Source organism: Coregonus lavaretus, assembly GCF_964263955.1.
Source record: "Coregonus lavaretus genome assembly, chromosome: 7".
In the NCBI taxonomy this organism is placed as follows: domain Eukaryota; kingdom Metazoa; phylum Chordata; class Actinopteri; order Salmoniformes; family Salmonidae; genus Coregonus; species Coregonus lavaretus.
The window spans coordinates 28,112,800-28,184,888 of NC_139994.1; the positions used below are offsets into that span (position 1 = coordinate 28,112,800).

Genomic DNA, 72,089 nt, shown 5'->3' on the forward strand with positions numbered 1-72,089 from the left:
TCACCATTTTTGCGGTTCCTAGAACACGTACGTACACACTGGTTCAGGGTCACACACACACACACACACACACACACACACACACACACACACACACACACACACACACACACACACACACACACAAACACACACATTATCCCTCCTCTGTACTTTCCCTTTGTTTATAGAATTCCCATATCTTTTGTCAAACGTTGTTCGAACACATCAAGTCATGTTATTTTAAAGCCCTTGTCAATGGATTTACTTGGAAATGATCTCTCCCTATCGAAGGAGAACAGAAAAGACAAGAAAAGACCAGAATACGTAATGCCGCTGTTGCTCTATCATTGCACAATAAGTCTTCACATTTTCATTGTACACTGTTCCCTATACCCGGCTGGTGTACTGCCTCTCACCCAACACTCATAAAATACCTGCTTGCGTTCTAATTAACGCCCTCGTCCAATAATAAATAATGGTCCTACAGCGGCTCAGCCGGGTCATTACGTCATGTGAGTGGATGTCTCTTAATCTGGTGTCCAGACATAATGGTCTGAGACTACCATTCTGAAGTAGAGGGTATTCCTCTATGCAATTGCACCCCATTTTCTCTCTGAACAAGGGGGAGAGTGTTCGATGCTGAGTGCATTTATTTCTACAGTGAGATACTGACAGTGAAGAGAAACTGGACTGTGGCACTCTGTCCTTTTTAAGGCCTAAAATGATGGGCACCTATCTTTGTCTGTTATACATGTAGTATGTAAGACATTAATGTACCTACCTATAACAAGCAATATACATTTATTCAAAGCTTATAGGTATAATATGTTACAATGTTGTTATTGTAATGCACTGTAAGACTTAATAAGCCACTATAATGTTTTATTCTTCTCATAATGATCTTGACTAAATAACAACCATTGAATCAGTTGTAAATGACATGGACAGACATAACATATTATAAACAATATAAAGGAGGTTCATGCATGCAATTTTATTGAACTGGCTAGATATATTTTGGCCATTGGCAGTTAGTTGTCAATATCAGGATTCTATAGAAGATGTGACATCTAAAGAATAAAAGGTTTAACCAAGTGAATAGATCCTAAATAGGCTAAACTCAATTTATATAATTTGTATAATAAATTTTTTCTATTGTAAATAGACTGTATAGTCTACCCAAGGTGCAGTGTTTTTATTACATTATTTATATAGTTGTTATTGATCCCTGTAGCTCAGTTGGTAGAGCATGGCGCTTGAAACGCCAGGGTTGTGGGTTCGTTTCCCACGGGGGGGCCAGTATGAAAATGTATGCACTCACTAACTGTAAGTCGCTCTGGATAAGAGCGTCTGCTAAATGTAAATGATCATTTTGCTCACGTGTTTGTATCTTTATTCTGTGTGTGTGTGTGTGTGTGTGTGTGTGTGTGTGTGTGTGTGTGTGTGTGGATATGACGTAGCAAAATACCTTTGGGTTTGGCTAGGTATGAGGGTATGTACGTGAGTGTCTGTGTGAGTACGCAAGTGTGTGTGTGGGTGTGTGTGTGTATGGGTGCAAGTGTCATATCGATAGGTTAATAGCCGCAGTGTCAGATTTAGTAACTCCCTGATTAGTTGCTAGTTCACTAATCCACACACAAGTGAGGAGTTATTGGCCTCACCATTGATTTTTGCACTACAAGTAATGCCAGGAAAAGCTGGGGGTTGGGGAGGGTGTGCAACTATTGATCGACCCCAAATAAACCCTGCACGCCCCTCTCACCTCTCTCTTCTTTCCTGATTGGATACTATTTGATACCGTGGCGGAAAGCCGGAACCCAATTGGTCAGCCATAGCGTTTGGGGTGTAATAATTGTATTGTATTGTATTAGTTGGACGGATTGATTGACAGGTGGACTTACGTGGTCACACATGGATGAGTGACCCTTCATTTGGCCATCTGATGGACCGTTGAGCCAACTGGCCATGCTGACCATCCAACACGCAGACAGACGCATGTTATTCACACAGTGACCATACATTTTAAATAGTGAACGACCACCATTTTGGTTGTTTTTCTCTGAAAATAACCTTGAGCAGCAGTATAGTGTTTCTCTTTTGGTTTTCGCCTTCGTTTGAAAGCCCAACAACTGCCATGTATTGTGAAATATTTGGAGTAAATTCCATCTCTTACTATTGACAGGTTCCTAATTTCTCTCACATAGATACTTATTTTCTTCTCTCCACCATTCTATTCCCCCATCCTTCATTCCTCGCTCAACATGTCCTTCCTCTCCTTCCTCTCTCCTTTCACTCTCACCGATTCCCCACAGTACTCTCCTCTTATCTCTCTCCCTCCGTCTCTCTCTCTTTTCTCTCTCCCCCTCTCTCTCTCCCTCCCTCGTGTAAGCAAGAGACGTTGTTAAACATTTTTCTTCTCTCTTAATTGTTTTGACTTGTGCCATTGGAGTCCTGATTAGGGCGCATTGATTTCCCAGTGCTAAGTGCATTGATTTCTACATTTCTCATTGATCCCGGTTCTAAATCTACCCACACACACAGTCCCAGTGCACATGGCCACGGCACAGAGTGAATGAAAGATGGAGGGGGAGAGAGAGAGGGGAAAGAGAGGGAGAGAGAGAGGGCGAAACAGAGGGAGTACAAGAGATAGAAGAGAGAGGTTAGCGAGTAGTTGATCCTATTAGTACAGTGGAATGAAAATAACGTGTCTGTGTTTAAAGTAGATTAATGTTACCAAATAGAGAACCTTTACGAGGCAAGAGTGGATATGAGAGAAAGATTTCAGAGGAAAATACCTTGACAAGGCTTGGTTTTAGTCCGTCTTGCTATGTTTTTTTAAAATGATATGGTCAGTGGTATCTAGAATGTGTATAATAGATAGCCACCATGCTGATGGGGAACTAGTGCACACACACACACGCACGCACACACATACACACACACACACACACACACACTTTCACCCATAGCCACAGTCTCCCACCAGATTGGGCAGTAGTGGCTCTTATCCCCTGAGCGTAGCTAAGGCTCACATACCCCCCACCACCATGGCTGTGATCGAGGGAGGGGGGATCAACTCCCTGTGCAGGCTAGTCTGCATGGGTCGGATAGCCGGATAGCCTCCTCCATGTCATTGCATTAGATGGAGCCTTGATGCTGCGTTAGCACTAAACTAAGCTATTTGGCAACCCAGCTCACAGGACTAGACATAGGCTCCGGCAGCACAAAGGCTCCACCAGGTGTGGCAATGGAAAGTCCCTTTACATGTCTTCAATCCATTACACCCCAGTACAAGGATGAAATAGGATGCAGAATATGTGTGAAATGTAGACAGTGGAGAGAAAACAGGCTCAATAGGAATAAGAATGTGTGTGTGACTGTGAAAAACGGATGTGTTCAGAATATGTATGAAATGTACAGTACTTGAAGGATAAGAAGAGTAGGAGGCTATGTGTGAAATGAATGCTGAGCCAAAGCCCACATACATGCTCTTACTATGACTTTGCCATATATTCCATGGGATCAGCTGAGCTTGTAAACTCTAAGTATTGGTGCTGATGTGCTGATGGCGTTGCTGCGGCAATGATCATCGTATTTGTGCCATATTGACTGCTAATGTTTTACGACCATCTTTAGCTGTCTTCCGCAGGTGTAAGTATAATAATGGATATGTAGGGGGACTATTGGCAGGGGCCGGACGGGCTATTGACATTGTGTCAGCATTGATCATTTAGTCAAGTTACAGGGAGAGAGAGAGAGAGAGAGAGCGAGAGAGAGAGAGAGAGAGAGAGAGAGAGAGAGAGAGAGAGAGAGAGAGAGAGAGAGAGAGAGAGAGAGAGAGAGAGAGAGAGAGAGAGAGAGAGAGAGAGAGAGAGAGAGAGAGAGAGAGAGAGAGAGAGAGAGAGAGAGAGAGAGAGAGAGAGAGAGAGAAAGAATGGTAGATCAAATGTCAAAAGGACAGATAATAAGGAAATGACATGAGCTTGAGAGATTGATAATTGAATTGTATTAAATAGAAAGTGTGTGTGTGTGTGTCAGGAACAGTAGAGCTCTGTTTCTCTGTATTAGGGGCTTGTTAGAGCGGCCAACGAGGTGGTGATATAATTGTAAGCTGGTATTGATTGGGGGCGCCTTGTTATTGACGAGAGAGAATTTAATTTAACCAACTCGTTTGTCAACATGACATTGCCATTTAACAATGAACTCTCTCTCACTCACACACAAGCAGGCATGCACACACACACAAACACACACACAGGTGTGTGCACGCACACGCACACAAACACACACACATTGGCATTACATTCTCACAAGACTAACAAACATGCTTGTCGTAGTATGAAAGCTATACAAATGCAAAAATGCATATAAAATTGCTGCAAAAAGACCAGCATGTTTTAACTGTGCCAAAATATTAATTTACTGCTTTTTTTGATAAACATATGTTTATTATAATTTAAATAATAATACTTATCATTGCACATTGTGTCATATTGATATGATTCCAAATAAATAGATTATGGAGAAGAGTCAAATGATGAAGGGCTACACATTTTTTTATTTTTTTGTACATTTTAGTCATTTAGCAGATGCTCTTATCCAGAGCGACTTACAGTTAGTGAGTGCATATATTTTCATACTGGCCCCCCGTGGGAAATGAACCCACAACCCTGGCGTTGCAAGCGCCATGCAATACCAACTGAGCTACTGGGGACTTGCCTATATGTTCACTATACAATAACTTTTTACAATAACATGTAATGTCTGCATTTACCAAGCTCTTTCTTTAGTGATATGAAAATTATCCACCGCAAAAGCAGCCGGTTTTCCCTGCAAGCCGTGCAGCAACCAGCGTTAGTGAACCTGCGCCAGCTAGCCGGCTCTGGGATTGTGCAAAAGAGCGCTGAAGGCTGAAGGCAGGCAATATAGTCTACTACACTACAATAGCCTGTGTGTGTCTGCCCATCACTGGTTCAACCTACTTTTGTTCGTATGATGTTGACCGAACCTCTGTAGACATGATATGGACGCGTGCCAATATTGCCGGAATTGAATGGAACCACTGCTTGGCTTCTTTCAGGCCAACGTGGTCTCAGAGCATATCATATTATTCTGAACATAAATCTGAGGCACTTCATTCAGTATGATATGTTATGTTTCGTATGGTAAGTATTAATCCATCATTCATTTTGCATGATATGTTACGAATTACTTTTGATTTTGCCTAAAGTAACCTTCTGTCTTACATAACCATACCAAACATAACATATCATACTATACTAAACAAAAATATAAACGCAACATGCAACAATTTAAAATATTTTACTAAGTTACAGTTCATATAAAAAAAATCAGTCAATTTAAATAAATAAATTAGCCCAAATCTATAGATTTCACATGACTGAGAATACAGATATGCATCTGTTTGTCACAGATACCTTAAAAAAAAGGTAGGGACATGGATAGGAAAACCAGTCAGTATCTGGTGTCACCACCATTTGCCTCATGCAGCGCGACACATCACCTTCGCATAAAGTTGATTATGCTGTTGATTGTGGCCTGTGGAATGTTGTCCCACGCCTCTTCAATGGCTGTGCGAAGTTGCTGGATATTTGCGGGAACTGGAACACGCTGTCATACACGTCGATCCAGAGCATCCCAAACATGCTCAATGGGTGACGTGTCAGGTGAGTATGCAGGCCATGGAAGAACTGGGCCATTTTCGGCTTCCAGGAATTGTGTACAGATCCTTGCGACATGGTGTGGTACATTATCATGCTGAAACATGAGGGATCAATGGCATGACAATGGGCCTCATGATCTAGTCAAGGTATCTCTGTGCATTCAAATTGCTATCGATAAAATGCAATTGTGTTCGTTGTCTGTAGCTTATGCCTGCCCATACCATAGCCTCACCGCCACAACGTTGACATCATCTTCATTTGAGTGTCCCGGATTTATGTTTACTATGTTAAGTCTAGTCTATGAGACCAGTCTGTTCAGGCCTGTGTGTGTGGGATGTTCTCTATTATGTGCGCCAATGTTTGTTTGCCTTTCTCTTTGTGTGAGTGTGTGTACGCGCGCGCGTGCATGCCTGCGTGAGTGCGTAATTGTGTGTGCGTAATGTTTGTGTAGCCTATGTTTGTCAATTTTTTCATTGTGTGCTCATGTGTGATTATGGTCAGGAGACCAGTATGGTGACAAACCGCATGCTTGTTATAAAATGTTTACAAAATGTTCGAAAATGAAAGGATGCCGGTGTCAATGGTTCTACCACTATCTTCCTCTCCTCTCCTTCAAATCCACACACCTTCCTTCCTCAGTCGCGCAAAACACACTATATTCTACAATAAATAATTGCTTTTGTCTGGAAGGAGTTTGGATGGGGGGTTCTCAGCGCGTGCCCTCTCCTGCGAGGGGGGTTCCTGAAGGACAACTAGTCGCTTCTTTTTTTTTCTCCCTCTCTTTCGTTCGTTGGACATGCGGATGTCATCTGTCAAATGGAGAGGGGCGTAAGCGGGGGGAGAGAGAGAGAACGGGGACAATAAACCTCACGGCTCCATTGTGGTGTCTATGCCGAGATTAAATCAAAAGCACGGCCAGAACAGATCCCCGTCTCCATTGTTAGAATAGGCTTCGTAACAATATGTTTAACAATAGTCATTATGTTTTATCCACAACTGAGTTGATATATATTGTATGACTTTTTTCACTCTCCAGTTTGGTTATTAGCATTGTCAATGCCTCTGGCTTTTTATGATATAGGCCCATAATTTATCGATAACTCATTAACAACAGCTCCCACCACAGAAGCAGTGAGAGGAAGAGGGAGAGAGATCAGGCTCAGCGCTTTCGATTTTCCCATATTGACTGCTATGTTTAGCGTATAGATTTTTCTATTTAAAAAATCTATGTCGGCAATAATCTTGAGTGTAAGTGCACGGCACAGATTGTGGCTTTATAACTGACAGCATACAATGTATCGGTGTAGGGATGGGAGGGGTATGGGTGTAGGTGTAGGAATGGATGACTATCCTAGGATGTGCACATGCTAGGCTACCGCTGTAGAAGCTCACCAACCTGCTGTTAATGGCTTTTTACGCACACAACACAATGATGTCCAAATGCCCCAAATTCACCAATTTAGTAACTAGCTCAATTACTCATACCATAAGTTTATGGTATTACTATGCTGGCAATGCTGCCTATGACCTTGCATTGCATATATATAGTCTACATAAATGTAGGGGGAGAGGTGCGAAAAATCACCTGCACAAAAATACACCAAATACCAACTCTGAATATGTGTCTATTGTGTAAACCAATCGATTAAGAGACCACCACGATTATTGGCCTCATTGTGAATTAAGTGTAATCAAGAGATCAATACAGAGGATAGGTCATCTTATATGGGATTAGTAAGAAAATGGGAGAGCAGGGGTAGAAGGAAGCGGGGGAGGAAAAGAAAGAGGGGGAGAAAAAGGGGGTGGGGGACTGTAGGCTATACGGTGGGTGCTCTCTCGCCTCAATGTTGCGAGCAGCGGTGTCAGAGCGCTTTCAGACTGGAGGGAGTCGGACCGAAAGAACTGGGGTTCCCAAATAACGGGAACATAGAGACAGACACACAGACGGATGGCGGGACAGAGCCAAAGAAAAGATACCGCATAAAGGGTACCGTGTTTATGTTTTTCGTTAACTTTCATTTAGTAAAAGAAAAGCTGGTTTATTTATTTATCTTTTATTTATGGATTGATTGCGTTTTAATTACCGGCCTGTGACAGAGAGAGGGGGAGGAGCGAAAACTAGACGGCGTCCCTGTGTAGCCTTAGTTATTATTTGATTATTTAAATGTATCAAATCATTTAATTATATATTTTATCATAATACTTCTTTGTGTGCATGTATCCCTCAGCTGACCGACAGCAAAACTGCTAATAACCAAATATAAAGAACCAAAAATAACAACTTAACACCAACAGTTGTTAACCTTTTCTATTCCGACCATACACCTGCTATAACAGACAGTGAGAAAGAATAGTTTTTCATCAAAGAAAAACTGGAGAGCTATTTATTTACAAGTGTAAACCAAAGCAAAACCGATCGAGGCAAAAGAGGCCACTGTGATGCGAAGAGTCGCACACCTGTCGAGATAAGCAAAACATATGGAAATACCTTCAAGAATATAATAAAATAATATTCCATACAGTTGATATCTAGGCTGTTTTGTAGCTACATACAGGCCTAACTTTTACCAATGAGAAAATACCAGCGTTAGAGAGTCACTCTACGTCTATTAATTCTGTTAATGACTAATATCAACAGAAGCCTATTTTACATATAGCTGGCGTTCTGTATCCCGTATCCCGACTATCCGTCTGTGTGTTAGTCTCAAGTGAGGACCGTTGTTTGAACTACCAAGGGACCATATATCCACATCGATATGACATAGAAGCACACAACCAAAAATGTGAATGTACCATAGGCTAGACACAAACTCAACCAAATATTCTTACTACCAAACATCTTTTGAAACGTCTACCTGGAAAGCATACGAAGAAAAGCAACAAAGAACAGAAGACAAGCGCAATTCGAAGAAAACTGCAAATAAAAACCAAGAACGAAAGCGGATCATGTTTGTTCCCTTGCCGGTGCCGTTCGTCTTTCAGAGAACTGCTTCCGACTTCAGCGCCTGGCGTCTCAAGTCCCCGCTGGCTCTACGCTCCAGCTCCGGTAAGACCTTTACTTATCCCGCTATAGGTGTTTCATTGGCCATGCTCCTCTACATTTCACATACATGAAAAAAACTGAACCAGAGTCAGCTAATACCTGCCCATTGCACTGGCAAGTCCTTAGACCACCTATCGAATCTTCAAAAAGAATGAGAACATTTAGCTTGAGTAGGTTACATTTCTCTCCGAGTAGAATTTTCCCCCAAAAAGACATTAGAATAGTTGTATAAAAATCCAAAGTGTAAAAAAACATATTTTCCCCAAAATGTTGTCAAGAAAATGTGGTTCATTATTTACATCCGTTAAACAGTTGCCTATGTGCTGTATCCCATGCTGTTCCCAGACCATTTTCTCGCCCCACTTCCATCCCCATCTGTCTCCTCTTCTCCGCTCCGTCTGCCTCTGTCTATGCACCCGTCTCTCCCGCTTTCGTCTCATGGACGGTTAAGGGAATATTCATGGTAATTTATTGATCCGGCGGAGATCGATCCCGGGGCCGCGGGAAAAAGAGGGATAGAGAGTGAGAAACCTTGCGACAAGGCTGGGAGTGGGGAGTGGAAAAGATTGAACGAATTACAGGCCATTCTACTTTAATTATCACATTCTCAGTCAAAGTGTTGATGCGTAAAGTTGATAGGCCTAGTCAGGTTGTGTAATTATCAATGAATGAAATGATACATTATTGGTGACTGTTGTGTTGCAACAACCTGTGGAGTGTAAGAACTATCTTGTCTTTTACTATCTTTGTCACTTTTTGGTGGAGGTGATTTTATCTAACAACGAGGAGAGAGGGAAGGGGGCGGGAAGATGATGCTGTCCCTGTCTCCATCCAAGTGGAAAATTCAAATGACAGATGGGGCCGAATATATGCACCTCTCCCGGGCTGTGATGATAATGAAGGCTATCTACTTAACTACATGTCACCAGGAGAAGAACGGTTGACATTTTTAATGAGTGCTGGTGATGGTAGCCATGCAGGAGGACAGCTTGACAGGGCACGTATGTCCATTGCTTTTGTTGTGAAAGAGAGGGGTGGGAAGAGGTGACAACCGTTATAGGTAGGTAATTGAATGAAAGGATGGTAGAGTATAGGTTATGAGTGAATAATAATGAACACATTTTGGAAGATGTTTAAAATAGGATAAACAAATGATAACATTATTGATGTAGTTGAGGGTTAACTAAAGTAAACTCAGTTTACACCTTTTTATTTTGTGAATAGGGGTTATCCACTTATAATGCCTGATAAGAATTTTACTTGCATATGGGTTTACCCACCTATTTACCCCCAATGTTCAAGGTTGACCCACCTACATCCCTGGGTAACACACCTACTAGCTTAAAGTGAACATACTCCCATATGCAGGCTTGAATAGAAGGGTATAAGTCAATACTCGTCTAAAACATCAGGGCTGGAAAAGTGAATATACCCCCTTCTTTTCTTCTCTCTTTTTTCATTCCTCCATGTCCCATGAGGAAATGGGTAAAACATAAAGACACAGATGGTCGGTCAGCCAGTAAAGAGCATCTAACATAGAAGTATCTCTCTCTCTCTTTCTCTCTCTCTCTTTCTCGTTCTATCTGTCTTAACTGTGTTCCCTATGGGGGGCTGGGTGGGTTTTCAATTGGATTTGCCTGGTGTTTTGGTCTGGCCCATAAGCCTGTTTAGCTAAGTCTGTTACCCACACTTCCCCTTCTGATCTGAGGACAGATGATGGAGAGAGAGAGAGAGGGGGCTGCTGGGGGTTCAATCCTAGCATGCTTAGAGAGAGTGAGAGAGAGAGAGAGATAGAGGCTAAAGTGGGGGTGTTAAGGAGTGAAAGAACGGGAGAAGGAGGGAGAGAGAGAGAGGGTACAAACAGCATACGTTAGCAAAGATGTGCTATTGGGCTACCAAGTGGATCTAAGCTAAGAGTTTATGGGTTAGGTTGACTGTGGCGTTGAATACTGTATATGTGGCAAACCCACTAACCCCATAAAGGGGTTTTTCCAGCCACCATTTTGATGGCGGTTTGTCAAATTATCGTGGTGTTTTTGTCCGGATGTGCATGTCCAGTCAGCAAACACAGCATTAGGCTAAATGGGATTGGCTCAAGGGTTCAGACATGGTTTGAAATGCATTTGGAATTGGTTTCAGGGTCAGTTTCCAAGTTTAGAAAGAAGCTGAAGTATAGTATTAGAGGTATATCTGCAGTATTAATAGTAGAAGTAAGTAATACCATATTAATAGTAATAACATATGTTGTTATCTCCATAGAAAGGTTAGGGAAAGGTTACTGAAGACCCATTGAAATCATTTTACATTTTAGTCATTTAGCAGACACTCTTATCCAGAGCAACTTACAGTTAGTGAGTGCATACATTTTCATTCTGGCCCCCCGTGGGAAACGAACCCACAACCCTGGCGTTGCAAGCACCATGCTCTACCAACTGAGCTACAGGGGACAATGGATGGTTTCGGCAAAAATAAGTGTGCAAAACGTCTATTTTCCCAGGTACTTGAGTGTATTGGGACCTGCCATTACCCCGTTAGTGCCTTAGGCTTTGACGTTGGTCGCAGCCAGAACAAAGAAAATAAAAAATAATGTTTTATTTGGCTTTAAAATCTCCAGAGTTCTTTTTGCACATAAAAAGCCATCAAATTCAGAGTGAGTCGGCACTCTGTCTGTCTGGTGAGAAACTGTGAATGTTTGTAGCTGTGGTGATACTTTCGGTCATGCTATCGAGTATACTGCATGTTTTGACTATCCAGGCAAAACTTTGAGTTTTTAATTAATCAGATTCAGATTCATCATTGTATTTTAACACAACCAAAGGTTGGTATTTACTTTCGTTACAGCATGGTAAGATAACTCTGATAAAGTGCTCAACAATGACATACTAGACAAAAATCAATGGACTACCCACTGGGCACTGACGTTAATTCAACGTCTATTCCACGTTAGTTCAACCAGTGTGTGCCCAGTGGGTAGAGTTTAGCTGGAGAGTTCACAGTTGCAGCGGTATAGTATCTAACAGGCAGTTTTCTGGTCCAGCTCCCTAACCACTCCACCACCACACACTGTTGCCTCCATGCTGCTAGATAACTGCTTCCAGCCAACACTCCAACTCCTCACCTCTCTCTGTCCAGGAGGAGGCTGTGTACCTGGGCTTGGTGAGGGGAGAAAGGGGGGGTGGATGGGTGAAGGCTTGGAGGCCTGGATTAATTGGCTAGCATTTGTGTGTGTGTGTGTGTGTGTGACAGCTCGGGTCTGCGAGAGAGGGCGGACAGGTTGTATACTCGATAATTGCACATTGAGGTCAATTATAGATCTGTCTATGTGTCTTATCTGAACCAGTATAAATTCACAGGTACGTACTGTATGAGTGGTTTTAACCTTGCTCTGATATTGATCAGGTTTCATTGACTACTCTCCACCTGTGTATGTAGTGTGCTGTGTGTGTGTTTGTGAGGGAATGTGGGTCAGGTGTGTGTGTGTGTATAGATAGGATTTAAGGGGGAGCGTTAGCGAGTCCCAGTGCTAACATGATTGCGAATGACAGTATGTCCACCAAGGTTTGTTAGGGACATAATGGGGAATCAATAGACACAACAGAGGTGTCAATACAACATGCTTTATTGCATTAAGCCACCTCTCCCATCCCTGCCCCTAACACCGACCCACTCTATATGCCTGTCTCTCTCCCTCTCTCGTACACACGTACACACACACGCTTCTTTTTTTGGTCTGCCGCTAATGAACTCATTGCAGACCACTGATGTAGCCTAGCTGTAGAGATGAGAAATATAAATGGACCTCTCGATATAACTAAATATGGAGGGCAGATTTCGGCTCGGCCTCACCGCCCACCTTCTCCCTAGCTCGGCACCTACTGCCCATGTTACCATGGAGACATTCATAGGCCATTAGACACATGTAGTTATAAAGGTAAACACATTCTCTCTTCTCTCTCTCTCCGTGCTCTACTCAGCTTACCTTCAGAGCCTTGATGGTCACAAAGACCATTAGGAGCCAAATTGGCCTTATTCAGGACACAATGCTATATTTGACTGGCCTGAGTGAGTGTGTGCATTAGTGTGTGTGTGCATGTCCTTGGACATCTTTGTGTGTCTCTGTATGTGTCTGTGCGTGTGTCTTTGTACATCTTTGCGTGCGCGTGTGTGTGGAATCTTTGTGAGTGTTTAAATGTGCATATGCCAGTGTCCATCACACATACCCAAATGATGACTACAAGCACAGCAGGGCCTCCTTTTCCAATGCACAAACCTCTAAGTTCTCAATGGTCAGTGTCTGCATACCCGTGGAATGGAACTCATTCTCAACCCCTAATCGAATGCACTTAGCCACGGGCCCCTTTTCTCAAATGAACAAACAAATAGCGTACAAGCAGGCACGTTGTAGGGGGAGCAAGCAATGTCTATACATACATCTCATACTACATTCCCCTCTCCCTCCCACAATACATTACCTTGGCCCTGCAATAGCACTGGAGATGAATAGCCTAGCGAGCTAGCCCCGCCGACTATGCCATAGTGAAAAACCTGCAGCCTTTTCTGCTGATTAGCTGCTGATCTGAGGTCAAGGTTAGCCACCTCTTAATTAAGCAGAATAATTAGATTTCACACTGTACAGCAACATAACACAGGGAGCAAGAGAGGAAAGGAGGGGCGGCACATTGGCCCTTTGTGACACGCGCTAGGCTGTTATCCCATCCCCTCTTTTGTGTGCTTCTCAATGAGGCCTGGTATGAAAAGAGGGAAAAGAAGGGAAAAGAGGAAAAAGCGCCCTGGAGAAAAAAGGGCCCGCTATTTTGATTTCGGAGGGCTTATCATAACGAGGAAGAATGTGTGACTTTTTTATATTTTAGTGAGATAGTAGCGCCAGGGCTAAAGCCCCTTGCTGTTGAATGTAACTTTAGTCGGGGTGAGATTAAACGGAAAGAGAACGATACACGTTGTGTGTGTGTGTTTGTGTGTTTGTGTGTTTGTGCTTGTGTGTGTGTGTTTAATGTAATCCCACTCCCTGCACACATAGAGACATGTTGGCAACAGCAAGCCATATAGTTGGATTAACGAGACACCAGAAACGTGTCCTTTGTGTGGCCATTTCACATGTTTGTGTGTGCCTTGGCAGGCAGAATGTTGCGGCTGTTGATACATTTAGGCAATAAAGGGGAATAATACAACTTGGTCCTGTTAGATTGAATTTCGCCCCCCTCTCCCATTCCCCTCCACTGGTTGTAGGCTAGTGCCGTTTTGGGAGAGATTTAGGCCCCCCAATTTAATTTAGCGGACGTGAACGGATGAGGGGGGGGGGACAACGACACTCTGTCCTTCCTCCTTCCTCCCTCCTTCCTCCCTCCTGCCTTTGTGAGTGCAAGGGGTGACTGCCAGGGGTTTGAGTGAAAAATGTAATATCATGCACCCACAAATGTCTGCGTGCAACAGACAGAAGTAACGTAACAACAATGGCGCGGCTGGCTCGGGGGCCAGCGGATGCTCGGGGTCCGGCTTTTAATATATCTGAGTGCTCGGGCGCTTCAACCCCCACCTGCCCCCTATCCAACCCCACACCCTCCCCTTCTCAAATACATATATGCACTTTACACACACTCACACATTTGCACTCACACATTCAGTATGTATGTATGTACGTACACAGGGATTTATTAACATTTGGTTGGACCATAGTGCCTGCAGGCTATAGACAAGAGTACAGACACACAGATGGTACAAATGCACCAAACCCAAGTGTATGAATAATCAGATACCAGTACAGATCTCCATGGACCATTGAGTAGTTTTAGAGCCTACTGTGTGTGCTCACAATAGACACATATTACAAGGGTACACTCCCTTTAACAGAGATACACATTACAAGGGTACACTCCCTTTAACAGAGATACACATTACAAGGGTACACTCCCTTTAACACAGACACACATTACAAGGGCACACTCCCTTTAACACAGACACACATTACAAGGGTACACTCCCTTTAACAGAGACACACATTACAAGGGTACACTCCCTTTAACAGAGACACACATTACAAGGGTACACTCCCTTTAACAGAGACACATATTTGCCTATCAGAAGGAAGCATTCCTTTTCTCTTTTCCATGCTCACCTCCTAATCACCGTTTCCCTCTGTTCTTTTTCATCCTCTTGTTTTGCTCCAGGAGAGGAGTGCTCCGTCCTGAAATGAAATTAATCTGTTGTAGTACAACCCCCCCCCCCTCCCTCTCTCTCCCCCCCCCCCTCTCCCTCTCTCTCCCCCTCTCCCCCCTACCCCCAGCTCAATCTCATTCTCTCTTTGCACTATGGGGAGAATTGAAGTCGTCACTTTAACCTCTCCATATTGAATGTGAATCTGTTAGCTAGCCTCACTCTCGCAGTAACACTCCCCTGCCCTAATCCACACACACACACGTATACATACATGTTCACACACACACACACACACACACACAGACGCACACACATTTGACACACTGACAAACCGTCCTCTGTCGCTTTATCCGGGGGCTTCAATCAAACACATTATTATGAATCTGTGTGTCTAACCAATGCAGCAGCAACACTTTTTAAAGGCTACATCTTTTTGAAGGCCACTAGTGTGGAGACAGATATTTACAGGCCCCTTTTCCCCTTTTCCTCCTCACTTCTTCTTGTTGTATCCTATTTGGGCTGTTCCCTTGGTTGAACCTACCCCTTATTAAGAGGAGTGTATTGAATGACGAGGTGCCTGTATTACATAAAGAAGAGGGAGAGAGCTACTTCTCCCTTCTCCCTAATAGCACCCCTCAGGGATTTAGGAGTGCAAGCCTGCACACATAGCGCTGAGGTAGGACAGGTGAAGTTGAATCCTCCCCCACCACTCATCCACTGTATGAATATGGTAAATCTCCAGTCCACTCGGTGGCATAATTCTCTAAAGAAAATGGGTCCTAGTATACCGGTATTCCTCAGGGGGATTTCTTAAGGAGATTCTGCTATTTAGGCTAGCTCTCCCTTCTCCTTTTTTCTGGGGGCTTTTAAAAGCCTAGCTAGCTCCCTCCAATCCAGCTATCTATCTATCATTATGGTGTTGCGCACAGAATAGAACACAGAGCCGAGCATGCAAAGCTAAGGCTGCTGTTGGATGGCCCAATGTTCGCTCACTACCCCTATCACTATCTTCTTCGGTCCATGCATGGCTTTTTGCAGCCGTCGTTCCCCCTCCCTACGCCTCTGTGTAGATAGCTAGCTGTAGCAAGGTACATTTAGCCGCTGCCCTAAGGCAGTAAATGATCTGTGATGAACCATGTGTGGTTGTGTAGTGCTGAGGTTTTACGACCCATCCTTGTAAAGGCCAAAGACTGTGGTCAGGCACTGATGATTTTAAAGAGATCATTTGCATTCTTAACATTTCCACTGGAATTAGATTGAGTATCGAGTTATTGACCACTCACACTTTACATTTTATAGATGGGGGAATCAGTGATTGAATAAATGGGTCTATTTGAAAATGTCTCACTATAATGTAAAATGAGTCTATATATCTGATGGCCCAAATTTACGAATTCATATTTGATTGTGCTAAACATGCTAAATATTTAATGGAGAAATCAAGTGTGTTGTCCATATAGATGTCCCCTAAATATGCTTCAATACCCACCCACTTCACCATGTTAAATAGGCACAAATGTTAGCATTTAAATGTAGCTATGCTAAAATATTAATGCTAATTCACATGAGCTGAGGTGTGAGTATGTGTTTGGATGAAATGGGATAAGTGTGAGTGTGCTTTCAACCCCCTCTTGGAGCACAGTCCGTGGCCCTTACCCCTCGGCTCTCCTTTGTCTCGCCGTGAGGTGTGCAGGGGGGTCCGGGGGGTTGACCCCTGACCTTTATCCTTCTTCACTGCCCTCCCTCTGTTGTTTCCCCTTCCGCTAATTCATATGCAGCCGGCCCATCAAACCCATTCTATTCTTCTCTTTCCTCTGTCCACGCCTGGCCTATCTGTTGTGTCACGTCTCAAGTTCAAGGCCCGGAGCTCTGCAGTAGCTGGGCCAGACTGGCTATGGCATTAAGTGGATTAGCTGGCTACTCTATATATTAAAGATACTGATTAAGATATTTAGACTGGGGTTAAAAGTGGTGATCTTTGTGTAAGGGGGCTTGAAATTAAGAAATTATATTCCATTTTTGTTATTTACATTTTAGCAAACGCTCTTATCCAGAGCCATTAGGGTTTAGTGCCTTGCTCAAGTGCACATCGACAGATTTTTCACCTAGTCGGCTCAGGGATTCAAACCAGTGACCTTTTGGTTACTGGCCCAATGCTCTTAAAGGCCAGGCTACCTGCCTCCCCATAAAGCAAAATAAAAATGGAATAGATGTTGAAAATGCTTTCTGAACAGATGGAAAATGAACAGATGTGATCCGGATTGGTTGGATACCCACTCAGGCTATATTGTCTGTCTTGGGATACAATTCTCTGTCAAATGGTTAGTTTGGTTATTAGATTTGCTTACAAGCTCATACAAACTCATACAAATGTATACAAGCTCATGCGCACACACACACTCGTATACATACATACGCACACACTCGCACACACACACACGCACGCACACGGACCACACACACTCCATTGCCAATGCAAGTACATCTATGAAAGGTGGTTCTCATTGACATTGAACATAACATAAGGCCCAAACATAAAACCACTCTGAGAAAAACGGCTCTATTGTGGACCAACACCATTATACCCACACAGGAAGAAAAAGTCAATGAAAATGGCCAATGGTTAAAAGCTTTACATTGTGTAAAACCACATTGTGCATTCTTTGCAGAAATTGCAGACACACAACTCCCAAGGATGCCCCTCTGAATGCATCGTGGGAAGCAATTTGTGGCCCCTCCGAGCGTTAGCAAATGACTGTGTTCATGGCATTCCTGGTCATAATGGAGCACAGAGCGCCATTTTCTTTTAAAAGCGGCATAATTGAATGATTATTAAGGTGACCTCGAGGTTGTGCTCCTGCTGTATGACTGTAGTCGGTCCGTGGTTCAAGATCTTCCAGTCGTGGTGGAAGTGTCGCACCGTATCCTACAAATCCCACAAAGCCAGATGTCCGCAACGTCTCGGTCCGACAATACGACTGTATTTTTTTACGCATCTTTTACATGCTTTATTGTGAATGATTGAAATGGGGTGATAGAGTACAGTAGAGAGAGAAGGTGTAAACAGGGATCAAACCCCCACCGCTGGGTTGCATGAAATGACTAGATAGACAGGGTGCTGAAATGACTAGATAGACAGGGTGCTGAAATGGCTAGATAGACAGGGTGCTGAAATGACTAGATAGACAGGGGGCTGAAATGACTAGATAGACAGGGTGCTGAAATGACTGTAATAGAACTAGGTAGCTTTCACTAAGACTAATAGTGTGCAGTTTTCCCTTACACTTCCATCTTATCACTATATATTTATTGAATACGGTGAATTATGTTTTTCACATGCATGTACAAAATTATTATCAAACATTTTCTCTAGACAAATTGTAAAAAAATAATAATTTATTTGTACTGTAAGTTAACAAATGATTGCGCAAATAATTATTGTGGCAGTAAATGTAGAAGGGAGTAGTAAATACACAAAGTGTTGTATGATATGTTTATATTTGGATACACCACTTCGCCACAACATTACTAATTTACTAATGAACCCAATTTTTTAAAGTAGATTTATTTAATAGAATTTTGGTGCAGCACCCAATAAACTCAATCAAACGAGAGCCGTTTTATTTGACACATCCTATCTCTCATTTCCCTTGCACACACTCTCTCGCTCATTCAATGAGTGCTTCTGTAGTTAACAAGGGGCGTAGGTAGGAGACCGGGCTAGGAAATGAGAAATGACCCAACCCCACACCCCTAACACCCCCGCCCCCCCAACACTCCTCTCCTTTATCCTTCCCCCAGGAAAGAAAGAGAGAAAGAAAGGGGAGAGAACAGAGAGGTGGAGGGATGGGTCGGATGAGGGGGGACAGACTGAAGGCATTAAAATTCATAGCCTTTTTTATTTTCTGTGCTGAAAATCAATACTGTCTACTATGGATGAGGTGAACAGTGGGCAACAGTGGTTGCGGGCCAGGGAGGGAGGGAGAGAGGGGTGGAGGGAGGGAGAGAGGGGTGGAGGGAGGGGGGGGGGGGGGGGGGTCGTCAATATTGCCAGTGACACAGCCACTGCAGGCCAAGGTAAAAATACTGCTGGACAATGGTGGGGGAGGGGGACCAAGGGTTCATTAAGTCTGACCAACAGTGTTGGATGCACAGCGGGCCCTATTGTCCGAGCATCAGGACACACACACACACACACACACACACACACACCAAACAGCACCCACACCGGAAAAAATCCAGCCACTCTCCATCAGAACCCCCAACCCTGACAGAGGAGCGTATATGTATGTAAGTCAGGCGTGATTTGAAACAACGTTCCTTGCCAAACTGTAGTGGTGGTAGTGGTGCACCATAGGGAAGCTCTCTGCTGCACATATATATAGGATGAGGACCGGTGGTTACTATGGGGATAGGTGTGAGCTAGGGCTGGTGGTTTTGAGGCGTAAACCGTCATAAATAATGGAGGGAGCCGATCCACATTGAAATGCAAAGGGTGCACCTCTGGCATGTGGGGTAATATTGGCTTTTTGAAAATGTATTTTTCACAAGGATCATCTCTGCACACACATGTGTGTTTTGCATTTACATACGTTTGCATTTGAAATTTCCGTAACAAGTCAACTAGAGTAGATAAGGGTTTATTAAGTTCTGTCACTCATGAATTGGGTTCCAAAGCAATATCAAAGTGACAAATAGTAACTGGAATGTCATATGCATAATATTTTCTAAATGTGATTGATTTTGCTGCAGTTAGAACATTTTACGCAAACTCTGAGCTGGAAAATAAATTGTCATATCTTTATGTAATATATTGAATCCCACAGCACTCTAACACCTTATGCCAATAACAGAAATACATTTTTCTTTATTTTCTTCTTTAATGATTAACTTACAGTAACATGATTTATACATTTTGATCAATATTGATCATTATTGACATATTTCTGCCCATATGGTGGTGTGTACTGGGTTGGGTTCATATATAGCCTCTCTCTTCATACTCAGGGGTGTTCCCTGAAGAAACATGCCAACATCAGCTGAACAAATGAGCTGGATATTCAGTCAGAACATGGATGAGCCAGTTAACTCAATATGACTGTGTGTGTTGTGTGTATGAGAGAGAGTTGGTATGTGTACACTTTTTGAACCTCGTAGTATAGGAATATTTGAGTGAAGGTTGGACATATTAATTGTTAGGGCGCTTGGGAGTTGGAGTGAGTGTAATGTCATATAGTATGTACAGTTGAAGTCGGAAGTTTACATACACTTAGGTTGGAGTCATTTAAACTCGTTTTTCAACCACTCCACAAATTTCTTGTTAACAAACTATAGTTTTGGCAAGTCGGTTAGGACATCTACTTTGTGCATGACACAAGTAATTTTTCCAACAATTGTTTACAGACAGATTATTTCACTTATAATTCACTGCATCACAATTCCAGTGGGTCAGAAGTTTATATACACTAAGTTGACTGTGACTTTAAACAGTTTGGAAAATTCCAGAAAATGATGTCATGGCTTTAGAAGCTTATGATAGGCTAATTGACATAATTTGAGTCAATTGGTGTCATGATTAAATGTCAGAGAATTGTGAAAAACTGAGTTTAAATGTATGTAAACTTCCAACTTACATTTTAGCAGACGCTCTTATCCAGAGCGACTTACAGTTAGTGAATGCATACATGTTTTTTTAATACTGGCCCCCCGTGGGAAACAAACCCACATCCCTGCCGGCCAAACCCTCCCCTACCTTGGACCAATTGTGCGCCGCCCATGGGTCTCCCGGTCGTGGCCGGCTGCGACAGAGCCTGGACTCGAACCAGGATCTCTAGTGGCACAGCTACTACTGCGATGCAGTGCCTTAGACCACTGCGCCACTCGGGACTTCAACTGTATGTGGTGTGACTGCAAGTGTGCATGTTGTACTTAGCTGTGTGTACACTACATTGGGATGACAGTATCCACAGCTAGATAATGTCAATAGCATTGGCTACTTCTCTGTGCACCAGAGTATGGTCCACTTAGCTTCCTGAGAATGCGGAGTGCACAGAGTCAAAGTGTCAGTCTGCATATTGAATCAGCCAATAAGTAGGCGTCCAGTCTATGCAGGTGCAGGATGCATGTCGGTGAATGGGGGGAACCATTTGAAGTGAGAATGTGTCTGGTTGGCAGCGGGCCAGGGCATCAATAAAGCCAACTGGAGTTTGAGAGCCAGTGAGAGCCATTTAAAGTCAATTTCTCTCAGGCCCTACAGTACTTCCCTGGACCCCGCCATGACACACCGGCCAATTAGAACCATGGAGGTAGTATAGCACGGCCTGTCTTAACACTATACTGCAGGGGATGGTTCTGTGTGTGTGTGTGTGTGTGTGTGTGTGTGTGTGTGTGTGTGCAAGTAATGAATTGCATAGATAGAAGTGTCTCATCTAGAAAAATAACATATACGTACTGTAGTTATTGTACGTGTTAATACATCGTTTACGGGTACACACAAGCACATCACACACCCCACACACTCATGACGTTTCTATGTGTCTTTTAATTTAATCCTCGATAACACCCTCACAAGCCCCCCTCTCTCTCTCTCTCTCTCTCTCTCTCTCTCTCTCTCTCTCTCTCTCTCTCTCTCTCTCTCTCTCTCTCTCTCTCTCTCTCTCTCTCTCTCTCTCTCTCTCTCTCTCTCTCTCTCTCTCTCTCTCTCTCTCTCTCTCTCTCTCTCTCTCTCACACACACACACACACACACACACACACACACACATACTCACAACTTGCTCTTAGGCCCGTCTGTTCCCTTAGCGACCGTTTCCAAGGTGCCCATTTCCAAGGGCCAGGGGAGGGGACTTGTGATGTCAGGCATGCATAACTATACACCTGTAGTTGCTACCGCTTTATTCCTCCATCCCTTAATCCCTCCCAACCTGTATCCCTCTGTTTTGGTGCTCAGCCTCCTTTCCCGCTTACAGTAGTCCATCTCATAACCATTTAAGTTACAGTGAGGGAAAAAAGTATTTGACCCCCTGCTGATTTTGTACGTTTGCCCACTGACAAAGAAATGATCAGTCTATAATTTTAATGGTAGGTTTATTTGAACAGTGAGAGACAGAATAACAACAACAAAATCCAGAAATACGCATGTCAAAAATGTTATAAATTGATTTGCATTTTAATGAGGGAAATAAGTATTTGACCCCCTCTCAATCAGAAAGATTTCTGGCTCCCAGGTGTCTTTTATACAGGCAACGAGCTGAGATTAGGAGCACACTCTTAAAGGGAGTGCTCCTAATCTCATCTTGTTACCTGTATAAAAGACACCTGTCCACAGAAGCAATCAATCAATCAGATTCCAAACTCTCCACCATGGCCAAGACCAAAGAGCTCTCCAAGGATGTCAGGGACAAGATTGTAGACCTACACAAGGCTGGAATGGGCTACAAGACCATCGCCAAGCAGCTTGGTGAGAAGGTGACAACAGGGTGCGCTTATTCGCAAATGGAAGAAACACAAAAGAACTGTCAATCTCCCTAGGCCTGGGGCTCCATGCAAGATCTCACCTCGTGGAGTTGCAATGATCATGAGAACGGTGAGGAATCAGCCCAGAACTACACGGGAGGATCTTGTCAATGATCTCAAGGCAGCTGGGACCATAGTCACCAAGAAAACAATTGGTAACACACTACGCCTTGAAGGACTGAAATCCTGCAGTGCCCGCAAGGTCCCCCTGCTCAAGAAAGCACATATACAGGCCCGTCTGAAGTTTGCCAATGAACATCTGAATGATTCAGAGGACAACTGGGTGAAAGTGTTGTGGTCAGATGAGACCAAAAATCGAGCTCTTTGGCATCAACTCAACTCGCCGTGTTGAGGAGGAATGCTGCCTATGACCCCAAGAACACCATCCCCACCGTCAAACATGGAGGTGGAAACATTATGCTTTGGGGGTGTTTTTCTGCTAAGGGGACAGGACAACTTCACTGCATCAAAGGGACGATGTACGGGGCCATGTACCGTCAAATCTTGGGTGAGAACCTCCTTCCCTCAGCCAGGGCATTGAAAATGGGTCATGGATGGGTATTCCAGCATGACAATGACCCAAAACACACGGCCAAGGCAACAAAGGAGTGGCTCAAGAAGAAGCACATTAAGGTCCTGGAGTGGCCTAGCCAGTCTCCAGACCTTAATCCCATAGAAAATCTGTGGAGGGAGCTGAAGGTTCGAGTTGCCAAACGTCAGCCTTGAAACTTTAATGACTTGGAGAAGATCTGCAAAGAGGAGTGGGACAAAATCCCTCCTGAGATGTGTGCAAACCTGGTGGCCAACTACAAGAAATGTCTGACCTCTGTGATTGCCAACAAGGGTTTTGCCACCAAGTACTAAGTAATGTTTTGCAGAGGGGTCAAATACTTATTTCCCTCATTAAAATGCAAATCAATTTATAACATTTTTGACATGCGTTTTTCTGGATTTTTTTGTTGTTATTCTGTCTCTCACTGTTCAAATAAACCTACCATTAAAATTATAGACTGATCATGTCTTTGTCAGTGGGCAAACGTACAAAATCAGCAGGGGATCAAATACTTTTCCCCTCACTGTATAACCATAGAACATCAACTCAGCTCAAAGGAACTATTTTCTGAGTGCTAAATATTTTTAAGCGTGCAGAGGATTAATTTCGATCACCTACTCCATTATCAATGTGTTTTTTCATATTTATTTTACTATGATAGCGTAGACTCGTGTTTGTTTTGCCCTTTAGTTAATTTCTAGGGTCCTCAGTAGGCATTGACTGCATATTGGTAGGAAGATCCCACTTCTGAGCAGACAGGACACCATTATGTTTTCTTAATCTTTACTACGATAAAACCGGATATGTTGTCAGAGCATTATGGGTACTGTAGTACATCATGCTACATGGGTAACTAACCATGTCTTAAGGGGTCAGCTTGTCCTCTCACTCTGGGCCGTTGCCATGTTATTTTTCTCTTACTACCCGAAAAAAGACCTCAATGTGTTAAGTTCACTGCTTTCTGATTCGCTGTGTTGGGATGGGTCTTGTAGTCTGAGATATTTACCATCAACAGGGGTGGAGTTGAGGAGTGGAAATAGGCCAACATTCTCCCTGTTGGATCAGTTTTATAAACTCTGACACTCTGTTTCCCCTGTGCCATCCCCTCTTTCGCTCCCATTTCAACTTTTTCTCCCTCTGCCGCCACAACTGTTGCACCTCAAACTCTCAACCTTCCCTGTTTCCGACTCCCTTGCCCTGCCCTGTCTCTCTCTCCTCCCTCCCTCCCTCCCTCCCCCTCTCTCTCTATTGATCTAGTCATAGTTTTCCGTCTTCACTGTGCTGGCTGGCTGGCTTTAATCAATACAGATAATTGTCTGCTTTCTCCCGATGCCAAACAGTCTGTGTTTTTTTCTCAATGAATCCAGGTCTTTCCCCTCCACACCCCTCCCTCCCCCTCCCTTCGCCCGGGAATCCCTCCATTAATGACAGGAGATAACCTGCTTTCCTTACCGATTTTCTCCCCTCCCCTTCCCTCCCCCCACCCCTGCTCCCTCGTTCATCGATCGGCGTGAGATATTGCCCCGTGTGCCCCTTCTACGAATGTAAACACAACAAACACGTGGCGTTTGTGAGTACAAACACACACGTTGACACACACACACACTCCACATCAGGTAGGCCTGGGCCGCGAAACGCATTACTCTGCACGTATCCCCCATCAAGCCTAGAACATGTTAATAGGGCTATGCGACTGCTTAGGCTGTGAGTGACTTTGGTTAGTGTCAATGGACTGCTGTGATTAGCATGTGTTCTGTGTTTTTTTTATCGGACTTGGCTCAACATTGTGCACTTCGATAAACTTTTGTCACACACACATTCACTGAAAAAGTTGTATTTTTATTCAATAATACATTTTTTAAAGTCCTAAAAAATGATAGAATTGATGTGCTCTTTGCTCACATTGACAAACGCAAAACACATACTGTGTTTTAAGTCCAACTAAGTGCACATAATACATTGACTAGCGTGGGCCCAATCATGCACTAGAATGATTACCTAGCTAGCTTTATACAGTAGGGGCAAGGCCAATCTGTAATTACATGGCCTCTACACAAAGCCCCTCAAATCATGTCAAAAGAACTAGACTCCACACTGGGCTGCAATGTGATCCGGCACACCACATACAAAACCCTGAAATGAATAGCATGCAACGGGCGTTTGAATGGAAGGTGAAAGGCCATGAACATTCCAAACATACATTAGGTATGGTATGCAAGGTCAAAATATACAGAACGAGAGCACACAACATACGCCGACACAAAGCGAAAATGTTACAAATGTATGTGCAAGGCCAACGTATCAGCATATTCAGCTAGAATAGGCCTATAGAAATGTCATATGAAACTACAACTCTATCCACAAAATCATGAATAGAAAATAACTACCTCAAGGACCATTATAAAGTTGAATCTCTTCACATATTGTAGATACAGTTGAAGTCGGAAGTTTACATACACTTAGGTTAGAGTCATTAAAACTTGTTTTTCAACCACTCCAACCAAATTTCTTGTTAACAAACTATAGTTTTGGCAAGTCGGTTAGGACATCTACTTTGTGCATGACACAATAAATTTTTACAACAATTGTTTACAGACAGATTATTTCACTTATAATTCACTGTATCACAATTCCAGTGGGTCAGAAGTTTACATACACTAAGTTGACTGTGCCTTTAAACAGCTTGAAAAATTCCAGAAAATGATGTCATGGCTTTAGAAGCTTCTGATAGGCTAATTGACATAATTTGAGTCAATTGGAGGTAGCCCTGTGGATGTATTTCAAGGCCTACCTTCAAACTCAGTGCCTCTTTGCTTGACATCATGGGAAAATCAAAAGAAATCAGCCAAGACCTCAGAAAAAAAATTGTAGACCTCCACAAGTTCATCCTTGGGAGCAATTTCCAAACGCCTGAAGGTACCACATTCATCTGTACAAACAATAGTACGCAAGTATAAACACCATGGGACCATGCAGCCGTCATACCGCTGAGGAAGGAGACCCGTTCTGTCTCCTAGAGATTAATATACTTTGGTGCGAAAAGTGCAAATCAATCCCAGAACAACAGCAAAGGACCTTGTGAAGATGTTGGAGGAAACAGGTACAAAAGTATCTATATCCACAGTAAAACGAGTCCTATATCGACATAACCTGAAAGGCCGCTCAGCAAGGAAGAAGCCACTGCTCCAAAACCGCCATAAAAAAGCCAGACTACGGTTTGCAACTGCACATGGGAACAAAGATCGTACTTTTTGGAGAAATGTCCTATGGTCTGATGAAACAAAAATAGAACTGTTTGGCCATAATGGCCATCGTTATGTTTGGAGGAAAAAGGGGGTTGCTTGCAAGCCGTAGAACACCATCCCAACCGTGAAACACAGTGGGTGGCAGCATCATACTGTGGGGGTGCTTTGCTGCAGGAGGGACTGGTGCACTTCACAAAATAGATGGCATCATGAGGAAGGAAAATGATGTGGATATATTGAAGCAACATCTCAAGACATCAGTCAGGAAGTTAAAGCTTGGTCACAAATGGGTCTTCCAAATGGACAATTACCCCAAGCATACTTCCAAAGTTGTGGCAAAATGGCTTAAGGACAACAAAGTCAAGGTATTGGAGTGGCCATCACAAAGCCCTGACCTCAATCCTATAGAAAATGTGTGGGCAGAACTGAAAAAGAGTGAGCGAGCAAGGAGGCCTACAAACCTGACTCAGTTACACCAGCTCTGTCAGGAGGAATGGGCCAAAATTCACCCAACCTATTGTGGGAAGCTTGTGGAAGGCTACCCGAAACGTTTGACCTAAGTTAAACAATTTAAAGGCAATGCTACCAAATACTAATTGAGTGTATGTAAACTTCTGACCCACTGGGAATGTGATGAAAGAAATAAAAGCAGAAAATAAATAAATCTCTCTACTATTATTCTGACCTTTCACATTCTTAAAATAAAGTGGTGATTCTAACTGACCGAAGACAGGGAATTTTTACTAGGATTAAATGTCAGGAATTGTGAAAAACTGAGTTTAAATGTATTTGGCTAAGGTGTATGTAAACTTCCGACTTCAACTGTATATCTGTACATGTATTTTTACAGGTTGTACTTCCTGTACACAATTTCAAATCTAAAGCACATCCTGTTCTCTCTCCCCCAGCTGTTATATGATCTGTGCTTCTTCTCACTCCATTCAACAACTTGAGTGCGACAGAGAGACACAGTGGAGAGACATTGCGGCCATTTTGTTTATCTTGTTTTGCCGCCTGCAATGTGAACGAACCCTGATCCAATTTATACTGGTCAGTGGTGTGAAATGGCGGTCAGCCGGGGATGCGAAGGGCTCTACAGCCACTCGGGCCTCATTGCAGCTATGTTTAAATGGCCCTAGATGAACATGACACTGTGCTGGTCCAGCATGTAGCCTACCAGCATGCCTAGGGCCACGGCACACAGGCAGGACACACACACATGTGTGCGCACATATGGATGCAGGACACACACACGAATGCAAGCACAAGCGTGTGCACACACACACATACACACACAGATCTTTCGATCCTCTATACTCCTGTATTGTATATGATCCCCCTGTTGTTTTGTAACAAGTGCAAACCTCCGTCCTATATATGAAGTCGTTTTTTCTTTCTTCCATCAAGGTTATCACTGTTATAGTCTCCCCTGCGGTTTCAACTAATACAAAAGACGAACACACACACACACACACACACACACACACACAAACAAACACACACTCACAAACACACATAATTGCTGCAGCATTACACAGACTACTGGTATAACCTTTTTGACTAGTACAATCAGTAATTGTATGATTGTATGATTGCTCAAATGGGCAGTTGCAGCATTCTTACACAATTATGTTCTACTTCGATCATTTCTCTTCCTCACAAAATGGATTTCCAGGGATATGAATTGAAGGGATGAAAATACATGCATCGATATGTTTGAAAAACCATGGTAACACTTACCTTACCTTACTTAGCCTGCAGGTATAATGGCTTATATCTCGTAAGCGTGTTGAAGCCTTTATAATAATGCTCTAAAAAATATTTAGTTTTTGTTTCAAGCTATAACTACTAATTGTTTACATCATCTGAGAATTTAGCTAGATTATTCCTACATAATCTCATATTGCATTAGTCATTACAGATGTAGGATCTTAATTTGAGCCAGTTTGCTACAGCAGGAAAATAATCCTGCAGCAACAGGAAATGGGAATTATTATGTGGATTATAACTAATGGAGTTTTTGTAATGGAAAATCAAGTCTGAAATTTCGAAGTGGAAATTACAAACTTCAGAATACTTTTTAAACCTCAAATACACTACAGGTTTTACATTTCATGAATTGCAGGAAAGTTCTCCTGCAACAGGGTGATCAAATTAAGATACTACATCTGTAACTATATAGTCATGCTTATTAGGTGGCTTTGTAAGAACCTGAATCTACAGAAATAATTTAATCAATTTCAATTATGTTTGATAATTCAAACAGATTTGACCTCGTGATTATTAATGTAGTCAAAACTTAAGAAGTATACAAGCCCACTCTCTAAACAATTGGCCAGTTAGAGGATTTTACCAAACGGAACAAAGCAGTGTATTTTCCATAGGATTTTCGGCCAACTCGAATCCGAGCCAACACACACTCACACACACTCAGACACATTGTTTTTTGTCCTTGTCGAAAATTGCGGTGCTTGACGACCATACAGCGCCGACATGGCAACACGACATTCACCGTCTGAGAGAGGAGAAGGGCCTTTTTTCGTGTGTCATTTTGTGAGTGAACATAAGTGGTGACGAGACGGTCAGAGGGTCCGCTGATGGAGGAAAGGTAAAAATAGAGAGATAAGAGCTGTGGCCAGCAACTGTCGCATCTACAAAAGGAAGTATGGCCCTCAGGATCAGCCATCCTGCCAACCCCCACCCTCGCCCGATTCGCTCAACACACCTTCCACCAAATGGAGTTTGTTAACTGAACAACGAGACAGTGTAGTCTGCATAACTCGGGCTAGAGTCTGCCTCGGGAACTGTGGGTGCAGATTCCAGGCCCAAGGGCACACGGCGACATTGCAAGAGGCCCGATCGTCGAATCGCACTCCCCGGGGAATTTGTTGGACCGCCGATTGAATCCCCTCCTATCCCCAAATTCAGAATCTGCCCCTCTTATCCCTAGTCCAACCGTGAGTGCTCAGGGATTTCTGCTGAATTTCTAGTCAGGATGCCAGTTGTGTTGTTGCGACTGGTCAAATCCAGCATCTTTCATCAGAAATATATTTATCCATTTACATGTGTAAAAAAATATATTTATTCAGTGTTATAACTGACTTTTCTATTTTCTATATATTTTTTGTGCTTTTGCTGAGGGTATTTTTTACTGGCATTTACTAGACTAACAAAAATCTGAGGAAGGGAATGACAAAGGAGGAACAGAGAGAATATGGGAGACCAGTGGGGGGAATATATGGAGACTTATACTCATGTTTTCATTCACATTTATATTGTCTGGCCTCTGAGCTTTATGTGTGTGACTCGGGCGTTGTGTTTGGAGTGCGGTTAGGTAAATAAAAAGCTGGGCGCTCTGCCTCTTAACCTCTGAAAACAGGGAGACGCAAATTTGAATCCCCCAGCGAGCTGAGCCAGAGAGAGAGGAGAGAGGGGTGAGGGGAAGAAAGGAGGGAGGGGGGGTGGGGGGTGGAGGGGGGTAAGGAGTGGAGGCATCGGCCATTGCGAAAGTGCCTCCAGAGTGCGTGGGTCTGAGCAACCCCTGTGAGGGGCCCCGATCGATACAAACTCAGAGCAATAAAGCTTTCTCCCTGTCATCTCCACAGAATACAAAGCAGAATGGGGAAGGAAGGGAGGGAGAGAGAGGGAGGGGGGGCGAGAGGGGTGAAAAGCTGTTCCGCTAGCCAGACCAATTTCCTAACCCCCCCATCCCCTCCCCTCTCCCCTCCAACCCCAACCACAAACCACCACCTTCTTCTCTCTCTCGCTCTCTCTCTCTCTCTCTTTCTCTCTTTCTTTCAGACCCTTCTTTCCTCCCTCTTTTTCCCTCCGTTTTTTCACGGCTCTTCATGTGCACCTACATCACGTATTATATAATTAATGGTGTTTGAATAAATAGACTCAATAATTCATCATTGTTATATTAAAGAGATTGATAGAGCGGAAGAAGGAGAGGAACTGAGAAAGTGTGGGCCCAAAGGAAAGGTGAAACGCTGAGAAAAATAGAAGGATGAAGGGAAGGCGAGAGAGAGAAGAGAGATGAGAGGTTTAAAGGGGGGTATATGAAGAAAGAAGAGAGGGGATAGGGTGATGGTCTTAGAGGAAGGGGGAAGGGAGGAAATTGGTATTACACTGAGAGAGATGGATGTGCCGATGGATGGAGGGAGGGAGGAGGGGGGAAAGGGGGAATATTTAACAGGACAGGAAGAGAGAAAGACAGGAGGGATAAAGAGGTCAAATAATCGTTCTCTTTAATTGAGAGCCAATTTAAGTCTAGGCCAATCGATAGACCTATAAACCGAGCAATCTAACGCTGACCATAACACATACTGTAGATCACATTGTTTCGTTGGTTAGGAGGCGCTGTCATATCGAATGACTCTGTCTGTACGCGCTTTCATCACACTTTTGATGCAGATGGATATTCACAACAGTTTAGCCAAGTTTTATGTCCATAGAAATAGAATCTATTCTATTCATTCTAGTCATTCTAAGTCTAAGTTTATGTTCCCTGTTGTTCAAGTCAAGAGAGTCACTAGACATTCTTATATCTAAAGCCTTTACGCTTTCATTTTGGCCACATCCAGATCTCTTTTTCAACCTCTCTCTCTCTGGACTGTATGTTCGTCGGTCTCTGTCTTGTCATTTTATTCTCTTGAGTCCTATCTGTAACCTCTCTATTCGGAAGAGGCACTGTGTCTTTGTTACTCTCATTGTCACTCCCTCTTCCTTTTGTCATTCCTCCTTTTATTGGAAAGGCCCAATGCTCTACTGCCACTACTTTCCTTTCTATCTCTTCCTCTAAAAACATTTATTTGGCTTCTCCTCCATTTTCCGTAGACCCCTCCATCCTTGTGAATTTGTCCCTTTATCCCTTCATGCCAAGTCCCCTGCTCTCTCTCTCTCTCTCTCTTTCTCTCTAATACTCTGGTCATCCCTGTTTCCATTCTCTTTCCATTCTGTCCCCGCCACTGGCCCAAAACCAGCCTTCCATCCTCCCTCTCCCCAACTCTTCCTCTCCCTCCATCTTTTTGCGTCCAGCCGTCCACCCCAACGGAGGAAGGGATGAAGAGAGGAAAGTAACACGCAGTGGCTATTTCCCCTTCTCCTCTCCCTCCATTTCTTTGTTTATCTGCATCCCTCCATCCCACTCCCTGGGGAGGTCAGTAATAATGGTGGAGAAGGAGTGAGGGAGAGAACTGCGATTATTGTCTTGTCGGGAGTCAGAGGGATCGATCGGCCCAGAAATATGTGGTGCGAGAAAGAGGTACTGTATCGGATATAATAAACACTCCAGAGAAGCATTCGCACACACACACATGCACAAACACACACTTAGACACATGTACAAACATACATCTGCACAAAATAATTGCCTATCTGCACACACTCACTCTTGAGGGCCACGGAAAGAATCTGAAAGACATTCAACTTTGCTGTAAGAGAGGAACAAAATAAAGGCAGAGTTATTTTACTGTAGATAAAAACTGTATTGGTCCTTAAGGGTGTTTTCAATGCCATTCAAGTATGTGCAGTCACCTTACAATGGCTTCAGAAAGTCTAAACAAATACGCCGTTCAGCGCTAGGTTTTCTTCCTATTCAAGCCTTTCAATTAGTTGGGCTACAGAGTGGAAAAACATATTTATTCTTAATGATTAACACACACACACACACAGGCACATACACATTGAAATTTCACTGCTGTTGCCTGGCAACGGGCTTATGTGTCCTATTGGAGTGCAGTGTTGTCCAGTGATGTCATGACCGCCACTGCTGACCAGTGCTGCTGCACCCTGTAGTTCTGTGAACCGGGGATGAATAGTAAAGGAGAGAAGGAAAGAGGTATAGGGATAGATAGAGAGATAATAAAAAGAGAGAGTAGCAGAGGAGAGCAGTGATAGGTGCAGACTGAGAGGGGGGAAAGTGATAGATGAGCAGCTGTCAATGTTGCTTTACAATCCAAGCTTATTGGATTAACCTTATCAAGTCTACAAAGAAGTGGCCTAATGCTGCATCAATCTTTGTCCAGTAGTATATCCTCAGAAATTCATCTATTTTTTCCAGAGATTCATCTATTTGCAGAAATTCGTAATTTGTAAAGAAATGAATAGTAGACATCCGGAATAGCCTACATCTGAAGTTGTGAAAAGCAGTGGTAGAAATTGTTGAATGTGTGGGTGTGTGGTCATCAACTCACAACAACCCCTGTTCACAAACCTTACCGCTTATGGTCAACTCCCCCTTAAGAAGAGACTACGGTCTCATTTTAAACCTTTAACTCCCCACTGTAAATCCAGCCATTGTTCCATTCCATTGTCTGTAAACCAGGTAGTGGTCCAACTCCTTGAGGGACTTAAAAAATTAAATCATGTACTGAGTTACATTGGCCATTTGTGTGTCAGTGTGAGGCAGCTTGGCAGTACAGCAGCAGCAGTAACGGTATAGGTTCTTGTCAGTGGATAATGCAACGGTCACGTCATTTTCTCCGTCTCCTCATTGGGCCTGCTCAGATGCAATTCAGTAAGCCTCTACACTGATTTACCGATCTCTCTGATTGTTGAAATTCTTAGAACACACAGGTCCTATAGTTTTATATACGTCCCCAGGACAGTGATAGTGTATACATTGGGAATAGCAGTTAGCAGTAACATGGCGTCCTGTGGGGGCAGAGCACAAGTGAGCATGGTCTCTAGAGCCCCATAGACCACAGGGTCCCCCAGAGGGTCCCCAGATGAGTCCTCTGTGTGTAAGTGTGTGTGTGTGTGTGTGTGTGTGTTTGTGTCTGTCTGTCTGTCTGTCTGTCTGTCTGTCTGTCTTCTCTGTCTGTCTGTCTGTCTGTGTGTGAGAGAGAGGTGGGGGGTTGGGGCCAGGGCCGAGCGAGGCAGGAGGCGCGGGGTGAATAGGGTGTTTGCTGTTGGTCGGGGCCATGTGGCTGACCTCTTGACATCCACACGCCTGCCTGGCCCCTCCTCTCCCCAAAAAGGCCCCCCTGTCACCCCCTGAAGCCCCTCACACTGGCCCCATCCACCCCCACACACACAACCCACGCGCCGTCTGTCACCGTCCCCTGACAGGCGTGAGCGAGATGGAGCAAGACCCCTGCAGCCACCCTCCCTCCTCTCCCCTCCCCCTCTCCTCCTAATTCCCTGACAGTGACCCTGAGCATCCCTCTCCTCCCCTGCCTCGGCCCCTGTCAGAGCCCGCACCGCCCAAAGACAGATACATCATCTGCCGAGAGGCCCCCCACTCACATTAGCACTGCTAGACTGGGGACCCTCACAGCCTGCTGGCCAAGGTATATAGAGATGGGCTGGGGGGGTGAGGTATGGTGGGGGGAAGTAGAACCCCTGGCCAGAGGGGTGAAGATGTTAAGTATGGGGGTATGACTGTTAAAAACCCTGTTACGTGGACTCTTTTCATGTATTATGTGGATGAGGTGGTTGTGTGAATGCGTGTGTGGATGATGAGTGTATGTGAAAGCAGTTATATCGGTCATCTTCCAGTATTCTTCTTCCAGTATTTCCAACTCCTCTTTTTAAATAAATGTTGTGGAGATGCAATGAACTTGAACCATATGCTTGACAGCATAGACTTTGAGCAGTGAGCAGTGTTTTGCTGCGTTTGTGAGTTTCACAAAGTTAGACTGTCCGAGCTCTTACCACGCTAGAAGCAGGCAATACTGAGTCTATGTAATAAAACTTTAATCTAAGGTAGTTGAAATGTGAGAGCTTATGTGTTGCAGTTATGAGGAAATATAGTGTGCTGATGATGAGTGAAGCACCACAGCAGGTCTCATCCTGCTGGTTGTCCTACAGCAGTCAGTCAGCCCCTCCTCAGAATCAGCAGGTTAGTGCTGCCACCATGTGGCGGTCTTTAGCTACTGTAATTTCCTCAAACCCTGTTAATAGATTCTCAAACGAAACTGAATATTTATGATAAGAACATAACTGCCTACATAGGCGACTGTGGAGAACTGATAGTAAGACATTTGAAAATTAGAGAGAAAGAGGTGCATGGTGAGTGAAGGCGGCCATGCAGGTGGGCGGAAGGCGATTTCTCATCGTATGACTAGCAGTTTCCAGCAGCCACCCAAGCACTTTCCAACTGTGACACTTTCACCCGTTCTTTCCTTTTCCTCTTTCGGCTTGCTGTTCTCTTCTTCTGCCCAGCCTCTCACTTTCTTTCTCCCACGTTGTACGTTCTGAAACCACCTCTCCTTCCTTCCTCTTTCTCAGACCTTGAACTTGATACTGACCCTAATACAGTTTCTGTTACATTTCCACAACTCTAAGCACAAAAATCGAAACAGATCATCAAAATGGCTTGTTTCAAAACTAAGCACATTTTCAATTGACTGAGTACAACAAACTAATTCACAAAGTCAATTGTTCACTGCACCAAATCACTCTTTCAATTTGTATACATATTTACAGTGCATTCGGAAAGTATTCAGACCCCTTGACTTTGTCCACATTTTGTGATGTTACAGCCTTATTCTAAAATGGATTCAATCGTTTTTTTCCTCATCAATCTACACACAATACTCCATTGTGACAAAGCAAAAACTGGTTTAAAGATTTTTTTGCACATATATATATATAAAAAAAAAAAACTGAAATATCACATTTACATAAGTATTCAGACACTTTACTCAGTACTTTGTTGAAGAACCTTTGGCAGCAATTACAGCCTTGAGTCTTCTTGGGTATGACGCTACAAGCTTGGCACACCTATATTTGGGGAGTTTCTCCCATTCTTCTCTGCAGATCCTCTCAAGCTCTGTCAGGTTGGATGGGGAGCATCGCTGTACAGCTATTTTCAGGTCTCTCAAGAGATGTTCGATTGGGATCAAGTCCAGGCTCTGGCTGGGCTACTCAAGGACATTCAAAGACTTGTCCCGAAGCCACTCCTGCGTTGTCTTGGCTTTGTGCTTACGGTCGTTGTCCTGTTGGAAGGTGAACCTTCGCCCCAGTCTGAGGTCCTGAGCGCTCTGGAGCAGGCTTTCATCAAGGATCTCTCTGTACTTTGTTCTGTTCATCTTTCCCTCGATCCTGACTAGTCTCCCAGTCCCTGCTGCTGAAAAACATACCCACAGCATGATGCTGCCACCACCATGCTTCACCGTAGGGATGGTGCCAGGTTTCCTCCAGACGTGACGCTTGGTTTCATCAGACCAGAGAATCTTGTTTCTCATGGTCTGAGAGTCGTTTAGGTGCCTTTTGGCAAACTCCAAGCGGGCTGTCATGCGCCTTTTACTGAGGAGTGGCTTCCGTCTGGCCACTCCATAAAGGCCTGATTGGTGCAGTGCTGCAGAGATGGTTGTCCTTCTGGAAGGTTCTCCCATCTCCACAGAGGAACTCTGGAGCTCTGTCAGAGTGACCATTGGGTTCTTGGTCACCTCCCTGACCAAGGCCCTTCTCCCCCGATTGCTCAGTTTGGCATGGCGACCAGCTCTAGGAAGAGTCTTCGTGGTTCCAAACTTATTCCATTTAAGAATGATGGAGGCCACTGTGTGCTTGGGGACCTTCAATGCTGCAGAATTTTTTTTGTACCCTTCCCCAGATCTGTGCCTCGACACAATTCTGTCTCGGAGCTCTACGGACAATTCCTTCAACCTCATGGCTTGGTTTTTGCTCTGACATGCACTGTCAGCTGTGGGACCTTATATAAACAGGTGTGTGCCTTTCCAAATCATGTCCAATCAATGGAATTTACCACAGGTGGACTCCCATCAAGTTGTAGAAACATCTCAAGGATGATCAGTGGAAACAGGATGCACCTGAGCTCAATTTTGAGGCTCATAGCAAAGGGTCTGAATACTTATGTAAATAATAATAATTTTTTTTTTTTTTTTTTTTTTTACATTTCTAAAAACCTGTTTTCGATTTGTCATAATGGGGTATTGTGTGTAGATTGATGAGGTAAAACAATAATTTTATCAATTATAGAATAAGACTAATTTAACAAAATGTGGAAAAAGGGAAGAGGTCTGAATATTTTCAGAATACACTGTAAGTATCCCCTTACGAAAAAAGATTGCAGTCAGAGTGCAGTATAACTGCAGTACACTTTAGTCTAACTGTAGTTAGAATACAGTACAACTGCAGTAGGCTGCAAATACTGTGTCCAAAATAAAACCTTTTTTTTTTTACAGCAGTAATTTTGCAGTGTAACTGCAGTTACAGTGCAATATGACTGCAGTTCAACTGCAGTACACAGCAGTTATTCTGCAATCACTACGTCCAAAATACCACAGTCGACGGCAGTTACTGCACTTTTACTACAGTTTCAAAACGGTAATCTTTTTTTGTAAGGGTCTGCTTTTCAAAATGCATATTCACTTTAATTTTGATAGGATTTTCTTGCCATTTCTTTACAATCCAATTAACTATCACTTAATCAAACTGCTCAAAACAGATAACTACTGAACAAAAATGATGTTAAGCCTAGTTAACGTATATAGTTTGATAACTGCTGAACACTGTATCAATTTGACATCAATTTATGTTGGAAGGTAAAACCAAATCATATATGGATGTGGCTGTAAATACTACATCATAATTCTCCATCAGCCAGTGTGCTTCAATAGTACAAAGTGAAAAGAGTCACTATGTGCTACCATTTGGAATGATAGTGAGGTGTACAATGCACTGCTGAAATACCTGGGTGGTATATAACAATATTTTCCACTCATTATCTGAATTTCATTGATACACTGTAAGCTGATGAATTTCAAGCAGAGAGACAGGCAATACTGTATCAGCTGACAAATCACGTAGAAAAGGTGATCTTGTAAAATGTTGCATGGGGCAGAAATGGCATACAACACCGTGATACATTTTTACAGTAGCTTTACAATACCCTTATTTCTGATTGTTTGTCCTACGTATGTACTATATAAGGATAATGAAACAGCAAGACTGACACATTTCTCAACATGCTCACAACCTGCCATTGGATACAAATTATAAAAAATTGTGCATGTCAGGTTATAGTCAAATACTGTATAGAAAAGTATATTTACCATCTACTACTCCTTCTATTGAGCACTTCAAAAATAACAGTTTTGAAATGTGTATCTTGTATTTTTTGCTATTGGATTAAATGGTAAATTCAAAAGGCACTCACACATCTGAGCTATCTTTGTTGCAGGTGCATGGTAACAGTTGAATAACATGAGAAAAAATAAGAAACCTGCACACTGCTCTTGCTAGTATCACTGCTCTTTATTAAGCTTCACGTATCTGCCTCAAGGCCTTCGCCAGAACTTAATAAAGAGCAGTGATACTGATAACAGCGGTGTGCGGGTTTCTTCTTTTTTCTCATTAAATGCTAGTTAAAATGACTAAATGGTGATCCTATGTGCTCATGCCATTTCACAGAAAACAGATTTTGCATAAATGACTCAGGGGTGAAAGATGTGTGAAACCTCAATGAATGCACAATCAAAGGTTCTGAACATACAAGTGTTATCAGTTTAGAGTTTTGTCATTAGAGTTTTGACAATATACCACTTACATCTGAAAAATGTTCCCTCCCCTTCCGCTTCCCCCTCAAAACATGACCTGCATTGTCATATTTTTTCCAATACCCCCCTCTCTTTCTAGTGTTCTTTCCTTCACTCATGCACTACATGTGTTACAGGATGTGGGGGGAGGAGGAAGGGGGTGTAAGAGGGGGATGGTGAAAGGGTGGCACCAGTCCTAGTGGGAGGAGGGGAGATTAAGAGTGAGGTGATAAGGTCCTGTTCATCATCACCATCTCTTTAAACTCACATATTAGCATGTAGAATACAGCTAAAACCTGACCCCTAACAGGCCTAACATTCACATTTATGATTTATTCGTTCTCTCATTTGACTATTCAGGCTCAGCTATAGCTATATTAATATCTATAGATTTAAACGCTCAGTTTGCATTATTTGTGTAGCTACATCTTAGGCCTTGCGTGAAAGAGTGAATGTGGAAAGAATACAATAAAAAGAGAGAGGAAAGGCAAAAAAGAGACAGAAAGCAGGAAGGTCAGCACAGAATAATTACTTTCTTGCTGTAAAATGGTGGCTATGGCGCACAATAATGTCTGATTCCCAGGTAAGTACTACGCTCTTCGTCTTGTACCAATTACTGGTTAATGGTCTCTCCTGGGGTGGAGGCTTTGGGGGTTAATTAGCGTTGCCGTCAGTAACAACCACTGCTAATTTGTGAACATCAAAACGAGCTCTGCCGGTCATAGTTGTAATGAAATGTCAGTTCATCTCTCCTGACGAAGATCAATGTGTGTGTGTGCGCGTGCGCGCGCGCGCGTAAAGCATAGACTCATGTATGTACAGGCTACCAGGGTAACATTTCACCGCTACTTCTAGATGTGTATAACCATTGTTAGGCGGTGTGTATTTGGCGGTGTGTATTTGCATGTCTTCGTGTTATTCTGTAACACCCACTCTCTTTCTGGGGATGGAGGCAATACAATATGAAGACTAGTGATGGAAAGTAAAGTATGTCAAGTAGTAGGCTATTCCATAACAATGAATCACAGGTCAGATTGACATTATGGTCAGAAAGGCACAAATCAGGACTTTGCTTTGGTTGCCCTAAGATTATGATCACATTCCTGGAAATGTAAATGAGCTATTAACACGCAGCCATATACAGTAGTATGTCTATTGCCTGCCGTTCACCTACACATAGGGGAGGAATTAGAAAGATAAGTTAGCCTACTGATTTTTATTTTATTTAGGTTGTTATTAGTAAAGAAAATCTCAGAGCAGGCTCAATTCGCCCAACTGCCATGAATTGTATTTCACTTAAACAATGGGGAGGAACCAGAGAGATCAGTTTCAGGGTAGGCTAGTGGAATTATTTGCAGTTTGATTGTTTTTACTCAGAGCAGCACGCTCAACTTTTGCTTCATATAATTATAGGCCTATTATAATTGTAATTAGAGCCATTAGAATTGTAAGAAGACTAAACCAGTGACTCACCATGGTGTTAGTGTTGAAAGTGGAAGAATTTAGGCATCCAAAAAAAGCTCATAGAAATGGTATGCCTATAGAGACTGAACGGGTGGGTGGAAGATGCTCGAAGTTTCGCTTATACGCATAGAGGCTTATTACTGTAGACAATCTATTTGACCTCCTCTTCAAGTAGGCTTTGTTGGTCAGTAATGTAATGAAACAGTGTGTTCACTTTAGCCTTGTGTTAACTATTTAGGCTCATTGTTTGGCCCAATAAATGGCGCGAAATTAATCATTGGGCTTGAGGATATCTGCAGGTATGCAACATGAGTCACGCGCAAATATACAGCCTTGATTTTAGGAAGGACACTACCATACCAAAGCTTCCAATAAATATGTGTATTTTCTCATGAATGTCGATAACCCAGGTAACTCTTGAATTGTATCATTGTTTGAAAATGTGAAGTTTTTAGGATTTCATAACAGCTAGGCTAAACGTTTGTCTATTCACATGTGGATATTTACATTAGAGGTAAAAACATCGAATGGAAAATGTCGGAGTTGACATGACACTACATATGTTCATTTCAGGTTCATAAGGCCTAAAATTAATTATTATTTGAAATATAATTACTGCAGCTATTATAACATAGGTAGGCCTATACTGCAATTAAAACAAGTGTAGACTATTACTAAATCTTATAAGATATGCATGCAAAAAGTATAGCCTATTAGCTTGTTAAATCTCTATTCAAAACGTGTTGTGTCATTCGCTGTAGGTCGAACTTAACCTTTGTTTTTTCATTTATTCAAGACAAATTATGAAGAATATTTTTTATTTCAACAAATTAAAATCTATTTGAGGCATAAGGCTACATTTGGAGAATACTACATTTCTGTCAAAAGCGTGTGTGCCGAAATAAATTCACTTCAACTTGAGCCTCTTATCTATTCTGCAAAATTACCTGTTGTAATCATTTGCCTAGACCTATGCAATTACATTATCGAGGTTTTTGACAGACATTCCCAAATATGTAGACCTAGCCTATATGATACAGTTACAGTATTCATATCTCCAATTATGTGAAAAATGTATTATAATAATTTGTATTGTGTATTTATTATATGTAATGTATTTGGAAATCTTGAAAACCACTTTCACATTTATGTTTGCCATGAAATCGTTTATTTTTCCTATTCTGTAAAAACATATGACTGTTATTCATGCTGCAATTTCCCTTCCAGAAAATCACATTCCTTTACCAACGCTGACTTTATTACAAACAGATTAGTTGGATTTATGGGGGGGGGGGGGGGATTTGAAAAGACTGATCTGTGCCACCTAGCCTTGTGCCAGGTTTCCTAACCATTTCATTTGTGTTCATTAAACCACTCTGATGGAAATGTTGTCTTTGGCTGCTTTCTGGAGTCTTACTGCATAAGACTGAACATGGCCCTGTGACACTCTTGACTCGGGAAGCCACTGTGTGAGCCGAGAAGAAGAAGAGATGGAGGGAGGGAGGGAGGGACTGGGAAGAAAGGATGAGGGATTTTCTCCCAGTGAATCTCTCATCTTCATCCCTCCATATATGCTGGGCTGGGGATGTTTGTCAGTTGGAAACATGTTATATTTACCCTGCTTCCCTCTCTCCCCAGCAGATATCAGGATGTCAAAACCAGCAGAGGATGAGAAGCCTGGGGCAGACTTTCCAGGGGAGAGCACAGGTAACCATTTTGAGACTGCATTATGTGTTGCTTTAATATCAGTTATCATCATTGTGTGCCATCATTAGGCCTGTTTCATTTTATAGGAATGTTTGAATGAAAGTATGTTGTGTGTATGTGTGCTTACATCTGTCTGTGTTCTCATATTGATTGGTAAGAGTGGGCTAATCTGGTGTATTGTTTTTGGATGTGTTTACATTTAAGTAATTTAGCAGATGCTCTTATCCAGAGCAACTTACGGCAACATTTAAGGTTAAGTGCACATTGACAGATTTTTCACCTAGTCTGCTCGGGGATTCAAACCAGCGACCTTTCGGTTACAGGCCTAATGCTCTTAACCGCTGTAGGCTACCTTGCCGCCCTATGACACAAAACATCCACAATAACAGACCTCAAATCTTCTACTTTGGTCACGTTTCTCACATTTTCCGAATAGAAAATGAGAATGTTTTAGTCAGCCTGTTTGAATGACTTATGCACGTGACACAATACCTCCATATAGGTCACAGCTCAGAGTCATATCATGACACACCTATGTTTCTACTAGATTTAGCTGACAACTAGGATGTGGAATGTTAGTAATTTACATTTGAAGTAACCTATTTCAAGTTTGGCAACAGCCTGAGGCATTTACAGTAGATTATTAGAATTCCATCTTTCACTTTTTATTTTCTCTTCTCTGTCTTTCTTACCCTCTTTTTATCTTACAGACTCCGAGAGGAACAGTCCCGATGCAAATGATCAGGTTTGTCATCTCAATTTAATTTAATTGAATGTAAAATTTAGTTTGTTGTTTTATTTATTGTTATTTGTTTTTTATATATTCTTGTTGTTTGCTCTAAGGTTGTAATAAGATTATTTGAATAAGTGTATACAGTAGAACCTCAAAGATACAAACCTCAGAGTTTGGCACCAACCGGTCATCGAACGGGCAAAATTAAACCGGGACATGTAGGCCTACTAAATGCAAAAAAACTTCTGTAGGCTACAGACAAACATAAATGCTGGTTAGATTTGCTAAAAACATATCAGATATTTACAGTATCTGGCTAAATTATTAGAAAAGATATGCAATCAACATTTTCTATAAAGGTTTGATGCTGTCTTTAAGTTAATTTCAAAGTGTTACAGACATTTCTGTGTTCAGGACCACCTCCATTCCTAAAAATTGTCCTATCTCTAAGGTCCTACTGTAATACTTTTTTTTGGATAGGTTTGAATTAAGGTAAAAATGAAAATGATTAGGAGACACGTGGATTCAATTGATGAGTTCTATCAAGGTATTCTATCAACCTGGAATGGCAACAGTGTTTATGGCTTTGCACATGAATAGATTTAAAGATCTGTGTCTGAATGGGTTTTTTGTTGCCTTTCGTCTCCTCACAGGTTCAGCCAATGAAAACGAGTCCCTTCAGTCTTTCTTCTACCTTGAGCAGCACCAAGGTGAGTGAATTAGTGCACTCACATGCGAGAGAGAGAGATAAAGATGGTGTGTGTTTGTGTGTGTGAGTGGCTTATCTATTTAGTCCCTACAGACATGCCTCAGGTGGTACTGCATTGACATTGGCCAATATGCAAATTAGGATGTTTGGGCCATTACGAATGCTGACATGCCCATCAACTCCTGACAACTAGAGAGTAGGAACGAGCACAACTCACTTTATAAAGACATGCTGCAGAAGAGGAGGAAAAACCTTTTGCTTTCTCTTAAGAGAGACAGACTATAGACATTGATATATAGAAATGAAGGGAGATCGAGGAAAAAAAGAGTGTTATGGGTAGATGGATGGATAGGAGCTTCCTCAGGTCAGAAATCATCAGCCAACTTGGAATATTCTAAAATTATATACACAACAGAGCTCAACATTTTATGCATGGTAATATATTTTGTACTATATGTTGTGAGCCCCCATTAGGGCCTAAAATGGTGATCAAATTCATATATGGTTGATTTTGCAAATACCGCACTTTCAGATGTGAAATGTTTTTGAAAATGAAACCTCTTATAACTGCTTTTTATCTATCTGAATATTTTCTTCACTCTGTCTGGAAACAAGATCGAATAGTGGCTGAAACCATACTATTTAAGAATATAAAGATTTTTATCGGTTTCCCCAAATACCCGAGGGGAAATGTCATTACCACCACGTCATAAAATTTGCTATTTTAGTTTAAAAGGAAATTACAGAAATTGTGCCTAAGGTGTTTTATATAACATTTCACATGAATTGTTTTATTTATTTATTATATGTATTCATCATTGTCATGTCTAAATGTCCATATATGCCTTGATGATACTCAGAAACATGTATTTATTTACCACGTCAAAATCTTTATATTTTACATTATTTTAGGAATTATCTTAAGAACAAGCATATAAGATTCACATATGGGAAAAATCATCACTTTCAATTGTAATTTATTACACCTTTTCCTCACAAATATGTACCGTGATGGTAATTTAACATTTTAGTCATTTAGCAGACCCTCTTATCCAGAGCGACTTACAGTTAATAGTAATAATAATAATAATATGCCATTTAGCAGACGCTTTTATCCAAAGCGACTTACAGTCATGCGTGCATACATTTTTGTGTATGGGTGGTCCCGGGGTTCGAACCCACTACCTTGGCGTTACAAGCGCCGTGCTCTACCAGCTGAGCTACAGAGGACTCAGTTAGTGAGTGCATACATTTTATTTTTTCATACTGACTTAGCTTGTGGTAATGACAGCGTGTGGTGGAAATGACATTTCAGATAAAACAACTGATGAAAAATACCATTAAACATTTTAATGTCACAATTGTACATGTTTAATTTTATTGAAGATATAGAACAGACCATTCGTTCCAATTCATCCCAAAGGTGTTCGATGGGGTTGAGGTCAGGGCTCTGTGCAGGCCAGTCAAGTTCTTCGACACCGATCTCAACAAACCATTTCTGTATGGATCTCGCTTTGTGCACGGGAGCATTGTCATGCTGAAACAGGAAAGGGCCTTCCCCAAAACTGTTGCCACAAAGTTGGAAGCACAGAATCGTCTAGAATGCCATTGTATGCTGTAGTGTTAAGATTTCCCTTCACTGGAACTAAGGGGCCTAGCCTGAACCATGAAAAACAGCACCAGACCATTATTCGTCCTCCACCAAACTTTACAGTTGGCACTCTGCATTGGGGCATCCGCCAAACCCATATTTCTTTCATTGGACTGCCAGATGGTGAAGCGTGATTGATCACTCCAGAGAACGCGTTTCCACTGCTCCAGAGTCCAATGACGGCTACCTTTACACCACTCCAGCCGACGTTTTGCATTGCGCATGGTGATCTTATGCTTGTGTGCGGCTACTCGGCCATGGAAACCCATTTCATGAAGCTCCCGACAAACAGTTATTTTGCTGACGTTGCTTCCAGAAGCAGTTTGGAACACGGTAGTGAGTGTTACAACCGAGGACAGACGAGCTTCAGCACTCAGCGGTCTCGTTCTGTGAGCTTGTGTGGCTTACCACTTCACAGCTGAGCCGTTGTTGCTCCTAGACCTTTCAACTTCACAATAACAGCACTTAAAGTTGACTGGGGCAGCTCTAGCAGGGCAGAAATTTGACGAGCTGACTTGTTGGAAAGGTGGCATCCTATGACGGTGCCACGTTGAAAGTCACTGAGCTCTTCAGTACAGGCCATTCTACTGTCAATGTTTGTCTATGGAGATTGCATGGCTGTGTGCTTGATTTTATACACCTTTTAGCAACTCGTGTGGAAGAAATTGCCAAATCCACTAATTTGAAGGAGTGTCCACATACTTTGTATATATAGTGTATGTGCTTGTCCTCTCCTTGGTTGATTTAGGGGGATCTTATAGTCAGTAATAACCATAGTAAGTCACATAAATAGACATCAAAATCACTCAATTATCCTAACATAATACAAAATGTAATGGTCTTATTTAGCAAATAAGTGTTGAATTTCAACTTAACCATGATCATATATGTAATTTGTGTCTGTTTTCAGGTCTTAAGGTTAGTAAAAATTGATGAACTAATACATTTTGTCATTACCACCACATTCTGTCCATACTATCACAGTTCATTATGTGGTGGTAATGACGTGTGGTGGGAATGACACTTTTACCATATTTGGTCATAAATAGCAGGGATTCTAGCATGCTAACTCCAGTTGAACAGCTAGCATACAATGTATCCTAAATACACATAATTAAAACATAATTTCAAAAATCAAACATAATTTGATGAAATTATAGCCTATTTGGTAATGACGTACAATACAAATATTTACCTTTATTTTTCTATTATTTCCCGGCATCAAAATTAGAATTTCCCTCCATGACATCCATGTGCTCCACTGTCACTTCATATCCATGGTAACCAAGTACACAAACCTTTTTTTATTTTGTATTATCATGTAATTTGCTTGTCGTGGTGGTAATGACACACTACTTAGACACGACTGTATTTTGTGTAAAAAAAAAAGTAACAAATGGCTTATGCACAGCTAATGTGGTCCTCTGTAGCTCAATTGGTAGAGCATGGCGCTTGTAACGCCAGAGTAGTGGGTTCGATCCCCGGGACCACCAATACGTAAAAATGTATGCACACATGACTGTAAGTCGCTTTGGATAAAAGCGTCTGCTAAATGGCATATTATTATTATATTAATATGTATATAGTTTCCATTTATTTGACAATTTTTTTTAAACAGGTGCATTAAATATTTTCGAATTATCAAGACTTTTGTAAGTGTAATACATAGCAGAATGTAAAAAGTCTGGGTTTGAGGCAGGACAAAAACTGTGTAAAACAGTAAAATCCAGACATGAAATGCTTTAGAAAATAAAAAATAAAAAACATATTGAAAGCTGAAAAATAAGTTTACGGTTATTTTAGTCTCTACTGAATGGATGTGAAATTAAAACATCTAAATTAGCATTTTATCTTAAAAATCTAACCCTGAGACACAAAAAGGCCCGTATTTGCAAAATCACCCATATATACAGTGACTTCGTAAAGTATTCAGACCCCTTAACTTTTTCCACATTTTGTTACGTTACAGCCATATTCTAAAATGGATTTAAAAAATAATAATCCTCAGCAATCTACACACCATACCCCATAATGACAAAGCAAAAACATTTTTTTGTTGTTGTTTTATAAAAACATTTTTGCTAATTTATTAAAAATTAAAATCAGAAATACCTTATTTACATAAGTATTAAGACCCTTTGCTATGAGACAAAATTGAGCTCAGGTGCATCCTGTTTCCATTGATCATCCTTGAGATGTTTCTTCAACTTGATTTGAGTCCACCTGTGGTAAATTCCATTGATTGGACATGATTTGGAAAGGCACACACCTGTCTATATAAGGTCCCACAGTTGACATTGCATGTCAGAGCAAAAACCAAGCTATGAGGTCAAAGGAATTGTCCGTAGAACTCCGAGACAGGATTGTGTCGAGGCACAGATCTGGGAAAGGGTACCAAAACATGTCTGCAGCATTGAAGGTCCCCAAGAACACAGTGGCCTCCATCATTCTTGAATGGAAAAAGTTTGGAACCACAAACACTCTTCCTAGAGCCTGGCCGCCTGGCCAAACTGAGAAATCGGGGGAGAAGGGCCTTGGTCAGGGAGGTGACCAAGAACCCAATGGTCACTCTGACAGCGCTCTAGAGCTCTTATGTGGAGATGGGAGAATCTTCCAGAAGGACAACCATCTCTGCAGCACTCCACCAATCAGGCCTTTATGGTAGAGTGGCCAGACGGAAGCCACTCCTCAGTAAAAGGCACATGACAGCCCGCTTGGAGTTTGACAAAAGGCACCTAAACGACTCTCAGACCATGAGAAACAAGATTATCTGGTCTGATGAAACCAAGATTGAACTCTTTGGCCTGAATGCCAAGCGTCATGTCTGGAGGAAACCTGGCACCATCCCTACGGTGAAGCATGGTGGTGGCAGCATCATGCTGTGGGGATGTTTTTCAGCTGCAGGGACTGGGAGACTAGTCAGGATCGAGGCAAAGATGAACGGAGCAAAGTACAGAGAGATCCTTGATGAAAACCTGCTCCAGAGCGCTCAGGACCTCAGACTGGGGGCGAAGGTTCACATTCCAACAGGACAACGACCCTAAGCACACAGCCAAGGCAACGCAGGAGTGGCTTCGGGACAAGTCTCTGAATGTCCTTGAGTGGCCCAGCGAGAGCCCGGACTTGAACCCGATCGAACATCTCTGGAGAGACCTGAAAATTGCTGTGCAGCAACGTTCCCCATCCAACCTGACAGAGCTTGAGAGGATCTGCAAAGAAGAATGGGAGAAACTCCCCAAATACAGGTGTGCCAAGCTTGTAAAGTCATACCCAAAAAGACTCCAGGCTGTAATCGCTGCCAAAGGTGCTTCAACAAAGTACTGAGTAAAGGGTCTGAATACTTATGTAAATGTCATATTTCCGTTTTTTATTTGTAATACATTTGCTAAAATTTCTTAACCTATTTTTGCTTTGTCATTATGGGATATTGTGTGTAGATTGAGGGGGGAAAAAACAATTTAATCAATTTTAGAATAAGGCTGTAACATAACAAAATGTGGAAAAAGTCAAGGGGTCTGAATACTTTCTGAAGACAGTACCAGTCAAAAGTTTGGACACACATACTCTTTCAAGGGTTTTTCTTTATTTTTACTATTTTCTACATTGTAGAATAATAGTGAAGACATCAAAACTATGAAATAACACATATAGAATCATGACATCAAAACTATGAAATAACACATCAATCATGTAGTAACCAAAAAAGTGTTAATCAAATCAAAATATATTTTAGATTCTTCAAAGTAGCCACCCTTTGCCTTGATGACAGCTTTGCACACTCTTGGCATTCTCTCAACCAGCTTCATGAGTTAGTCACCTGGAATGCTTTTCCAACAGTCTTGAGTTCGCACATATGCTGAGCACTTGTTGGCTGCTTTTCCTTCACTCTGCGGTCCAACTCATCCCAAACCATCTCAATTGGGTTGAGGTCTGGTGATTGTGGAGGCCAGGTCATCTGATGCAGCAGTCCATCACTCTCCTTCTTGGTCAAATAGCCCTTACACAGCCTGGAGGTGTGTTTTGGGTCATTGTCCTGTTGAAAAACAAATGATAGTCCCACTAAGTGCAAACCAGATGGGATGGCGTATCGCTGCAGAATGCTGTGGTAGACATGCTGGTTAAGTGTGCCTTGAATTCTAAATAAATCATAGACAGTGTCACCAGCAAAGCACCCCCACACCATCATACCTCCTCCTCCATGCTTCACGGTGGGAACCACATATGCGGAGATCATCCGTTCACCTACTCTGCATCACACAAAGACACGGCTGTTGGAACCAAAAATATCAAATTTGGACTCATCAGACCAAAGGACAGATTTCCACCCGTCTAATTTGTAAGTCGCTCTGGATAAGAGTGTCTGCTAAATGACTTAAATGTAAATGTAATGTCCATTGCTCGTGTTTCTTGGCCCAAGCAAGTCTCTTCTTATTATTGGTGTCCTTTAGTAGTGGTTTCTTTGCAGCAATTTGACCATGAAGGCCTGATTCACGCAGTGTCCTCTGAACAGTTGATGTTTAGATGTGCCTGTTACTTGAACTCTGTGAAGCATTTATTTGGGCTGCAATCTGAGGTGCAGTTAACTCTAATTAACTTATCCTCTGCAGCAAAGCTAACTCTGGGTCTTCCTTTCCTGTGAGAGACAGTTTCATCATAGCGCTTGATGGTTTTTGCGACTGCACTTGATGAAACTTTCAAAGTTCTTGAAATGTTCCGTATTGACTGACCTTAATGTCTTAAAGTAATGATGGACTGTCGTTTCTCTTTGTTTATTTGAGCTGTTCTTGCCATAATATGGACTTGGTATTTTACCAAATAGGGCTATCTTCTGTATACCACCCCTACCTTGTCACAACACAACTGATTGGCTCAAAAGCATTAAGAAGGAAATAAATTCCACAAATGAACTTTTAACAAGGCACACCTGTTAATTGAAATGCATTCCAGGTGACTACCTCATGAAGCTGGTTGAGAGAATGCCAAGAGTGTGCAAAGCTGTCATCAAGGCAAAGGGTGGCTACTTTGAAGAATCTCAAATATAAAATATATTTTGTTTTGTTTAACACTTTTTTGGTTACTACATGATTCCATATGTGTTATATTATAGTTTTGATGTCTTCACTATTATTCTGCAATGTAGAAAATAGTACAAAAAAGAAAAACCCTTGAATGAGTAAGTGTGTCCAAAATTTTGACTGGTACTGTATATACAGTAAATTCATTATAATGATGTTGTGAAGTTAAAAGGGTTAAGACTTGTTTACTGACAAGAGCAGGAGACTTGAAAAATATCTGTTGACATATTTTTATTTATTGCAGATTCCATTTTTTACTTTAACTTCTTTATTAAAGATTACTCTTTATTTCATTGTATAGTATTGTGTGACTGGTGATACAGTATGCATAGAAAATCAGTTATGTATGTAATTCAGTAAAAAATAGTGGAAGTTGCTAATTGTCTATGTCTTGAATTTTGGCTGTGTGGTTCATACGGTATATAGATGATACTCTAGTATGAATACATTTTTATCTAAGAAACCACCCAAATCCTTAGTTTTAGGCAAAAAATATGTTTTTGCTCCAATCAAGTTATTTCTGGACCATATATGGGGCGGCAGGTAGCTTAGTGGGTAAGAGCGTTGTGCCAGTAACCGAAAGGTCGCTGGTTCTAATCCCTGAGCCGACTAGGTGAAAAATCTGTCGATGTGCCCTTAAGCAAGGCACTTAACCCTAATTGCTCCTGTAAGTCGCTCTGGATAAGAGCGTCTGCTAAATGACTAAAAAATAAAAATATAAAAAATATTTCTGTCCATTTAAGGGACCCATTTTGGCAACTAGACTGAGGCCTGTGTACCAGATGCCAAACAAACATGTATTTTCATGATTACTCTTTTGCATGTATTTACCTGTTGAGTTTTCACCCTATTCAATGTTTAGATATTATTCCTCCTGCAGAGTAAAAGTGAGGCTGGCCCTGAGATGACCTCCACCCATGTGCCGCTTCCCTCCCAGCAGCAGACACCTCACCCTCACACACAACTCATGTTGGCAGGGAGTCAGCTTGCTGGGGTAAGCACTGGCACAGACACACTAGCTGAATGTACACACTTAGAAAAAAGGGTTCCAAAAGGGTTCTTCAGCTGTCCCCATAGGAGTACCCTTTTTGGTTCCAGGCAGAACCATTTTTGGTTCCAGGTAGAACCCTTTTGGGATTCATGTAGAACCCTCTGTAGAAAGGGTTCTACATGGAACCCAAAATGGTTCTACCTGGAACCAAAAAGTTTTCTTCAAAGGGTTCTCCTATGGAGATAGCCGAAGAACCATTTAAAGTTCTAGATAGCAAAACATTTTCTAAGAGTGTAGTGTGTAGGTGGTTAGGGTAGGCTTCTTCTGCTTCGCCCTTGCTCTTGCTTGCATCTTACCAAGGTTGGGGCGAATTCCATTTCAACTCAATTCTGTCGATTCAGGAAGTAAACAGAAATTCAAATTTTCCTCATTCCTGAATTGACTGAATTAAAATGGAATTGATCCCACCTCTGCCTCTTACTGCCTGCTCAAATGCTGGCTGACGCTATTCTCTACCTCTTTTGCTTTTTCCCCCTCCTCTCTTTGGGCAAACCCTACCCTTTCCTCCACCTCTTCCCCCTCTTCCTCCTCTGCCTCAGCTGGCTGCCCTCTTGCCTGCACAGCAGCAGCTGTTGCTTCAACAGGCCCAGGCTCAGCTCCTGGCCGCCGCCGTGCAGCAGTCCAACGCGGCTCACGCTGCTCATGCCGCCCACGCAGCCGCCCAAGCCAATCAGCAGCAGCAGCAACAACAACAGCAGCAGCAGCAGTTGACCAAACAGGAGCAAACCCCGCCCCAGCTCACCCTCTCTCAGCCTATCCAGCTCACCGCCCAGGTAGGAGCGGTCAGTCACGGATCAGATATGACCAGCTTTAAGCCAATCTAACTCACTGATCAACACTCGTCTATGTCAGAAGTGTTTCTCTATATACTCTTGGGTGATGTTACTTTAAAGGCTGGGGCTGTGCACATTTTGGTTCTTTGCTCATTTCTTTGCATTATATTTCCTCCAAGGGTGTGTGTGTATGTTGCTCTGTTCAGAAATCATACATGACTTGTTGACATCTCTCTCTTGCTCCCCCTCTCTGTTCCTCCTGTAGGATATCCAGCAGCTGCTGCAGCTGCAGCAGTTAGTCCTGATGCCCGGCCACCACCTGCAGTCTCCTCAGTTCCTCCTGCCTCAGGCCCAGGGACAACAGGGGCAGCAGGGTAAGTGGGACCTACTAAGTAAGTGGGAACCACCATCAACACTGTGACTTACTCTTTGCACAAAATATCATGTATAACTTGGCATTACTGCTTAGTTCTAAAACAAGTTATAATAAAGTTGTTAGAATACAGTTAAAATACAATAAAATAATGTTCATATAATTACAATATTTTATAGTGTTAATAGTGTATTAACTGCTTCTCCGTTGTCTTCCACAGGTTTGCTCTCGACACCTAATTTAATTTCACTACCTCAGCATCAGCAAAGCCAGGGCGGTATTCTAACCACTCCACCCAGGCAAGGACTGCAAGCACAGGTACAGTATTATTGAAAACCACCTCAAATATGTGTGTGTGTTGAGACTACACTTTATAACATACCGTACCACATACTTGTAAGTACAGTAGGGATTGGCCTCTACAAGCAGAAATCAAAGAGCTCTGTTGAATCAGTGCTGGTGCATTGATCCAAACACTGATCTAATCAAAACCAAACCAGTAACCCAGAGAGTGTGCTTGAATTGAGATCCAGTTTTAGCATTGGTAAGCTAATTCAAATACAGTGGGGGAAAAAAGTATTTAGTCAGCCACCAATTGTGCAAGTTCTCCCACTTAAAAAGATGAGAGAGGCCTGTAATTTTCATCATAGGTACACGTCAACTATGACAGACAAATTGAGAGAAAAATTCCAGAAAATCACATTGTAGGATTTTTAATGAATTTATTTGCAAATTAAGCCTACAAACAAGCAATATTTCTGGCTCTCACAGACCTGTAACTTCTTCTTTAAGAGGCTCCTCTGTCCTCCACTCGTTACCTGTATTAATGGCACCTGTTTGAACTTGTTATCAGTATAAAAGACACCTGTCCACAACCTCAAACAGTCACACTCCAAACTCCACTATGGCCAAGACCAAAGAGCTGTCAAAGGACACCAGAAACAAAATTGTAGACCTGCACCAGGCTGGGAAGACTGAATCTGCAATAGGTAAGCAGCTTGGTTTGAAGAAATCAACTGTGGGAGCAATTATTAGGAAATGGAAGACATACAAGACCACTGATAATCTCCCTCGATCTGGGGCTCCACACAAGATCTCACCCCGTGGGGTCAAAATGATCACAAGAACGGTGAGCAAAAATCCCAGAACCACACGGGGGGACCTAGTGAATGACCTGCAGAGAGCTGGGACCAAAGTAACAAAGCCTACCATCAGTAACACACTACGCCGCCAGGGACTCAAATCCTGCAGTGCCAGACGTGTCCCCCTGCTTAAGCCAGTACATGTCCAGGCCCCTCTGAAGTTTGCTAGAGTGCATTTGGATGATCCAGAAGAGGATTGGGAGAATGTCATATGGTCAGATGAAACCAAAATATAACATTTTGGTAAAAACTCAACTCGTCGTGTTTGGAGGACAAAGAATGCTAAGTTGCATCCAAAGAACACCATACCTACTGTGAAGCATGGGGGTGGAAACATCATGCCTTGGGGCTGTTTTTCTGCAAAGGGACCAGGACGACTGATATGTGTAAAGGAAAGAATGAATGGGGCCATGTGTCGTGAGATTTTGAGTGAAAACCTCCTTCCATCAGCAAGGGCATTGAAGATTAAACGTGGCTGGGTCTTTCAGCATGACAATGATCCCAAACACACCGCCCGGGCAACGAAGGAGTGGCTTCGTAAGAAGCATTTCAAGGTCCTGGAGTGGCCTAGCCAGTCTCCAGATCTCAACCCCATTAGAAAATCTTTGGAGGGAGTTGAAAGTCCGTGTTGCCCAGCGACAGCCCCAAAACATCACTGCTCTAGAGGAGATCTGCATGGAGGAATGGGCCAAAATACCAGCAACAGTGTGTGAAAACCTTGTGAAGACTTACAGAAAACGTTTGACCTGTGTCATTGCCAACAAAGGGTATATAACAAAGTATTGAGAAACTTTTGTTATTGACCAAATACTTATTTTCCAACATAATTTGCAAATAAATTCATTAAAAATCCTACAATGTGATTTTCTGGATTTTTTCTTCTCATTTTGTCTGTCATAGTTGACGTGTACCTATGATGAAAATTACAGGCCACTCTCATCTTTTTAAGTGGGAGAACTTGCACAATTGGTGGCTGACTAAATACTTTTTTCCCCCATTGCTTTTTGTTGATGGATGAATGTCTTACCTGAAGTCAAGAAACCATCCATAGCCATTTATAGCCATAGCTGTTCTCTTATACAATAAAATGTTGTACGAATGCATCTTCACAACCTCGCCATAGTTCTTTCATCAACCTTCAAAAGCAGCTAATGTCAGTGTGCCAGCCACCCCTCGCCATTCCACAGGAATGATATAGGTTTATGTCTCATGTACTGTAGTGTCGTCATGGTGACGGCCTCTCGTCGTTACAGAGGGACAAGAGCAGCGACGGCGGCGTGTCCTCCGGGGCCTCAGCCGCCCCCATGACTTCGGTGACCTCTGGCCCGCATGGCGAGGAGCCCAGTGACCTGGAGGAGCTGGAGCAGTTCGCCCGCACCTTCAAACAGAGACGTATCAAACTGGGGTTCACACAGGTACGTTTGTGTGTGTGTGCGTGTGTGTGTGTGTGTGTGTGTGTGTGTGTGTGAGATGTGGTCAAGAGGAGCGTGAGCAATTTGAGGCCTGAATGAAGATGACTGTTTAACACTAATTATCTCTCCCCCCAGGGTGACGTTGGCATGGCGATGGGGAAACTGTATGGGAATGACTTCAGCCAGACCACAATCTCTCGCTTCGAGGCCCTCAACCTGAGCTTTAAGAATATGTGCAAGCTCAAGCCTCTGCTTGAGAAGTGGCTAAACGATGCAGAGACCATGGCCATAGACAGCATGCTTCCCAGCCCCAGCTCTCTCTCCTCCCCCATGATGGGGTTTGAGGGCATGACGGGGCGCCGCAGGAAGAAACGCACCAGCATTGAGACCAACGTCCGCGTGGCCTTAGAGCGCAACTTCATCTCGGTGAGAAAGAGAGAGGTCCCACACCAGACCACTGGGGAACCAACTCAAATCACATACTGCTCCCTACCCTGCACTCGCAGTAGAGTACATACATTTTTTTTTTGTCATTTTAGCAGACGCTCTTATCCAGAGCGACATACAGTTAGTGAGTGTATACATTTTTCATACTGGCCCCCGTGGGAATCAAACCCACAACCCTGGCGTTGCAAGCGCCATGCTCTACCAATTGAGCTACAGGAGGCCTACATAAACAAACGACTCTGTCCACAACAGTTTATTGAAGTTTATTTCACTTTTTTATGAACACTTCATTATCTAAATACTGCTGTTGAAAGTAACATTGACAACATGTCAGATTTATGCGGTATAAAATGTTTGTGGCCTGTGACAACATGTTTGACCATGATTTCTGACCGTGTTCCCTTCAGAACCAGAAGCCTAACTCAGAGGAGATCCTCCTGATGGGCAGGCAGCTCAACATGGAGAAGGAGGTGATCCGGGTCTGGTTCTGCAACCGGCGCCAGAAAGAGAAACGTATCAACCCCTGCAGCGCCACCCCTCCCCTGCCCAGCCAGCCCCCCTCTGTGATGCACAAACCCCCCTGCTACAGCCCGCACATGGTATGACCCCACACTCACCCCACCCTCCCCACCAACCCTCACCATGCATGTCATTGGCAGGCCTTTGGTCCTTTGCCTCCCTGTTCCTTAGTTTGGAAACAAACTGTCTAAATACAAGTCATCATGAGAGGAATATATATTTGACTCTCTGTATCTATGGACATGCCCCCTCCCTCTGCATGACCCTATGTGTGACCCTGTGACCTAACCCCTCCTGCACTGCTCCACTCTCAGCGCCGTGCAAATGACTCCACTGTTGTATGAGGTGTGATATGTTACACACCAACCCCACACGTCATCAGTTACACCACGAGAGCATGTTTCTTCTGTCTCTCTCCTGCTCACAACCTCTCCACCTCTCTCTCGCTTTCTCTCTCTCGCTTTCTCTCTCTCTCGCTTTCTCTCTCGCTTTCTTTCTTTCTTTCTTTCTTTCTTTCTTTCTTTCTTTCTTTCTTTCTTTCTTTCTTTCTTTCTTTCTTTCTTTCTGTTCCTCTCCCTCCAGATGTCTAGTCAGGGGCTGCACCAGGCTGCCACCAGCCTCAGCACAACAGGTGAGGAAAATGATTTTTGTATACATTTGTGTTTTTGTGAAGCTAGGCCACAAGTGCCAGAGGTCTAAATTCCCTTTAGTGGACTAAGACATAGAGACGAGTGCAGATGGTTCTCAAACCCAGTACCATGGGCATTGGGACAACCTATCAATGTCACAGTAGGCTGCTGAGGGGAACGGCTCATAATAATGGAAACCATGTGTTTGATGTATTTGATACCATTCCACTGATTCCGCTCCAGTCATTACCACGAGCCCATTCTCCCCAATTAAGGTACCACCAACTTCCTGTAATCAATGTAACCAAATGTACTGTATACCATTCATATTACTGATGGTTCTCTCTCTCTTTCTCAGTGACCAGTCCATCGCCCTCGGCGACCTGCCCTCTGACCCCCAGTGGCTCTGCAACTACGAGCTCCGCCCCCTCCTCTGTGACTCCGCCTCCACACAGCACAGCCAGCCCCGCCCCTCCCACCCTCAGTGCCCACAGCCTGAACGCTGGGTGAGTGTCCTCTCTCTCTCTCTCTCTCTCTCTCTCTCTGTCTCTCTCCTCTTAACTCTCAACTACTACTCTACACTTACTCAATCTAACACTGAACAATCCCTCATACTCAACAAATACACTTTGATAGTAGATGCTGGGTTAGTGTCCCCTAATTATGTAATTCAAATTCTGTGATCTCCTCTATCCTCTCTCTGTCCCTTGCACAGTCAACGAGTACTGCACATGTGCTCAATCTAACACTGACTCCGAACACTGAATCCTCAACACACTTTTCTGTGTTTCACCACTTTGCCAGGTTGTCATTTCAAATGAGAATCATTTCTCAATTGACCTACCTAGTTAGATTCAGGTTGAATAGATTGATAAAATAAACACCAACATACACGCAATGACAATCAGCTACAGTACCTAGTGTAACTGACATTCTGAGACTTACAAGCATTTCGCTGCACCACAAGCATTTCGCTGCATTCGCTATAACATCTGCTAAACTGTGTATGCGAACAATAAACTGGATGTGGTGATATTTACTGACTTGCTGGGAATTCATGGTACGGGACTACATGTGGTATGTCAAGTCACCCCACCTGTTTTGCAGCAAATCTGCAAGTTCTCACACATATGAAGAAACATGCAGATATGTCTGCAGGCATAGACGTGCTAGTCAACACAGACTCAGAACCAGGCCAATGCATACATTCAAAACATGTTGTGTTTCCATATCAGACAAAGATTAGGGCATTTGATTAATGAGCTTTCACTTAACCCTCTTGGTCCTTTCACTATCTCTGCATATGTGTGTGTTTGAATGTGTGTGTGTTTGAATGTGTGTACGTGCACATGGATGAATATGGATCCATACATATTCTAGGAACACAATGATGGGAGTAAGCACAGGGATGAACCAGGCTCTCATCAGCAGCAATCCCCTGGCCACAATGCAAGGTGTGTTAGTCTGACAAAAGTGTGTATCGAGATTTTAGATTGGTATTCTGACTTGTAATAAGCACGCGCAATTCTGACTCTAGCATAAATCATACATTGATGACAATAGGAGAAAATGTTGAGTTAACCGTGCAGATCTCAAGTCAGAAAGGAAGATGTGCCTCAATTTGCTATCATTTCAACATTTCAAATAAATTGAAATTGCATGTCTTCACACCATCCCATCCATACCACCACCAAGTAGATCATGTGAGTGTCGTGTGTGTCTTTGCGTCTGTGCCAAGTGTGAGTTAGCTTTCCTGCAAGCTCTGACTGACTAAGCTCTCCTTGCTTTAGTCACACTACTTTCTCTCATCTGTTGCAATATCTCACCTTCGTCATCACCATCCTTCATCTCACCATGTCATCAGTTACAGTGTCACCCAAATCGATGCCCATGTACAAAATCGATGCCCATGTATCTCTGGTAGGTGTATTAACTTATATTCTTTCTCCTCTACCTTTCTCTTTCCCCATAAATCCTCCAACCTGCATCTTTCACCCCGTCCCCTGTAACTCTATCATGGCTCAGCTCTGGCTGCCAGTGGTGGGCAGCTGCCCATTTCCAGTCTTGAGGCTGGAGGTCAGATGATCCTAGGCGGGGCTGGGGTTCGCCCCTCCCTATTCCTAAACCGCCACACCCTCCTGCCTATGGCGTCCCACCAAGCGGGCGTGGGATTGGTTGGCGGTCCCAGGGGCGCTTCTCCGCCCCCCGGCGCCGGCGGCATGGACGTCGACTCCTGCTCCGCCTCTCCCTGCTCCAGCCCTGCCTCCTTCTGCTCGTTCAGCGAAGCCTCACCGCCACCGCTTGGCGGGGCCATGACCGAGTGACAACGACACAACCCAAAGGATCCTATCAGAAGGAGGAGGAGGAGGAGTTTTAGTGGAGCTTTACAGAAAAACCTCGCCTTTCAACCAAAGCCATCTCTCTCTCCCTCCATTTGTCACCTCCGCTCTCTCTCCCGGAGTCTTTCGAAGCCAAAAAATACACAGATTGAAAGAGGAAGAAGAGAGCGAGGAATAATGGAGAGGAGGAGAGAACAGGAGAACGGGGAGATTTAAACCAAAAAAATGATCTATCTATACAGTTGGAGAGGTGGCATTGTGTAGAGTTTTGTCGGCAGTGAATGCTAATGTACATTTACTCCTTTGGAAAAGAACAAATGAGCTGAAAAAACTGGATGAAAAAGAGGGCAGGGATGAGAACTGAACTAAGACTTTGTGTGAGAAATGGGTGGCAAGGACAGGAAAGGAAGGAAAGACTTTCAACAAGCTTCAGCGGATAGATGGAAAGAAAACCAAATAATAAAACCTACAAGGGAAAAACACACAAAGACAAAAATGACAAACATGCCAAAATCTCCAAAACCGAAATACCAAAAACTGAAACCAAAAAAACCGGAGAGAAAAGCTTTACTTAAAAGACTTATGATTCTGATCTGTCCAGGATCAGCACATCAACCACACTCAAAAACGCCAAAAACATGTATCATTTCATCGTAATATGTTCTTTTTAAATTTTGCAACACTTATCTTTGTATTTTATATGATTTGAGCTATGATTTGATATAGGTATCTTTAGTAGTGTCAGTCCTCCCACATATCTTTGCCTACCTCTCCAGTGGCTATCCAGTTTCAACCTATTTACAGTACGAAACCGTGTTGTGGATTTAGCAGTCACCTCAGACAATTAACAATTAGTAACTTTACAACTTATTTTGTGGTTTATTTTCTTAATCCATTTCCATTGTTTATTTCAAATGTTTCTCATTGAATCGTCATGATCATCATAATTATCATCATCATAATTAGGGTTATTAACTTCAACATTTGTTTAATATGATGAGATATTGTTACCTCCTTTGTTTCATAACTTCTTATGTACAGTGGGGTCCAAAATGATTGACACCCTTGATAAATATGAGCAATAATGACTGTGTAAAATAAATAATTCAAATACTGGGCTATATTCTATGCTAAATAAATTAGGAAATTATATTATTTTATACTAATAATTGCTCAGAGAAAGAGATTTTGTTTAACAAGTAATACAAATAAATAAAAAAAAGATAGGGGTCAAAATTATTGGCACCCCTGTTTTCAATTCTCTAGCACCCTCTCCTTGCAAGGATAAGGACACTGAGCCTTTTTCTAAAATGTTTTATGAGATTGGAGAACACGTTGGGACCATTCCTCCATACAGAACCCCTTTGGGGTTCAAGTCCGGAGACTGAGATGGCCATTGCAAAATGTTGATTTTGTGGCCAATTAACCATTTCTATGTGGTTTTTGATTAGTGCTTGGAGTTATTGTCTTGCTGGAAGATCCACTTCCGGCGACAAAATAGCCCCATAACGTCAAAGATCCACCACCGTATTTTACTGTATGAGGTACATTTCTGCATATTCTTCTGTATTTCAACGTCAAACCCACCACGGCTGTGCGTGACCAAAGATATCTATTTTCATGTCATCTGATCATAGCACCGCCTGGAGTTTGATAAACAGCATTGGCACTTGAATTGGAACCGGTGCTATGGTAAATTGACATGAAAATAGAGCTCTTTGGCCCCGCACACAAGTGGTGGGTTTGGTTTTGAAAAACAGAAGCATATGCATAAAAGTACCTCATACCAATGTTAAAATATGGTGGTGGATCATTGATATTATGGGGCTATTTTGCTTCCACTGATCCTGGGGACCTTCTTAAGGTCAACGGCATCATTAACTTTACTAAGAACAAGGACATTTTAACCAAAAACATGGTTGCCTCTGCCAGGATGCTGACACTTGGCCGTAAGTGGATCTTCCAGCAAGACAATAACCCCAAACACAAATCAATATCCACAAAGAAATGGTTAATTTACCACAAAATCACAATTTTGCAATGGCTATCTCAGTCTCTGGACTTGAATCCCATTGAAAACCTGTTGTTTGAATGCTCAGTGTAGTTATCCTTGCAAGGGGAGGATGCTAGAGTATTAAAAACAGGGGTGTGAATAATTCTGACCCTTATCTTTTCTTGAAAAAAAGATTTTCTCTGAGCAATTGTATTAGTATAAAATAATATCATTTCCACACTTTTTTTGCAAACAATGTAGCGCAGTATTTGTATAATTTCTTTTATACAGTATTTTTTGCTCATCTTTATCAATGTATATACAAACACCAAAATGTACTCTATTGCCTGTAGCTTTAAGCACACATGCGTACACACACACACACACACACACACACACACCAGACTACACTAGAATGTATCGAGATGTTGAAGCTAAATAATCTTGAATGCCTTTTCATTATATTCGTTTGCCTGTTTAAAAATATATAATTTTCATATCATTCCACCGACTTCATATCATTCACTTCTAGTCAGTCACTCTTGGATACCAAAGCATTGTTTCTCCCGGCCGGAAGAGCCGGGAAACAAGTGTTCAGACAGAGACCTCAGCCGTGTCAAAAACCAAACACCCCATAACAGAGGATGACTCCACACCCCAAAAAAAAAGGGACAGCATCCCTCCCAACCCCCTGCCCTCCATCCCTTCTGCCCCTCTCCTTTGCCTCGAAAGATGGGGTCAAAGGGCCAAAGAAAGAAGAAGAGAAGAAAACAAAAAGACTGCCCAGAGGAGTCAAAGGCAAAAAGAGGATCTGTTGGAAACTGCAGGGGAAAATGGAGGAGAAAGCTGGAACGAAGGACCAAAACCAAAAAATAACCTTACCAAAACCTACGTATGAGCGACTAAACTGAACAGATAAGAAACCAAATACAAAACGTCGTGGACAAAGAAGAGGAGGAGGAAGATAAGGAAGAGGAGGAGTCTTTAGAGTCTGTCAGCCTGAGACAGAGAGGCTTCCTCTCTCACTCTCTCCTCCCGCCTCCATTTGTGACCTCACTTTGTTCACCCTTTTCCTGGACGGAGGAATAGCTAATGACCTCACTAAACTGAATTTAAGAATATATATTTTTCGTTTTTGCTTTTCATGGTCTGCCTGTCGATTGCTGTATGACTTTGTCTCATTGCTTTCTACTTGTAATGGGGATGATGGGGTGATTTATTGCCTATTTTCATATCTTCTCTGGGTTATTTTTGTTGTGCTCTGGGGTTTTTTCATTAGGTGGTTGGAAATAATACTGTGAAAATGTAGCTTCCAAATGTTTCTTTGGTCAAGAATGTCGTGAAATAGCCAAAACTGAATACCAAAAGCAAAACCTTTTGACACACAGACATACCAAATAACAACCAAATCAATGCACAATTGTCGGAGAGGAACAGTTGAATGACTGTGTTTGTGCTAGGTTTTCTGGACAGATAGGCTGGTTGAGAGAGAAAGGTATGTGTGTGCTTGCGTTTGTGTGTGTGTGTGCATTCAGGCATGCTTCCATACCTGATTGCGCACATACCTGTGTGTGAGATATGGATGGTGTGTACACAACCGGTCAATAGTTTTAGAACACCTACTCATTCAAGGGTTTTTCTTTATTTGTACTATTTTCTGCATGGTAGAATAATAGTGAAGACATCAAAACTATGAAATAACACAAAAGGAATCATGTCGTAACCAAAACATTGTTAAACAAATCAAATTATATTTTATATTTGAGATTCTTCAAATAGCCACCCTTTGCCTTGATGACAGCTTTGCACACTCTTGGCATTCTCTCATCCAGCTTCATGAGGTAGTGACCTGGAATGCATTTCAATTAAGAGGTGTGCCTTGTTAAAAGTACATTTGTGGAATTTCTTTCCTTCTTAATGCGTTTGAGCCAATCAGTTGTTGTGACAAGGTAGGGGTGGTATACAGAAGATAGCCCTATTTTGTAAAATACCAAGTCCATATTATGGCAAGAACAGCTCAAATAAGCAAAGAGAAACGACAGTCCATCATTACTTTAAGACATGAAGGTCAGTCAATACGGAACATTTCAAGAACTTTGAAAGTTTCTTCAAGTGCAGTCGCAAAAACCATCAAGCGCTATGATAAAATGCCTCTCACGAGGACCGCCACAGGAATGGAAGACCCAGAGTTACCTCTGCTGCAGAGGATAAGTTCATTAGAGTTACCAGCCTCAGAAATTGCAGCCCAAATAAATGCTTCACAGAGTTCAAGTCAAAGACACATCTCAACATCAATTACATTTACATTTAAGTCATTTAGCAGACACTCTTATCCAGAGCGACTTACAAATTAGACCGGTGGAAATTTGTCCTTTGGTCTGGAGTCCAAATTTGAGATTTTTGGTTCCAACCGCCGTGTCTTTGTGAAACGCGGTGTGGGTGAACGGATGATCTCCGCATGTTTATTTCCCACCGTAAAGCATGGAGGAGGAGGTGTTATGGTGTGGGGGTGCTTTGCTGGTGACACTCTGATTTATTTATAATTCACGGCACACTTAACCAGCATGGCTACCACAGCATTCTGCAGCGATATGCCATCCCATCTGGTATGGGCTTAGTGGGACTATCATTTGTTTTTCAACAGGACAATGACACAACACACCTCCAGGCTGTGTAAGGCTATTTTACAAAGAAGGAGAGTGATGTAGTGCTGCATCAGATGACCTGGCCTCCACAATTCCCCGACCTCAACCAAATTGAGATGGTTTGGGATGTGTCGGACTGCAGAGTGAAGGAAAAGCAGCCAACAAGTGCTCAGCATATGTGGGAACTCCTTCAAGACTGTTGGAAAAGCATTCCAGGTGAAGCTGGTTGAGAGAATGCCAAGAATGCCAAGCTGTCAAGGCAAAGGGTGGCTATTTGAAGAATCTCAAATAGAAAATATATTTTGATTTGTTTAACACTTTTTTTGGTTACTACATGATTCCATATCGGTTATTTCATAGTTTTGATGTCTTCACTATTATTCTACAATGTAGAAAATAGTAAATACACTGCTCAAAAAAATAAAGGGAACACTTAAACAACACAATGTAACTCCAAGTCAATCACACTTCTGTGAAATCAAACTGTCCACTTAGGAAGCAACACTGATTGACAATAAATGGCACATGCTGTTGTGCATATGGAATAGACAACAGGTGGAAATTATAGGCAATTAGCAAGACACCCCCAATAAAGGAGTGGTTCTGCAGGTGGTGACCACAGACCACTTCTCAGTTCCTATGCTTCCTGGCTGATGTTTTGGTCACTTTTGAATGCTGGCGGTGCTTTCACTCTAGTGGTAGCATGAGACGGAGTCTACAACCCACACAAGTGGCTCAGGTAGTGCAGCTCATCCAGGATGGCACATCAATGCGAGCTGTGGCAAGAAGGTTTGCTGTGTCTGTCAGCGTAGTGTCCAGAGCACGGAGGCGCTACCAGGAGACAGGCCAGTACATCAGGAGACGTGGAGGAGGCCGTAGGAGGGCAACAACCTAGCAGCAGGACCGCTACCTCCACCTTTGTGCAAGGAGAAGCAGGAGGAGCACTGCCAGAGCCAAATGACCTCCAGCAGGCCACAAATGTGCATGTGTCTGCTCAAACGGTCAGAAACAGACTCCATGAGGGTGGTATGAGGGCCCGATGTCCACAGGTGGGGGTTGTGCTTACAGCCCAACACTGTGCAGGACGTTTGGCATTTGCCAGAGAACACCAAGATTGGTAAATTCGCCACTGGCGCCCTGTGCTCTTCACAGATGAAAGCAGGTTCACACTGAGCACACGTGACAGAGTCTGGAGACGCCGTGGAGAACGTCCTGCTGCCTGCAACATCCTCCAGCATGACCGGTTTGGCGGTGGGTCAGTCATGGTGTGGGGTGGCATTTATTTGGGGGGCCGCACAGCCCTCCATGTGCTCGCCAGAGGTAGCCTGACTGCCATTAGGTACCGAGATGAGATCCTCAGACCCCTTGTGAGACCATATGCTGGTGTGGTTGGCCCTGGGTTCCTCCTAATGCAAGACAATGCTAGACCTCATGTGGCTGGAGTGTGTCAGCAGTTCCTGCAAGAGGAAGGCATTGATGCTATGGACTGGCCCGCCCGTTCCCCAGACCTGAATCCAATTGAGCACATCTGGGACATCATGTCTCGCTCCATCCACCAATGCCACGTTGCACCACAGACTGTCCAGGAGTTGGCGGATGCTTTAGTCCAGGTCTGGGAGGAGATCCCTCAGGAGACCATCCGCCACCTCATCAGGAGCATGCCCAGGCGTTGTAGGGAGGTCATACAGGCACGTGGAGGCCACACACACTACTGAGCCTCATTTTGACTTGTTTTAAGGACATTACATAAAAGTTGGATCAGCCTGTAGTGTGGTTTTCCACTTTAATTTTGAGTGTGACTCCAAATCCAGACCTCCATGGGTTGATACATTTGATTTCCATTGATCATTTTTGTGTGATTTTGTTGTCAGCACATTCAACTATGTAAAGAATAAAGTATTTAATAAGATTATTTCATTCATTCAGATCTAGGATGTGTTATTTTAGTGTTCCCTTTATTTCTTTGAGCAGTGTATAAAGAAAAACCCTTGAATGAGTAGGTGTTCTAAAACTTTTGACCGGTAGTGTATGTGACAGGAGAGCAAAAGAGAGACAGAATGAGTGTGTGGAAAGAGTTATTCTCTCGCATATTAACCAAACCATAACAATTAAGTACACACTCTTCTGTCTAGCGTGCCACAGAATAGTGTTCGACATGGAACTTCACATGAAATGAGGCATACGTGGGCACATATAGGCAGATATTAAAGGCAACCAATGATAATGTTGTGGGGAGGGGTGGGGTGGGCGGAAATCAACTGAAAACCAGTTGACATACACTTTTAGAGGGAATGTATCTGTTAGTGCTTCAATAGATTTTGTAGGAAAAAATATATATGTTCTACTGCTTACTTATTGCTAATGTATAAAAGGCTGTGAAATGATCCTTGATAAAAATGTTGATGGTAATGATGACTTGATTTTAGACCAAAAGCTTTAAACTATCTCTTTGGAGATCTTTGTTTGAAGATTTGTATTTATTCATGTGAGGGGGAAGAGGAGTTTGTTTGAAAATAATGTTTATGTTATGAACTCTCACCTGTTTATTTATTGATTCATTCATTTATGTAATTACGTTTTTCTATTTATGGATTCTGACCTTTGTAATAGCTGGGGATTGTGAGGTTGTATTTTGAAGAGAGGTGTTGTTGAGATTAAGACAAGAAGACAAAATGCTTTAAAACACAAAGAAAAAGGCCAAGCTTTAAAACAAAAACTGAAACCAAATGTAAAGACTGTTCTTGTAATGGGTGTCATCTCAGAGCCCATCTCAACTGATAAAAGCCCTAACCTGACAGAGAGGAAGAGAGGGAAAGAGAGAGGGAGAGCAAGAGAGAGAGAGCGAGAGAGAGAATCAAACTGATCCATGAAATGGGTACATTTTAGAGTAATAGTCGACCCTGAAATTTCTCCTTTCGCCTTTCTACTTACACCTGTGAGTGCCAATAGGATTTCAAACACGTCTAGATGCCTCTATGTTCATACTTTCTCCAGCTCTCTCTTGCTCTCTGATCCCGTCTTTCATTTCAAGAGAGTGACGTCATATATACCTCATATTCTTTGATGAAAACCAAATAGACAGAAGCTTTAATGAGGCTCATGAGAGGGATACAATAACTGGCCTGGCTATTGAGTTTGATGAACAAGACTTTCAAAAAGAACAGTTTGTAAGCAGTTTCCTCTGTTTTATAGGTAACACGTGCTATGACCTCACTCCTCAGAAGTAGATGCACCACTCCTCTCTCCTTCAGTGGGTCTTTGATTTCTGTCAACAATGCTGGGAGGGTATAAGGGGTGTTTATGGCAATGTTTCTTCTGAGAAGGTGTGTGTGGGATATTAACGTGATGATGATGCTGTAAAGTATGTGTGCCTGTGTATGGCTCTCCTGTGGTGGACCGAGAATTATACCAAAGTTAAACCACCACAGTGCGATGCTACACACACAAAACACACACACAGAGAGAGAACACACTAACACACAGTTAATCCATGTGTATATAAACATTGAGGAGTCTTCATAAAGACTGTAAATGCTACATAATGGTATTTACCCTTCATTAATATCAAAAGACATACTACTGTCTTCAAGAGCACTTAATGCTATGAAGCAATGCGCCTTGAATTGTGACCATTTTCTACAGTAGTTACAGTTGAAGTCGGAAGTTTACATACACTTAGGTTGGAGTCATTAAAACTTGTTTTTCAACCACTCCACACGTTTCTTGTTAACAAAGTATAGTTTTGACAAGTCGGTTAGGACATCTACTTTGTGCATGACACAAGTAATTTTTCCAACAATTGTTTACAGACAGATTATTTCACTTATAATTCACTGAATCACAATTCCAGTGGATCAGAAGTTTACATACACTAAGTTGACTGTGCCTTTAAACAGCTTGGAAAATTCTAGAAAATAATGTCAGGGCTTTAGAAGCTTCTGATAGGCTAATTGACATCATTTGAGTCATTTGGAGGTGTACCTGTGGATGTATTTCAAGGCCTACCTTCAAACTCAGTGCCTCTTTGCTTGACATCATTGGAAAATGAAAAGAAATCAGCCAAGACCTCAGAAAAAAAATTGTAGACCTCCACAAGTCTGGTTCATCCTTGTGAGCAATTTCCAAACGCCTGAAGGTACCACGTTCATCTGTACAAACAATAGTACGCAAGTATAAACACCATGGGACCACGCAGCCGTCATACCGCTCAGGAATGAGACGCGTTCTGTCTCCTAGAGATGAACGTACTTTGGTGCGAAAAAGTGCAAATCAATCGCAGAACAACAGCAAAGGACCTTGTGAAGGTGCTGGAGGAAACATGAACAAAAGTATCTATATCCACAGTAAAACGAGTCCTATATCGACATAACCTGAAAGGCCGCTCAGCAAGGAAGAAGCCACTGCTCCAAAACCGCCATAAAAAAGCCAGACTACGGTTTGCAACTGCACATGGGGACAAAGATCTAACTTTTTGGAGAAATGTCCTCTGGTCTGATGAAACAAAAATAGAATTGTTTGGCCATAATGACCATAGTTATGTTTGGAGGAAAAAGGGGGGACTTTCAAGCCGAAGAACACCATCCCAACTGTGAAGCACGGGGTGGCAGCATCATGCTGTGGAGGTGCTTTGCTGCAGGAGGGACTGGTGCACTTCACAAAATAGATGGCATCATGAGGAAGGAAAATGATGTGGATATATTGAAGCAACATCTCAAGACATCAGTCAGGAAGTTAAAGCTTGGTCGCAAATGGGTCTTCCAAATGGACAATGACCCCAGGCATACTTCCAAAGTTGTGGCAAAATTGCTTAAGGACAACAAAGTCAAGGTATTGGAGTGGCCATCACAAAGCCCTGACCTCAATCCTATAGAAGATTTGTGGGCAGAACTGAAAAAGTGTGTGCGAGCAAGGAGGCCTACAAACCTGACTCAGTTACACCAGCTCTGTCAGGAGGAATGGGCCAAAATTCACCCAACTTATTGTGGGAAGCTTATGGAAGGCTACCTGAAACGTTTGACCCAAGTTAAACAATTTAAAGGCAATGCTACCAAATACTAATTGAGTGTATGTAAACGTCTGACCCACTGGGAATGTGATGAAAGAAATAAAAGCTGAAATAAATCATTCTCTCTACTATTATTCTGACATTTCACATTCTTAAAATAAAGTGGTGATCCTAACTGACCTAAGACAGTGACTTTTTACTAGGATTAAATGTCAGAAATTGTGAAAAACTGAGTTTAAATGTATTTGGCTAAGGTGTATGTAAACTTCCGACTTCAACTGTATAAGTGGCTATGAATGTTTGTTTTATGTGCTTATTAAGAATATCCTCAATTTATAGGTCTCCATGAACTAAGAGATTTCTTTGGCCTTGAGAACACAAATATGTCAATGTCACATCAAATCAAAGTGAATATAGTAAAAGAGAGAACAAACATAGTCAATTTGCCCCGTATACTTTGTTTATTTTTTAAACATATTTTTTCTACAATACAGCTTAAATCCAAAGGTAATTTAATGAGGACAGCAAAGAAAGATTTTACTAATGAAAACCTCAATAGTGAAAACCAAAGAGTTCCACCATACCTTCTTTCTTTTACAAGTAAAAATGTTTTCTTTTTCTTTTTGATGGTAAAAACTCCAAAAGTTCTCTTTAATACGATGATGTTTGATGATGATGATTACTATGATGCTGATGATAACAAAAACCCTGTTCTGTAACTTTGTATCTGTTACGACCCATTTCCTTTCTGTTTGTGAGTAACCTGCTTTTACCTCAAGGCTCTTTCTGAGTTAGTAACCTGTTTTTTGATTTTGTTCCCAACTGTTAAACTGTCCCTTACTCATCGCTATCGGTGTGCCTGTTGTTTGGGGGGAGGGGGACAAATGAAACAGTAAGTGTTAGGAATAAAGTGCGAATTTAGACCAATCTGTCCATGTCTTTTTTTTTTTCGGCCTCTTTGTGTTTTCAAATAGGTATACATTCTATCAAAAGCAGTTATTGAATATCTAGCATATGACTAAAGAGATACTTTTGCAGTGCATGTATATGTATGTAGTATGTAGATTTAAAGTAGTATTTTGAACTACATTTTAAGCTGAGTTCAATCACATTGTTTTATTGACCAGAAAAGGGACCAAATGGGTATTTCTGCATCAAGGGAAGAATATAGTACAGTGCATTTGGAAAGTATTCAGACCCCTTGACCTTTTCCACATTTTGTTACATTACAGCCTTATTCTAAAATGGATTCAATACTTTTTTCCCTCATCAATTTACACACAATATCCCATAATGACAAAGCAAAAACAGGTTTTTAGAAAATAAAATAAAAAACTGAAATATACATTTACATAAGTATTCAGACCCTTTACTCAGTACTTTGTTGATGCACCTTTGGCAGCGATTACAGCCTTGAGTCTTCTTGGGTATGATGCTACAAGCTTTTCACACATGTATTTGGGGAATTTCTCCCATTCTTCTCTGCAGATCCTCTCAAGCTCTGTCAGGTTGGAAGGGGAGCGTCGCTGCCCAGCTATTTTCAGGTCTCTCCAGAGATGTACGATCTGGTTCAAGTCCGGGCTCTGGCTGGGCCACTCAAGGACATTCAGAGACTTGTCCCGAAGCCCTCCTGTGTTGTCTTGGCTGTGTGCTTAGGGTCGTTGTCCTGTTGGAAGGTGAACCTTCACCCCAGTCTGAGGTCCTGAGTGCTCTGGAGCATCGTTCATCTTTCCCTCGATCCTGAGTAGTCTCTCAGTCCCTGCTGCTGAAAAACATCCCCACAGCATGATGCTGCCACCACCATGCTTCACCGTAGGGATGGTGCCAGGTTTCCTCCAGACGTGACGCTTGGCATTCAGGCCAAAGAGTTCAATCTTGGTTTCATCAGACCAGAGAATCTTGTTTCTCATGGTCTAAGAGTCCTTTAGGTGCCTTTTGTCAAACTCCAAGCGGGCTGTCATGTGCCTTTTACTGAGGAGTGGCTTAAATCTGGCCACTCTACCATAAAGGCCTGATTGGTGGAGTGCTGCAGAGATGGTTGTCCTTCTGGAAGGTTCTCCCATCATTTTGTGTAGATTGATGAGGGGGGAAAAAACAATTAACGTAACAAAATGTGGAAAAAGTCAAGGGGTCTAAATACTTTCCGAATGCATTGTATATTGTCTTATCCATGCATGAATGTCTTATCCCTGAAGCCATTTTACCGGTTTTGAACAAGAGAACCCTAAGTCGGTGAACTCAAGAATAACTGTCTATATGCAAAATAGAGATCTTGATAAGAGGGATCAGCACAGTAGGTACACAAAGAAAAGTAGGTTAGAGGTCCAATGTCTCTAGACTAGATACTTTCAAATGCTTTCCACTGTTCACTCATCAACGCTATTGTTACTTTAATGGGTGTAAGTTATTATGGTATCATTTTAAAATATCGTCATGATGAACACAAACCCAGCTATAGTATGCTATAACCACACTGTGGTTTGGAGTTTGGTCAGACTTTGTGCAGACTTTCTAGTAAATTAGTGGGTGGCAAATGTGGGCAGCATAGTGTTTTTAAGTTTTAATCAAGGATATTTCATGGATCCTTCTCTTGAAATGGTTTTCAATACTCATCCAACATGATTGATACATTCATTCATTGAGATTAGACTTTGTTGATGCTTTCCAGGAGCATGGAAGAAGCCTTACTGTAAAACATCTACTGTCAAAACATATTTAGTAAGTCAGCCACACATCCAACTAATGGAAACATCATCACAAATGGAAATGGGGTCAGTGTCAAAGACGTGCATGTTTAGTGTCTCTGATAATCAATAGTTCATATGAGAAACTCGTACACGAATGTAGACTCCCTCATGGCATTTTCAGGACATTAAAATAATAGGGCTAGAGCCCACTGTGGGAGATTGTGTGTGTGTGTGTGTGTGTGTGTGTGTGTGTGTATTTTGGTTACTTGGATACCAAGTAACCAAAACCAAACGGACACTTGCGTCATCTTAATCGAGTGACAAAGCTCATTTTAAATCATCCTTTCACAAGACTGCGTAGTGTCTGTCTGAGAGTTACAGCGGGTAACAAACTCCTGATGCTTTTGGTCTGGTGTGGTAGATCTGGGTGGCCTAGTAGGAGGAAGGGAGGAGTGTTGGGGGGAGAACCGACGAGGGATCTTTCCAGTCAGTCCAGGCCCTTCCTCCTCTCTTCTGGGAACTCTTGTTTATCCTACATGTGTTAACCGAGGAATCCATCAAGAGCTAGTAGTGAGTGGCGAGCCTGCTGGGCTGTTTCACAGAGTGTCTGTGTGTGTCGGCCATTAACACACTGCCTGGTGAGGTGAGAAATATACCCCCCACGCCCCTCCCTCACACACAAACACACACACACAACATAACACACTCACAGTGTCACACACCACACACACAACGTAACACATTCACAGTGTCACACACCACACACACAAACACAACCCTATCTTCATCTTCATGTTCACTGACCATGAATAACACTCTCTGTTCACGCTTTAACATATTCTGCCACACAGAGCTGAATAAAAGGAGGGGCGTAATATAATGGAAACAACATTTGGATATTACAAGGACAACAAATTCAGTGGCTACTTTTTGTGGCTCATAGTGTAATACAGTGCTGAGGCTATTGGCTATTTCTCTCCTAATGTTTATTGCCGGTATGTCTAAAATTCACAACCAGACACAGCACAGACTGGTGTGGGCTTAGTGAAAGGCCACATCCATGCCCACACTGGCCTATTTATAATGGAGTGTGGCATGGCCCAACACATTCTATGTTGTCATTGGCCAATGCCCTGGCATCTGATACATTGGTGCTACTAACCACAGCCACCACTAGATGGACACATACACTAGAACGCGAAAACATACTTTGAAAAGGCCTGGCTGGCCTGTGTGAAGGCTACATTTTAGAAATGGCAGACAGCCAATCATGTCACCCATGTACTGCTGCCGTTTTAATATAGAAGTGTTTTTCATGTATAATTTTGAAAGGGACCTAATTCAAAGACAACCTTACTGAGTCTTTTATTCAGACCAATATAGAACTGAGTATAAAAATAATCCTTGAGAATGACAAAGAAAACCAATGTACTGGAAGTTGAGTACTTTGCATTCCTGACTTGAGAATGACTGGCAGGGTGCTACGCTATTCCCAACATGTCAATTCTTTCTTTAATAATAATAATAATAATATGCCATTTAGCAGACGCTTTTATCCAAAGCGACTTACAGTCATGTGCACATACATTTTTACGTATGGGTGGTCCCGGGGATCGAACCCACTACCCTGGCGTTACAAGCGCCATGCTCTACCAATTGAGCTACAGAGGACCACTGTTAAACTGTCCTGGTAGCATTGAAACCAGTACAGACGTGTCATGCCAGTTTAAGCTATTTTGAATACATATCTGAATTCGAGGTAAACACAAGTAGTTGTGCAGGTAACACTGTGTACTGAGGAGGAACAATTGGAGTTGTTTTCACTTTTTTAAATGTTATGCCTAAACATGTGCAAATTTGTACTTTTTGGTTTTGATTCTGAACGGAATAAGAAAGGGACACTTTACTTTTCCCTGTTTGAAAGACATACTGCAGCTGCATGATAAATGTGCTAATGAATGAATCACAAGTTTATGTGTAGGAAGTTTCATTGTCATAATGAATTAATCACATGCGGAGGTGGACATCTATTA

The 72,089-nt window shown here is 42.4% G+C and overlaps 1 protein-coding gene across 1 annotated transcript; it reads left to right on the forward strand.

Moving 5' to 3' along the window:
• Window positions 1-8,612: 8,612 nt before the first annotated feature.
• On the forward strand, window positions 8,613-57,711 carry LOC311132330 (POU domain, class 2, transcription factor 2-like; the record flags this gene model as incomplete). Its single annotated transcript, XM_084165576.1, has 15 exons — window positions 8,613-8,712; window positions 40,808-40,873; window positions 41,584-41,618; window positions 42,260-42,316; window positions 49,922-50,035; window positions 50,632-50,865; window positions 51,131-51,257; window positions 51,459-51,556; window positions 53,601-53,795; window positions 53,928-54,218; window positions 54,647-54,838; window positions 55,341-55,389; window positions 55,746-55,893; window positions 56,768-56,841; window positions 57,413-57,711. 15 exons carry the CDS (start codon window positions 8,613-8,615, stop codon window positions 57,709-57,711), a joined length of 2,079 nt encoding a protein of 692 aa, XP_084021702.1.
• Between the last annotated feature and the right edge of the window lie 14,378 nt (window positions 57,712-72,089).